Source organism: Alosa pseudoharengus, unplaced genomic scaffold (assembly GCF_046254945.1).
Source record: "Alosa pseudoharengus isolate Yale_2024_CS ecotype anadromous, Long Island Sound unplaced genomic scaffold, YU_APseudo_1.1 YU_APseudo_1.1_scf_17, whole genome shotgun sequence".
NCBI classification, from domain to species: Eukaryota; Metazoa; Chordata; class Actinopteri; order Clupeiformes; family Clupeidae; genus Alosa; species Alosa pseudoharengus.
The window spans coordinates 32963654-33035576 of NW_027468640.1; the positions used below are offsets into that span (position 1 = coordinate 32963654).

At 40.8% G+C, this 71923-nt stretch overlaps 4 protein-coding genes across 4 annotated transcripts in view; all 4 read right to left on the reverse strand.

Annotated features, from left to right (window-relative positions):
- The window catches only part of fam113 (family with sequence similarity 113), an 8105-nt gene extending 1412 nt beyond the window's left edge, over nt 1–6693 (reverse strand). Inside the window, exons 1-4 of the mRNA XM_076288399.1 lie at nt 6615–6693; nt 1697–1776; nt 229–461; nt 1–130 (exon numbers count right to left, since the gene is read on the reverse strand). The exon at nt 1–130 is cut by the window's left edge and continues 21 nt beyond it. Coding sequence (XP_076144514.1) covers nt 1–130; nt 229–461; nt 1697–1776; nt 6615–6693 — 522 coding nt within the window. The remainder of the gene's footprint in view (nt 131–228; nt 462–1696; nt 1777–6614) is intronic.
- Nucleotides 6694–13816: 7123 nt separating this feature from the next.
- Nucleotides 13817–29755, reverse strand: LOC143127096 (PC-esterase domain-containing protein 1A-like). The gene is made up of 13 exons (XM_076288401.1): nt 29677–29755; nt 29333–29412; nt 23956–24188; nt 23687–23837; nt 23148–23394; nt 22810–22887; nt 17544–17627; nt 17037–17114; nt 16846–16929; nt 16647–16724; nt 16384–16473; nt 15838–15915; nt 13817–13875 (listed from the first exon to the last, which is right to left on the reverse strand). Exons 1-13 carry the CDS (start codon nt 29753–29755, stop codon nt 13817–13819), a joined length of 1419 nt encoding a protein of 472 aa, XP_076144516.1.
- A 1699-nt stretch (nt 29756–31454) lies between these two features.
- LOC143127097 (PC-esterase domain-containing protein 1A-like) lies at nt 31455–51346 on the reverse strand. The gene is made up of 10 exons (XM_076288402.1): nt 51268–51346; nt 51058–51137; nt 50410–50642; nt 50165–50315; nt 47169–47415; nt 46837–46914; nt 42484–42582; nt 41116–41199; nt 34454–34531; nt 31455–31513 (listed from the first exon to the last, which is right to left on the reverse strand). The coding sequence occupies exons 1-10, from the start codon at nt 51344–51346 to the stop codon at nt 31455–31457; spliced, it is 1188 nt and encodes a 395-aa protein (XP_076144517.1).
- Nucleotides 51347–55464: 4118 nt separating this feature from the next.
- Nucleotides 55465–59960, reverse strand: dthd1 (death domain containing 1). The gene is made up of 8 exons (XM_076288403.1): nt 59586–59960; nt 59296–59475; nt 58117–58370; nt 57434–57583; nt 56997–57304; nt 56165–56406; nt 55976–56033; nt 55465–55766 (listed from the first exon to the last, which is right to left on the reverse strand). Exons 1-8 carry the CDS (start codon nt 59958–59960, stop codon nt 55465–55467), a joined length of 1869 nt encoding a protein of 622 aa, XP_076144518.1.
- Between the last annotated feature and the right edge of the window lie 11963 nt (nt 59961–71923).

The window sequence follows — 71923 nt, forward strand, 5'->3', positions numbered from 1 at the left end:
AATAATGGTTTTTCCCAGTGGCATGGTGAGGTTCCAGATGATCAAAGCCTCCTCTGGGAGAATGGTTCTCAGCTTTCGAAAAAAATGGGTTAAATTTTCCATGTAGTCTGGCTCCCACTGTCGCCCATATCTGAGAGTGAACAACAAACTACGTAACTCAGTGCATCATACATAAAACATGTCTGTTTCATGTGTGAAGATGATAGCACGCTGAAAGCCGATAAATACCTGGAGACGTCCCACACGCACGAGTTCATGATCACTAAGTCCGGTTTGGGACCCCTTTCAATGTCCTCCAAAATGCTCTGCACATACTCAGAATAAACTCTCGTAACAAAATAGAAGCGAACTTGGTGGTGGTCCGACTTGTACTGTCGGACCTCCTTGTACTTAGTGCCGTTGGACATATGTCCTTTAGTACCACCCTCAAGAAGCTCATCCTTCTCAAATTGCTCCTCACCCTGGGAATACACAGAAACAGATGTCAACAAGGGTTCGCTCGCTGTACTAGACCTGCATCATGAGTGAGATATAATGAAACATTGTAATTTGAATGAACTACTCAAAGCTGAATCCAGGCTATGACAGTGTGCCATGAAGTGGAGAAACCACAAGTTACCTTCATAAATATATTTGGTACCCATTTATGCAAGTCTTACTATTTGCAGTGGACTACTTCGTTTGATGCATCTCGCTTTGCTAGTTTAGGTACATCTAACCAATGTTAAAAATAGGCAAAGCTTTTCAGTATGGGGAAGGTGCAATCAAGGATTTTGTGTTTGTATGTGTTAATGTTGATATTTGCATTTTATTAGCAGACGCTTTTGTGAAAGAAAAAAAAAACAACCTTACGTTATATTTTAACCAAGGACCAAAGGAAGCACACTAGACAGAAGTAGCTCACCGCTCACTTCAGTATTTCGTTTTTGTTTGGGGGGCAGGCTTGCCTTAACCTGACTCTCGCCAGATGAATTTCGCTCCGCCTAGCTCCACTCATCCACCTGGGATCGCTCCATTGGAGAGGTGTTTCAGAAGGCTGGGCCTTATCAAAAATCCTTGCATATGATTGGATAAGCCACTTGTCCGTCATCTTTATTGACGCTACTTCAACCACTCACATCGAAGCCAACCCGTGACTCTGAGAACAGTCTCACAGTCGCTTCTCCGCTACATCACATCTATGAAACTCCTGCCCTGAGTCCTGATTGGCTGTACCATAAAATCTGGTGCAGAAATCACCCCCAACGGAAGCGATCCCAGATGGATGTGAGTGGAGCTAGGCGGAACGAAATTCATCAGGCGAGTGTCAAGTTAGGCTTCCCTCACTTTGTTCGGTTTTCGAAGCCTGGAGACCATTTTTTTACAGTGTAATCATGGAATGGGCAGCTAGCGGTCGTGAGGAAATTATTTCTAAATGTAACAAAAAAATGTATGGGCTTGAAAACACATAACATCCCTGACTGCACCTTTAAGTTCGCTTTGAAATTAATCAACTCTACTCTTCCCCAGAGAATGTCTAATAAGAGCCCTCTCCCTTTATCTTATCTTCCGGGTTCATCAGGGCCATCTTTCTAACAGCACAGACAGTTTAATGTGTATGGCCAGAGCCTTAGGAAAGCGCTTCCTTTTGTTAAAATATGCAACTGTGCAGTCCTGACCACAGATGATCTGCGATCCTTCGTGATTCAGGACCTACCTTAGTCTTCAGCTGAGATGCAGCTAAGTAGTTGTCTCTCTGCAAAAGCATGACCAAGTCTTTGTATACCCCACGCTGAACTAGAAAAGAGGGGGAAAGTGATGACTTTATGAATGAGGTCTATGGTGTATTTCAAGTGTGGCTTACAGTGGGCATTACTTCAAATTGGCCAGCTTCACTCGAGATTCGCACGTGACCTCACGCAACTTTATTTTGTATTTCTCCAGTGACGCTGCAATGACGCTGCAACAACCCAAACAACCGGCAGATGGCTCTTGTGAGCAGGGTGTCTCGTAAAAATAAATGGAGCCTGGAAAACCCTACACAGACTTCACTACAGACTTTAGCAGACTGGTTTATATAAAATAAAATAAAATAATTTAATAGCCAGAAATATGCCTGCCCTGCCCTAATAAAGAAATATTTGGTTAACTGCGAGTGAATCCCGTTTGCAGCCGTAGAAGAAATGTATACGCCCTGGGGCTCGTTTCTAGAAAGCGTTGTTTGCTAACTTGCGTCGCAACCTTGGGAGTTCGCTCCGTCGTTCTAAGATTTGGTGTTTCTAGAAAAGGGAGTTCAAACTCTCAAACAAGGACGCAATGTTTGGTCGTTTGAACTAGTGCCCCTGGGCAGTCGCACTTGTGTCGTTCCTTGGTAGTTCCAGTTGGTGTCTGGAGCGCCTAACCAAAAATCACAACCGCCTAACCAAAAATTACGAAGTGGATGTTTATCTCGTGACTCAAGGATTGATCCATCCTGTAGCTTAATTTTTCATTAGGAGATTGACTCCCCTACTGGGCTCATTCTTGCTATTCATGTTAATTTGAGTATTGACTTGCTTTTTGATAAGCTAGTATTATAATCTTCACAGACTCTTAAAATCAGCACAGGGATAAATGGTGTAGTGGCTAAAGCAGGTGACTTGTTATCCCAGCGTTGTAGGTTCGATTTTCTTATGATGTCCTCTTGCTTCTCGCTACCTGCAGGTAAACTAGTGTGACACGTAGATTCAATTGTTTTTGACTGATGTCTTGTACCTATTGGACTCTCGATGTATAGTAACTATAAATATGTATGTTCAAATCCTATTGTTGTGTCTCGTAGGCCTACACTTACTCAGAGGTGAAAAGAAGAGACAGGATGCGAACTCTGGTCGAGCGCGCAGTGCCACGAGCCAGTTGATTAAATTAGCGATACCCAGAAATTCGTCCAGGCTATATATTTTTTCCACATAGATATTAAACACAAATAATGACTCATATTGGTCGGCTTAAGTTAACTGTGTTATATGCTTGCAATAGGTTTAGGTTTTTGCTGCTGGCAATGCCAGCATTAATCAATCGGTTTAAATGAGAAAAATGTCAGCATAGGCCGTGACAGAAAATTTCTATGGGGTGGGGTATTACACGTTGCCACTGTTTCCACCAATGATATGTATCGCTGCATCATCAACAACGTTGTTGGAACTGACAGTTCATTACAGTAAATGCTTTGTTTGTGCAGTTATTTAATGTAAGAAAGAGCAATTATGCTACATGATAAACCTACTGTATATGCCTTGTTTGCTCAGAAGTGGGTGTAGTAAAGGAGTAATCTAAATCACTAATCAACAATATAGCCTACCCATGCAAAAAACATGTAGCCTAAACATTAATTCAATATGCCCATTTGTGGAAGCGTGGAACAGGCTACATTTCAAAGGCTTTCTTTATTTCTGTTTTTGTTAACTTGTGGAATAGTGGAATATTTTTTGTTAACTTCTCAGTTGAAGTGAATTATTATATAACCTTTACACATTTGTTGAACCATGGTCTTAATAAAAACTACAGGATAGTAAGAGCTGAAATGTTGCTTCATTTATCCAATTTCCACCACCATGGAAAACGTGGGCCGGTCTTGGACCTGAAACTCCTGGGCTGAAAAGTGGCCCCACTCCGGCCCTGGCTATAGGCCTACCTGTAAGAAAACTCTGACACAAACTGCCTGTCATTTCAATTGTTTTTAAAAATGTGGACGGGTACATTTTGACAGCTATTTGTTGTTATAGGGTTGAACAGAAGTGGCAATCGAATCCCTTTTGCGCTCCGCAAACAATAAGTCAAGATATCAAGAGTAACTGCAGGAATGGACATTACAGTTATTCAGTAACTGTAACGAATTACTGAAATTTGAATTGTACTTTGTAACGCGTCACCCCCAACACTGACAATAACGTAGACAGCAAATTAAGATATGTTTTCTTTTTGTGGAGCGGCACCGGTAGGCTATCAAAAGCAGATAGCCAATCCTTATGCCATACCAGAGCCCGTCTACGGAGAGCCTCCCCACTCTCTATTAATCCCATACAAACCGAATTTGGCTGCAGTTCACCAGAGTTCACCTAGATGGCGATCGCGGGCGAGTCCAAAATACATGGGGTCCTATGGAGCTACATGGCTACATTTATTGTTTTCACCTATTTAACAACTGAAACCCTCAGATTTTATTTTACTTTTCGCAAAATGGATATGGATTATCAATCAAAAGTAAAATAATCCGGGAGTCATGTCCTTTTGTTTTCTTACAGGTTGGGTCGTTGTTGCCCATAACACGCTAGCATTGATGCTATGATATGCTATGCTATGATCATGCTAATGAATGATATCATTGACACGTTTGAAAAGCTTTTTAGACTTAAAAATATATAATACTCAACCAAGTGTATTGTCTTTGTCTCCACTTTCGAATACAATATTCAAATTACTTGAAAAAAAAATTATATCCCGATAAAAGTGGATTTTGAGGGGTACAGCTCCATAGAGCTGCACAGTCCCGCCCACAGCCAAAACGCGGTTAGGTGCCGGATGTAAGGTTCCCATTAATTTGTCCCATTGACGTTTGGAAAAATCTGTATCTAAAGAGTTTTACAGCATGTCTTAGGCTAACCAGCTACGGCATAACTCATAAGCATACAACATATTATTTTGAGTGAAAAAACTAAGAGAATCCAAAAAAAGTCAAAGGTACAAGACTGTGTACATATTTTCATTTCCGAGCGAAGGAACTACTCATCCCATAAACCACCGCTCCTCACTGAATAATATAAGCAATGCACGAACCGCGCGAAATCATTTCAAAACCGGCGACAGCAGGCGAACCCTTTCCTCCAAACAGTGATTTTTATATAGTGAATGTGCAGTTAATAGCAGTTATTTCAGGAGTAATCGTGTAAATAATAGTGTTTTGATATAGAATTTTATATTTATCATCGTGTATTTTATATCGTGTGTGAAAGCGGTTAACGTTAACGGCAGTGCTTCGTAACGTTATCTGACTCATCCTATGCTGTCATCACTGCTCAGTCGGGCTGATGCATGGACTGGTGCATGGTCTGCTCTTGGACCACCATATTCAGTTTATTAATTTGCCGTGAATTATTACACAAAATGTTCATTAAATGCACGAAGTATTCCTAGGTTAATGATTGATATGAATCATACAGTATGAAGGCTACAGTAGCCTAGCTAATGTTAACTAGCACTGCTAGCAGCATTAAAGTTACCAACCTCCCTGCTTAACTCACCACAACTTTGTAGGTCTTGTCCCTCATGCTGCTGACCCTTACATAACCCACAAACTGACTCTCGGACACACAACAGTCAATAATGTGACCCGATTTAAAGTGGCTTTCACCCCTTTGGACACTCACTAAAACATAATATATTTCATACCTGTGTTGCAGCATGTAGGCTAATGTTAGCTGCATTATGTAATGACATACAATGTCGGAAATGCTAAAGGTTAGCCTGTCGGCTAGTGCTAGCCTACCTGAAAAGTTTGAGTGTTTTAACTAACATTTACAGTGGTCTATTTGATAGTGTATTGGCCCTGACTAAGTTCGTGTGATGTATAAACCCCAATCCTTGTTGATACAAGTACCAATATTCGTCAAGAAAGTTTTTAATCACATTAAGATTTTCGCCATAGGCAGTAAAAAACTCCGCCATGTTTGTCAATATTTTTCCGCTGAGAAAGTTTCAAACTATGACTATAACGGCCTTTCCACCAATCAGAGGCATCACTGTGGGATTGTGGGATTGTTCAGGATTGTGGGTAATGAAGTACTTATCCAAGAGATCGCGAATAAAAGGCATTTATCTCAAAACAAGGTTAGTGCCCCACGAACTCTTGGTGTCTATAGGAGCATATACAATCGCTTAGTACAACCGTAGCTGGTTTTAAGTCTACCACGTGCAGTTAAGTTTTTATGGCTTACACCGCAATTGTCAATGGAGAAATTGCATTGAATTTTTACATCCGGCATCGGCTGTGGGCGGGACTGTGCAGCTCTATAGACCTCCATTCATTCTGGACTCGCCCGCGAGCGCCCCTAGATGCAGTACCACACCGGAAGAGTTCCCCTTATTAGACATTCTCTGGCCATACCCAAGTAGCCTAAATCGAGGTCATTTTTAATTATGCATGATTTATTTTGTTACTGAATTCGTAGGCTGGGATTCCTCTCGGCAACAATTATGTTTAAAAGTAGCCTCCTGCTTTTTCAGAAGGGGCGGCAGGCAGGCTACTGACAGAAGGACATACAGTGGCTGAAAGTGTTACGTAAGTTTCACGCAGTGGTGGTAAGTTTCACGCAGCTTCACGTCAAGTAATGCGCGACTGAAGTGGCCATTTCAAATATAATGCCCACTGTAGCCACAAACCTGGGTAAATTAACCTAAATTAGATTACGTGGTAAATTTCCAAATATTAGACCCCAAAGATTCATTAGCAAAACAAAGCGAAAAGACTCTTCTTAATATTTTAGGAGATTTGATAACGTCACTATGAGTTAACTAAAGGTTGTCATGTCCCTATGTTAAAATACCACCAGAGAATAGACGGGCTCTGGTATCAGTATTTCTTTCAGTTTTGTACTCACTGGAGTCGCCCAGAACGACAACAAACTTGTTGTGCAGAAGCTGGCTGGCTTGCTTGTTTGTTACGTGTGGTGTCTTCATGCTCACCGTTCTGGGGGGAAAAAAAACTGTTCTAAGCCAAGATACATCATTGATAGCCTGCCTTTACAGCAGTACATTTAAAATAAAAGTAACATTATATTAGTGTCACTAACGGGAAATTTAGCTAATGTTAGCGCGGAGAATTTAGCACTGATAACAGTACACATCACGCAAGCACACCATGTGCTTACAGTTAACCATGCTAAGCTAGTCAAATATGTTTCTAAGAAATTTAGCCGGTTAAAATGGACGACTATGCTGTCTAGATATCTGAAAAGGCGTTAAGACTGCTTTCTACTTTATTTCATTGTGAACATTAACGTTAATTAGCTGGCTATCATCGGCCTACCTTGGTCCAGCTAACATTTGCCTCTCCAAAGAAGCTGATCGTTGTCTGCTAAGTAGCCTACTTCACACAACAGGATGGACACGTTAGAAGGCGTGGCAATTCTGTGCTTGAGTAAAAAAACAAATATTGTAATAATAATTACTTACACGCAACATCACTTACGACATCAGGATGACATATTCATTGATAAATAATTGTAAATTCTAAAGGATATAAAAATGACCTTGAGATTTCCTTCTTGGCGTATCAGATATTACATTAGGCTATATATTAATGTAATTATATGTTATACATTATAGAACAGCGAGTGAATGATTGTGTGAATGTGTAGTCTGCATTCCACTTCTCAAATAAATTATTATAACTGTTCATGATGCTGTCAGTTATTTTAGGCCATGTTCTTTGTTAATATCAGAATTGCTTATTCAGTGTGCTAAAATACCAGGACACAAACTTTGACCAGAGCTGTACTTAGGCCCTACCTGGATTGCTTAATCTGGGTACCCAGAAGCTCGCATCATGCTGAAGAAAGAATCGATTGCTTAGTGGTTGACACATAGGCAATGACCTTTATAATTTCTTTAATCTGCATCAAAAGTGTAGGTACAGCTAACAGCAGTACACTAATTATAAAAACACAGTGAAAATCTTGAATAAAACTATATACCCAAGACTACCACACTGACATATAAACACATTTCATCAAAATTACTTTGAAGGATAACCAAAAAACCTAGCCAACAGATAAATAATGTATGACATTACAGGAAAACTTCAGAAGATTGGACATTTGAGAAGGAATGCATGTTAACATGTCTCTACAGACAATAAAATAGTAGGCCTAGAGTGGAAGTATACTGAGAATGGGCTGCAAAATTGAGTTCATACTTTGTATAGGTTTACGTTCTTATCCTTGGCGTATCCTAGCAGTTGGCTGGTCATATTCAAAACCACATCATGACAGAGTCAAGTCGACCGCAGCAGCACGTAAGTGATGACAAAGTAGTATCAATATAATGTATTCCAAGTTAAGAGTGAGTATAGGTGGAATTGGGCACTCCTTCCAGCTTCCAGCTTCAACTCTACCACTAGGGCTCTGCTGAGGATTTAGCTGACAAAAGTGAAAGTATGTTCTTAATCACATACTCCTAGGCTTTTGAACTTTGAGTTAATAGATGTCCTGTAATAAGATGTAGATCCAATACTACTCTAATGGAGGAGGTGAACATGTGCAGACAGCACATTCACTTTCCATGAAGATAACAGGATTTTTTATAGGCCTGCTATTGTTGACAGACAGTGAACATGTGCTGTCCATCAACAATAGCAGGCCTATGAAAATCCAGTTATCTTCATGGAAAGGGTGACACTTGATGAAAGTCATCCATTATTAGTATATATGTTTATTCATTCTTAATAGGCATTGAAAACAAACTTCAATGTATGAAAAAAGCACATTTAATATATCTTATCAGTTTGCTCTAAACATAATGCTGTTACAATCTTATATGTTCTTCATCTGTTATTACGAAGGCCACAGCACTGCAAGGCAAAGACAACATGGAGTCACTTCATTCATTGTGGCACTGTGGAAAACAAATATTCCATAACAAATTGTTAAAATCCTCTTTTAATATTTCGAAACACCTTGGTAACTCCTTTTAGGTCTATGTTGAAAAATGAGTGTGGCCATGCTTTTGAAAATGCAAATACAATAATACATGAATTATTGACTGAATGTACTCAAAATAATAATCAGTAATCATACGTATGTATCTCTTGGAAGATCTCTTCCCCTAAACAGACAAATCTGTCTGAATTATTTTTTTTCTGTCTCTAAGCCAATTACCTTAGATGAGAAAGTGTTTGGCCCTGCGTTCTTTTGGGGAGGAAGGTTTATGGCATTGCTGGTAAGGACAAACAAGGCCAGGGGGAAGAGGAGTTCTTCCTCACATTGCCCATGGTATCCTGAGAGCTGCTGGTCAACTTCTCACGTGGGCCTTGAGTCAGCATAATGAGAGGAGACCTGAGTGACTGTGGTCATCTCCACTTTCCCAGCACCAGAGGGAATGTTCACCACAGGCTCTGAGTTGGACCTCTTAGACACAGGGGCTGGGAAGAGAAGATGATGATATGAACACACTGTGCAATGAAAGTAGGCTGTTTTCAAGTTCAGCAAACATTAAAATATGGAACAATAAACTTTGTGATGTGTGACTTCGCCGGTTTGCTTACCCTTCTGACGACCGTCACAGCATTTGAGTCCATCCTGAGCCTGGTTGACCATCACACCGGCTAAGGCCTCCAGAGCTTCCAGTTGATGGCACTGCAGGCTGGACACGGATCATAAAGAGGAGTCCTCCAGAGTACCATTGACAAATGACGTGTGTCCACCTCGTTGATCCACCCGCACACTTCATCCGCAGTTCCCCAGTGTGGCGAGGGGTTTCAGGCAAACGCAGGAGCTCCAGAGAGTTGCCTCTCCATGAAGTTGGGAGACATAAGAGATAAAGATGGTGTGCAGGTCTTGGTTGGTGGCCATTTTCTCAAGGATGGGTTTGGTCCGGCAGCCTGGGATAGATGAGCTTCTCCCCAAATGGGTGTCGAGGAGCATCTGATAAACACAGCAGCTAAGGGCCCTGGGTTAAATGTGAGTCGTCGGCCCCTGCTGGACTGCCACAAAGACTTTGCCAAAGCATGCCAGTGGTACAGAATCTGAATCCTCACTGTTCTCCAAGTGACTCTGGTCAGTAGGTGATACGGACACAATCGTGGAGAATATGCTGTCGGCTGTGATGGCCTCCTCCTCAGCCAAGCTTTTTGAGAGGAGAAGGAGGCTCCAGTCATTGATGGGGATGCAGCTGCGTCCATCCATGCTACTATCAGCAGGGCTCTCCAACCTCAGTGCGCCTCTCCTGGTCTTCAATCAGCGGACACATGGAACTCCTCTCCTAGTTACTCTTCAGTTGCTCCCTCTAGTGGCTAGAATAACATTTAAATATCTCACCATGACTTACAGCAGTGGTTCTCAAGGGTCGCCAAAAATATTGGAGGGGTCGCAAAATGATTTGCAGCCTGGATTAAAGACATTTTTGTAAAGGTTTTTAGTCAAAGGCTGCCTTTGACATAATGCCTTTGATGTTGAGATAGCCTACCTATGAGAGAAGACATTTTCTGCCTCTACTTCCAATGCCCATCTCACAACATTTCTAAACCAAATTCCACCGGTTAGAGAGAAGGGGGTCGTGAGAGTCTGCATTTCTTAATTTATTTTAACTAGCCCTTTTTGTTTTTGTGCCTTCCTGTTTTTATTTATTGCACTTTATTGTGAAGCACTTTGGTGCGGCTAAGCCGTCTGTAAATGCACTAATAAATAAAATTGACATTGAGACTTGGCCCATGTTTTTCGGGGGGTCGCCAGACAAAAAAAACCTATAGGACAGTGTTTCTCACGAAGGACTTCTTAACCAATAAAAAAAGAAACACACGGACCACCTAGCTAAAAAAAAATACACCTACTTCAACAGTATATTAGCCTACACAATAGGCCTACTCACTGAACCACCTTGCTTATCGTCTTTGCACTTTGCTTATTGTGTCAGAGGATTCATATAATTTGAATTGGCATAAGTTACATAGACAGTGTTGCAGAACTGTTTGGATTTCCATAAAAGTTGGTTAAATATTGCAAACAACTCATCTATATTATATTTTACCACGTCTGTTTGCGGACCACTTGGAATAGCTTGCGGACCACCAGTGGTCCCCGGACCACACTTTGAGAAATACTGCTATAGGACACTTACTGGATCTGCTCGCTATCTCAATTCTATGATCCAGCTTTACATCCCCAACCGCCCACTGCGGTTTTCTGATGAGTGTCTGTTGTGTCGACCAGCCATAAACGCTAGATCAAATTCAAGACTCTTTTCTTCAGTGGTAGAATTAGTTGCCTAGTGCTCTCACATCATGGACTTTGCTCCTTTGAGCCAGCTTCAGGGTGCTGGTCTCCTGCTGAAGGGTATTCCTGGGGACTTCCATGGCATTCCTTTTAAAGAGGACCACAGCCTAATATTTAGTGATGGCAGGCAGAATAACCTCTTTGGTGGCAGCCAACACCCATCTCCTGATGTCACAAGTTCAGATCAGCTCCATCATGGTGACCAAAGACGGGAGAAGTACATTAGATCTCACCTGTGAGTTTTAGACTATATTTATTGGTACTATTAATTTCTTACCTTCATCTTTTGCATATTTGCCTGAAAAGAGAAAAAACAATATTAACGTTGTGTGTCGGTAAAATGTTTCAACGCTACAACTGCTACATACTCCTCATTAACTCCAATGCAAGAGAGTTGATCCACGAGTCCGCATGACTCAACTGGGGGGGGGGGACCCAAGAGGGACCATGGGGAGGGCTGCAGTGAAGCATCACCAGCCGCGGTGTGTCCCTCTGTGTGAACAGAGACACTGGACTGAGTGCTTACATCAAGAAAGATTCCTGTACATCTGCTTGTTTCAAGTAGGTCTATGTAATGGCAAATGTGCCTCCCATTCATGTCTTAAGATGGATGAAAATCTACTTCGACTTTTTAAATTTCTCACGCCAAATAAACAGAATGTTGACTCAATTTCTTTAACATAATTAGCAGGACTCTTTCAACTGAGGTTAGTTGCAAAGTATTGTGTTAGTCAAATCTATGAAGTAATCCAATAGTTATATCCAATTAGTTTATTTTATCATACCATTTTCTTTTTTATGTGGATTTTAACAGTAAGCTGTTTTACTGCTTGAATGCAATGCAATTTGCAGCAGTGGCAAGTGACCTAGGGCTGACAAGAGGACACTTTTACTTTTGTAAATACACACACAGAGGTCCCAATTTACCCCCCCCATTATTGAAAGGCAACTACAGTCATGCATAGATAAAATGAGTAGATGGTCAGTTGAAAATGGTTTTAGGTTTTCCAAAACAAAAACTGCACACATTTTTGCCTACTACGATCTTTGCATCATGACCCTTCACTTTACTTGGATGGTGAAGTCATCAAAGTAGTAAAAGAGGTTAAATTCCTTGGACTTACTTTTGATAACAAACTTATCTTTCATTCCACACATGAAGTGTTAAAGAAATAAATGCTTCAGAGCTTTGGACATTATAAAAGTACTGGCAAAAACAAAGTGGTTTGCTGAACACACTGTGCTGCACCTACAGAGTGCTTGTGAGATCCCGATTGGACTTTGGGAGTATTGTTTATGGATCAGCAAGGAATAGAGATGTTGAATACTATTCATCACCAAGGTCTAAGGCTGGTTCTGGGGGCTTTCAAGACTTCCCCAGTACAGAGTCTTTATGTGGAGGCAAGTGAACCCTCACTTCAAAATCAGCGCTTGAAACTGTCTCTCCAATATGCAGTCAAGCTTAAAGCACGCAAAGATAACCCAGCCTACTCAACAGTTTTTCAGCCACAGCAACTGCCGTTGTATGAAGCTAGACCAAAGTATATCAGTCCTTTTGGAATCCGAATAAGACCCTACCTTGAGGACCTGAACATCAACATGGACAACGCAGACTCATTTTTGCGACAACCTGAAATTGTTAAGGATTTAAGTCACAGGAAGAAATTAAGAACCCACCCAAATGAGTACCAGCAGCAGTATATGGACGTGCGATGTCACTTTCCCTCCCACATTCCCATTTATACTGATGATTCCAGAGTGGATAACTGTGTGTCATCAGCAATGGTAGTTGGACAGAATCAGTGTGGACTACGAATACCAGGAATATGTTCTATTTTTACGGCTGAGGCTTGTGCCTTATATTTGGCACTTGAATATACAGTATAGATCAGACTAAACAACAAAAGTCCTTTTTTAAAATATTTTTTACAGACTCTAGATCATGTCTCCAGGCATTGGAATCCTTAAAAACTGACCATCCTATTATTGTCAACATCCTTGATAAACTAGAAAGTCTAAAGAACAAGAACTTGAGTGTAGTTTTTTGCTGGGTCCCAGAGGAAACGAGAAAGCGGACAGTGCTGCTAAGCAAGCCCTTAACGAAGAAGTCACAGAATGTCAAATCCCTGCCTCAGACCTTAAACCTATATCAAGTAGTCTATACCAGATGCCGTATAGGACATTCAAGATTCACTCATAGCTTTCTATTGAGTGGTGAAGATCCTCCATTATGCCAATTTTGCAAAACACCCCTGTCAGTGAGACATATTTTGATCTGTTGCCCTGCCTTGAAAACCAAAAGACAACAATTTTATCATCAAAATTCTATAGCTGATGTTTTTAGTAAGGTCCCACCTTTGAAGGTTTTAGAATATCTTATTAGCATAGACTTTAAGAAACATATTGAAGTTTCTATAACACACAATGCTCTGGCCATTAAATAGCCTTAGTTGCGGAAATGGCCTTAAATTAAAACAAAAAAAAACAAACAAACAAACAAACCTTAAACCAACCATCAGGTTAGCTTTGACTTCAGCAGGCCTGTGTTAAACTGCCCAACCACATCTATTTCATTCTTGGGAGAGTGAGGTGTCCAACCTAAGTGTCTCACTTTTCATCAACATCTGGCACATTGTACTATAAGCGACAAAATAAAAACAAATCAGACCAGAAAAAATTCCCAGGATTTCTAACATTTATTTATCTAAATTGATTTTAATTTCATTGTTTTTATATAGCAATACAACAGTAAATGGCAAAATTGTAAAAGCTGCTCCATTTTAAAATGTAATCGGAGGGAAGGCAGAAGGGTCTCAGTACGGCCTGTACTGAGCACGGCCGGAGTACTTGTTCCGCATCACATAGTTGTCATCTGGACACACAACACAAACAGTTATTAGAGAAGATTCATATGAAGCAGGTACGTCACTTACACTATACAAATCTTCAAATGTTTTTTGCATGATGCATAATTAATATCTAGATCACATATTTTTCAGACATCCCTCCCATTCTGATGATGCAAACTATTTCACAGTGTTAACAATGTAAACAAGTGAAGAGGTGGATTTGGGACATTTGGGGTACACACTCATGATCACAGTAAATCATATCACTGCAGAGTCTAATATTTACATGGCTCATTTCATTTCTTTCAACTATTAACAAACAGTGATGTGTGATTTCACTGTGCATCAATTCAGGGGAAAAACATGAACATTTCATAGCATGAAGTTGGTCTTTCATGTGAATCAGGTTGACATTGAAAATAAACCAGACTTGAACAAATATGTAATTCATATTCATTTAACAAAATCTAAGCACTACATGCATATTTTTAAAAAATCAACAAGACCTTACTTGGAGAGTGGTGTTGATAGTTGCCAAGAGAGAAGCCTGGGTCTGGAGTGGAAAAAAATGACATGACGCACTTCATGATAAATTGGAACATATCAATGTTTTTTTACATCTTTACTAATTTATAGAGGTCTTAATTTGGTTGGGAGCCACATAAAGATTACAGTGTAAACTAAAGTATTATCAAAATGAAACATTGGAATCAAACTGTATGCTACACCTTTGGTCCTAGTCGTACAATAAGACTGTCCAGCCAGCTGAGGTGCAGTGTAGCCTCTGGAGAAATCTTGAGAAACAATGCAGTCATAAGGAACCAATGTTCTTACAAAGAATAGGCAAAACAACACATAAGGACATAGGCACATTTAGAGTTGATTGACAGAGCACTAGGGCAATTTTCAGTCAGAACATATTGGTCAAGAGAAAATCAACATTACATCAATATTTGCCAGGGGTATGAATCATTTTGTTCTTAACTGACTGTATGTATGTATGTATGTATGTATATGTATATGTGTGTGTGTGTGTGTGTGTGTGTGTGTGTGTGTTGTGATACATGATACAGTATATAAAAAACATAATGATATTGATTTGGTCATCATCTTTGGCCATTTCATGTAATGTAAATATCCTATTCATTGGAAATCAAAGTACAAAGTAAATACTTCAACATTTACCTCTATAGCAGCGAGAAGGCTTTGTTGGGGTGGCAGGCGGCAGGTAGAAGTCATCCCTCCTTTCCTGAAGGCTGCTTCTAGTGACTGTGAGAAGATTTATGTTTAGGGTGGGAGAGTGAAGGCATGTGATGTGAACCAGGAGATGAGGTCAGATAACATCAGAGCGTCCATCTCTCGTCCCTCTCTTGTTAGCTGCATTCTGGGAAGTCCTTGGTTGCTGGTACACATCATTGCTAGCTAATTATAATTTTGCTTGAGAAAACTCTGATTCCGACCCATTAGTCAGAGACATATCACTGGATATGAGGAAATGCTGTATAAAAATACAGATAGTCCTTGGGTTATAAATTAAATGAGAGTGTGGGAGAAATACGATGACCACCAGGGGCATGTAAACACAAAAGGCCCTCTCTTGATGCAGTGTCTTGGTTTGTCAGTTCTGTTTTATTGTAGAAACATGGCAGACTGTGGAGGGGCACCCATTCATTCAGCATTTAGGCATTAGGCACACTTAAATACAACTACTGTAAATGAGTTATAGAATATTTCAGGATCATGTGACTCCAGAATTTTGTGATTTCATGTTTAAAACGATAGTTTAACTCTCACCTCCATAGCAATGGGGAATCTTCAAGGGGCTGTCAGGCAGTGAGTAGCAGCCAGCCCTCCCTTCCTGGAGTCTCCATCTAGTGACTGTGTGAAGGTTTATAGTTAGGGTAGGAGAGAGTGAAGTAGTGTGATGTGAAGGAGATGAGGTCAGGTAGAATCAGAGCGTCCATGTTTCGTCTTTTTGCTGTTACCTGAATCCTGAGTATTCCTTGGTTGCTGGTACATCACACTGATAGCCAGATCTTGTTCACCAAAACTCTGATTCACACCTACAAGACAGACACACGTCACTGGATGAGAAGGAATGGCGTGCATGAATAAATTGATTTGAAATGGATACATTTAATTGACCATGAAAAAAACAGTCAGAAAGGAAGAGACTAGCAGTGCTACAACAAAGTTAAACTAATCTCTCCAAGGTTACCTGAATTTTGGGCATTCCTTGGTTGCTGGTACACATCACTGGTGGCTGGATCTTGCCAATTCGAACTCACAAGAGAGACATGCCTCACTGGAAGAAAGGGAATGACATATGTATAAATTGATTTTGATATCTATTTATGACACAGATTGTGGCGTATAAAGGACACTGCAATACAAACTACTGTAAAACAAATTACAAATGAAGCAACTAGCCAAACAAAAACATACCGTATGTCTGCAAACACACACTCTAATAAATGTATTCTATGTACATTGTATTATATTGTACCTATTTTTGACAAAAACACGTTTACCTGCAACTCCATAGCAGCGTGGAGCCTTCGGGTGGGGGGTAGACATCATGTAGCAGTCCGCCCTCCTTTTCTGGGGTCTCAAACTAGTGACTGTGAGAAGGTTTATGTTTAGGGAGGGTGGGAGAGAAGAAAGTAGTGAGATATGAAGGAGATGACGTCAATAAACATCAGAGCATTCATGCCTCGACACTCCTGTCATGTGATATGAAGGAGGTAAGGTCAGGTAGAATCAGAGCATCCATGTGTGGTCACTCCAAGGTTACCTGAATTCTGGGCATTCCTTGGATGCTGGTACACCTCATCGATGGCCGAATCTTGTTTGCTAAAGCTCCGATTCAGACCTATTAGACAGAGACACATCACAGCATATAATACAGACAGTATAAACAGACAGCCTATTTAATGACCCTTTTCCTTTTCGTGAAATAAATGTACTTAAAAAAAAAATACTTCAACTTTTACCTCCATAGCAGCGAGAAGGCTTCGTTGGGGTGGCAGGCGGCAGGTAGAAGTCATCCCTCCTTTCCTGAAGTTTCCAGCTGGTCTCTGTGAGAAGGTTTAGGTTTTGGGTGGGAGAGAGTGAAGTAGTGAGATGTGAAGGAGATCAGGGCCAGTAGCATCAGAGCGTCTATGTCTCGCCACTCTGTGCTTACCTGCATTCTGAGTATTCCTTGCTTGTTGGTACAGTTCATTGGTGGGCGGATGCTGCTCATTAAAACTCTGATTCAGACCTGCGAGACAAAGACATGTCACTGGATGAGATGGAACGTCATACATGAATAAATTCATTAGAATGAATTGAATAACATGATTTCAGCAGTTTAGCATAAGGGAAGCTATGATACAAATAAATGACAGCGAATGTCTGCAAAAACAAATAAAAAAATGTATTCTATGCATATTTAATGATTTCTTTTTCTCAAGAAATCATTGTGCTTAAAATGATACTTCCACATTCACCTCGACAATAGTGTGAAGGCTTTGTTGGGGTGACAGGTGGCAGATAGAGGTCATCCCTCCTTTCCTGGAAGCTCCACCTGGTGACTGAGATAATAATGTTTATATTTAGGATGGGAGAGTGTGAAGAAGTGTGTTGTGAAGGATATGCATGCAGGTAACACCAGAGCATCCATGGCTCATCTGTGTCCTTCTACTGTTACCTGAATTCTGAGCATTCCCACATTGCTGGTACATCTCATTGGTAGTTGGATCTTGCTTGCCAAAGCTCTGATTATAAGACAGACCTATAAGACAGACACATGTCACTGAAAGAGAGGAAATGCCAAACATGATTGCAGGTAGTCCTCAGGTTGGAAACGAGATCCATGTCTAAGAGTGGGTGAGAAATATGGTGGCCACCAAATGGCATTCAAACATAAAAGGCCCTCTTTTGATACAGTATTTTGGTTTGTCCATTCTGTGTTCCCGTAGAAACATGACAGACTCTGTGGAGGCGGATCTGTTCCCTTTGTAGATATAGAGCACTCATTCTAATGAAAATGCGACAAATAGTATTTAGACGCTGTGACACACTAATGAAAACATACTGTAATTATGAATACTACACTCTTAAAACGAATGTGTTGAAAACACCACAACTTGCGTTGTTTTTACACTTTTGTTTTAAGAGTGTATAGTTATTTTTTGCTTATAGATCATACTTATGGTAATCTAATCCTCCACAATGTGCCTTTAAAATAGCTCGCTAGGTTCTCCATTCCTAATGCCAATGGTCAAATGTTGGACGCGGGGGAATGCCGTCCCCCCACTTCTTGGGGCATTGTTTTGAGCATTTTAATATGCATGTATTAATATAACAAGTGTTGTTACCATTGATAACGCATCACGCAAACGTCTCCAATTAGGCCTCTTTGCCATAAAATTTGTTACAAGAATGACAGTCATGCTGTAGCACTCCACCATGCGTAAAATATGTTAAAAAATGATGCAGCTCGTCGTTCCGCGTTACCCGAAAGTAGCTAGAAAGTGGCTAGAAAACCATAGATCATACAGCTGCCTGTATCCGAATCTAGCAAGCATCTTCATGGCCAACTGTTGCAATTCCTTCGTTTGTGTTTTGCAGAAAGCAGGTAGGCTAAATGACACGATAAGCATGTGTGAGTAATACGAGTGATTTTTATCGAGGGAGCTCCAATATCATAAAACAACTTTAGGAAAAACGTACGATTGGTGCAGCTACTTTCATCCAAACAAAAACTTTTGTTTCTGTTTTTTTTTTGTTTTGTTTTATTGACTGTGCACCTCTGCATTTTAATCATTCGCAATGACATATGACGCCCCCTGAAACTGAAGCCATGCCGCGGCATGTTATGCGTCAAGGAGATTAGACTACGCTAGATTACATAGGCTACTCTACATTATGGTTCGTCCTACTACACCATCCTACTACAAAATTAAAAGGTACAGACGATATTCATAGACTTTGGTGGAAAAGTGTAGTTTGGGTGAAGACATTACATTTTGAAACTAATCCAAGTCATTTAAAAAAAATTTGAATTTGTTTTCATGTTCACGAAAGCTGGTAACAATTCATTTTTGTTCATCATTTTGCAATGATGTAATTAAAGCGATGGTTCGGAGTAATTTCACTCTAGGGTCCTTTGCACCATGACCCCGAGCCAAACACCCTCCCAGAACCCGCTTTCCCTTGGTCGAACCCTGGTCGAGTAGCGCTGTCAGAAAATAATGACTTTCTGCAGGCGTAATGGAACCAACTTAGTATCTCGTAAATTACCCCACTAATAATGCCCTGAATGGTACGAAACTTCTACAGTAGTACAACTATGTTCTTTACTCATAAAACAAGGTTTGTAAGTACACCAGGAGTTTATTTAAATAACACTTGCCTGATGGATGCTACTATCTGCTACTATCTACCGCTGGGTCGACGTTACTTCGGTGATTTGGGAAAAGCCCGTAAAAGTCCTGGCAGGAAGCATGCATAAGGATGTAGATCCAGGAATGCACTAATATTTTGTTCGTAGTACCAGTTTGCAACAATTATTAGTTAACACTAAGTTGTAAACACTTCAGAAAAAAAATATTAAAAACTGGATATACCAAAAAACTTTGATGTAATCGCTTCCTGCCAGGACTTTCACAGGCTTTTCCCAAATCACGGAAGTAACGTCGACACAGCGGTAGATAGAAACCCTATGTCTACATCACACCACACACACACAATTCAATGTACAGTTAACGATACGACTCGTTTTACAGAAATCAATATCCTTGGAATTACACTTCAACACTCACCTCCATAGCAGGATGGATTCTTCATGAGGGTGTTATGCGGAAGGTAGTGGTCACCCCTCTTTTCCTGTAATCTCCATCTAGTGACTGGGAAAAGGTTTCTAATTAGAGTGGGAGAGTGTGACGTACAGTAGTGAGATAAGATCAGGTAGCATCAGAGCATCTACTTCTCATTCTTAGGTCGTTCCCTGAATTGTGAGGATTTCTTGGTTGCTGGTACATCTCCATGGTGGCTGGATATTGCTCGCTAAAGTGCTGATTCAGACCTATGAGACAGACACGTCACTAGATGAGAGGGAATGGCGTACATGAATACATTTAAACCTGGGTTTTTAGTTTTAATTAATCAATACAACAGTCAACAGTTGTAAAAGGAGCAAAATGCTATGTTGTGTTTTATCTGAGGGGGTGCTAAAATCTATTTTTTATTGTAAATGTTTATTTTGTTGTTCCCAAAACATCTGTAACTACATGCATTCTGTGAATGGGATTTGGTACAATATTGGTACTTTACACACTAAATGTCCACATAGATTTTTATGGTCCTACTAGCTACCCCACATACCATTCCAGTTGCATGACAATGACACAAAAATACAATCACGCCTTGTTTTATCCTTATTATTGTCATGGCCTTTTGTTTTGGAGACTTCACATTTTGGGAAAACATTAACAAAGGGTTATATTTCTAGAGAAAATACTGATTGATGGCAGGTGTGTCACATTAAAGGAGTTTTGAGACCCTCAATATCACTTTTTGCATGTTTTTTCTGAAACTAGGGACTTTTATAAAACCAATGAGACTAGTACAAACTTGTAATGATTGAATCGTACTGAGAACATGTTTGTCTTCCATTCTACAAAGTTTGGTCAGGCTAGGAATAATATTTTTTAAGATGTGAATGCCCAAACACGGCCTCCAAGATAAGGGCCCCTATTTTGCACCCTGGCGCATGGCGTAAAACTCGTTTTCCACCCTGCGCAAAGTTTATTTTCTATTTTTTAAACACTGCTCCCAGTAGTGTGGTAATTACCAACCTAGGGAGTGGCCTAGCGCATTGTCTAAAAATCGATATCGTACACTACCTAAAACGCATTACGCCACTGACCAAAAGAAACCTGGTCAGAAGTCTATGGTGAGTTGTTTATATGTTACACAACGCACCATCCTTCTATCATCCATGAAAGCGCACCAGCGCACTTCCATGCAAAACATTACAAATTACACGATTACCATGGGAAACATAGTTAAAATAAAGATATTACGAAATACATCTCACGATGAGTAGTTATTCACCATCATTTGCAAATTGGTAATGACGGTTAAACGTGATTAGGAGAGGCGAGAGACACATATGGAGCACAGCTTAAGACACACTGTCACAAGATATAAGCAACTCCTCTGCAGGATAAACGTTGTTTTATTCCGTCATTTGAACAATATTAGGGTAAGTGTTGCTTTTTCCAGCCTAGGTTTTCAATGGTAACCCATTGTCAGTCAATAGTGAAAGTAACTTACTGTGTATAACTGTTTTGTCTTTGACTGAGTTCAAATAATAGACGAGTGCAAATGCGTGAAAGGCTATACTATGCTAGGTTTTAGTAAAGTATGGTTTAGTGGAATGACTGTTCCATACAGTCTCACAAGCAGACTCCTTCAAATGCGCCGCTGACTGTCAAAATACTGATGCATTCTTTGACGTCACAGTTTGCACTGTTAAAGGGAATGACAGAGGTCATTATCATTGGTTTAAATGATGTCATGCCCCAAACACACCCATGACTAATTAAGAAACCTAGGAACGCCTTGTTGCGCCATCCACCCGATGTTTGATAACAAAAACACTCCCAATGTGGACTGGACATCCTACTAAATTTGAATAAGCTTTTGACTAGTGACCATGTGCTTTAGACTGTCATAATAGGCAAAAAGACTATGAAAACAATAGAATTGAACAAAAATATTTTACAGGTTTTAATTATGGAAGTCGGTGCTGCAACCATTTTCCTGGATTTTTTCTGATTTGACACGGAATGACTCTATAAGGTACACTTAGAAATACAAATTATACTGCAAATACATTACAAAACACAAAACCAACAAAAGCCTATGTCTACATCACACACAGTTATAGATCTTGATATATAGAGAAATTGATATGTTTAAAAAGTCACCTCCATAGCAGTGCGGAACCTTCAAGGGGCTGTCAGGCAGTGGGTAGCAGTCAGCCCTCCTCTCCTGGAGTCTCCACCTAGTGACTGTCAGAATGTTTATGTTTTTACGGTTGGGACAGAGTGAATAATGTGACTTGAAAAAGAGGATGTAAGGTAGAGTGAAAAGTTAAATACTGCATGTTTTACTTGAGACCAAATTTTTCTTGGTCAGTGTTGTCATCATTTTCAGTGGCAATGTCAAAATGAGAACAAGCAATGTGCGATCGATGTGTGACCACACCTCATTTTACAACACGTCTGTGGGTGTGCAAGCTCATTTGCTATTTAGACAACGTAGGCACCTGGCAGGATAATGTTAACTGCGATGACATAAACTAGGAAAGCCTTGTTGTGTTGCACCTCAATACGCTGAACATAAGATAGGGCCCTAAGTCTCTTCCCTTCACAGTTACTGTACATTACAAACAAAGTCTGCAAAAACATATACTGTCATTTAAATAGTCAGAGAGATTGTTTTCGAAAAATCCATATGCTTAAAATTATTCCATAACATACCTTCAATTCCTCAGGTCTCCAACTAGTGACTGGGCCAATCCCAAAGTGAGCCGTGAAGACTAAAGACTCACAGACTTAATTGATCTCAGGTGCTAAGTGAGTGAGTGTGTGAGGCCACTCGAGCAGCAAAGCTCGAGTGTCTGTGTAGAGACCCTAGTGATACAAAGTTTCATGTTGTGTCGAGCCTTCTTAGTGTTTTAAAAATAGCGTCAAATCATGCATCAAAATAGCAGTCCCATTCAAAGAGCCCATTTGACCCAAAAATGACTACGGTCCAGCTTAAAAGTGGCACTTCCGACATAATTATGCTTCTAAACTTAAGTTTGACTCGGGTATATTCACAAAAAGACCCTAGGTTGCATTTTGGTGAGAGTTATGCTTTAAGGTATACAATGCAACCATGTCTCATCTCTCTGAGGTTACCTGGTCTTTGGGCTTTCCTTTGCTGTTGGTACATCGCCTTGGTGGCTAGATCTTCGCTGCTAAAGCTCTGATTCAGACCTATAAGAGAGAAAACCCTTATTGTGAAATGCCGCAGATGAGTTGATCTGAACAAAACAAACACATTCCCTTCAATTTATCATCAAATAAAAAACACTATAATACAAGTGCACTCTGGACAGCTCCAGCTTCATAAAATGGTCTGGTATTCATTACACACACACACAATATAAGTATATAGTACAGTATAAGTCTGGTCCCACACAACTGTCATGAGAGCTTTAAAGACTTTGCTCTGTCTCTTTGCTTTCTGGTGTGACCTTTTGGGGGCTGTGATGGTGGCAGCTCGACACCCCAGGCGTTGGCGACGTGCGCCAGCAGCAGGCAGGTGATGCGGCGATGGGCCACGGCGTTCCAGTGCACCCCGTCCTTCATGCGGTGCTGCAGGCTGAAGCGGAACTGGAAGTGTAGGTCCAGCACGTCCAGGCCGTACACGCTGGCCAGCGTGGTGCTGCAGTAGTTGGCCTCGATGATATCGAAACGCAGCGACGGGCCAAACTCCGCAATCTAGGGGTAAGGAGACATGCCTCTACACAGCTGAGTATCTATCAATGTTTTAGTTTCTGCAGTTTCTACATTTTATATATATATATATATATATATATATATATATATATATATATATATATTCTCTTAAAATCAACATTTCATTAACGTAATACTCTCAGTTCAGCACAGGTCAACGACTTTCTTTTTGAGTCTTTTGCAGGTCCTTTCACACAACCATAATCTATGCTCAAAAAATTGGTCAAAATGTTTTATCTGATCTAGACATGTTCAGTATGTATATTTGATCTACCTCTGGCACCAAAAAGCCACCAATAATGTTTTCTCCCAAAGGCATGGTGAGGTTCCAGATAATTAAAACCTCTTCTGGGAGGATGGCTCTGATCTTTCTGAAAAATGTGATCAAATTTTCCATGTAGTCTGGCTCCCACTGTCGCCCATATCTGAGAGTGAACAACAAACTACGTAAGTCAGTGAATCATACATAAAACATGTATGCATGCATGTATCTGTTTCATGTGTGAAGACTTTAATGATGGCACACTGAAAGCCGATAAATACCTGGAGATGTCCCAAACGCAAGAGTTCATGATCACCAAATCCGGTTTGGGACCTTTTTCCAAGTCCTCCAAAATGCTCTGTACATATTCAGAATATATGCGTGTAATAAAATAAAAGCGAACTTGGTGGTGGTCTGAACTGTATTGTCGGATCTCCTTGTACTGAGTCCCATTGGACATTGGACCTTTAACGCCACCCTCAAGAAGCTCATCGTTCTCAAATTGCTCCTCACCCTGGGAATACACAGAAACAGAGGTCAACAATGGTTCGCTCGCTGTACTAAACCTGGATCATGAGTGAGAAATAATGAAACATTTAGAGAAGTAATTTGAATGAACTACTCAAAGCTGAATCCAGGCTGTGACAGCATGCCATGATGTGGAGAGGCCCCTGGTTACTCATTTCACATGAGTAAGAAATTATGAAACATTTACAGAAGTAATTTGAATAAACTAGGCAAAGCTGAATCCAGGCTATGACAGTGTGCCATGAAGTGGAGAAACCACAAATTACCTTCATAAATATATTTAGTACCCTACCCATTTATGTAAGTCCTACTATTTGCATTTTGATGCATCTCGCTTTGCTAGATTAGGTACATCTAACAAATAGTAAAATAGGGAAAGCTTTTGAGTATGGGCACTCTCACATTAATAGTGCAGTCAGGGATTTCACATTTGTATATGGTTATGTTGATATTTGCATTTTATTAGCAGACATTTTTGAACAAAAAAAAATCCTACATATTTTAACCAAGGACCAAACAAAGCATGTCACACAGAGGTAGCTCACCCCTACCGTCAGTATTCCCAGAGAAATTCCATGCAGTTTTGGTTTTATTTGGGGGACAGGCTGCCCCCACTTTGTTCTGTTTTCGAAGCCTGGGCTGCATATGGAGACCATTTTTTTTGTTGTTGTTTATTAGTATTTATTTATTATTTCCCTTATGTCTGTCGAATAGTGTCTTGAGAGATGTCAGTTGTGATTGATATATATATATAACTATACATTATAAAACTTTTAAAATGTAATCTGATATCTGCACCATAAATAAAGTGGGGGAAAAAAAGAGACCATTTTTTACAGTGATCGGCTACTCATGGAATGGGCAGCATTTCGTGAGATAATGATTGGTAAATGTGACAAAAAAATTGTATGGTCTTGAAAGTGGGTAAAATCCCTGACTGCACATTTAAGTTCGCCTTGAAATAAATCCACCGTTTCCCTTTTAGTCTGAGCGAATTAGCCTAGAAAAGGGTCAAAGGTGGAAGTAAATACAGCAAAAGCATATTTGGTATCATTTGAATCGTAATTTTTTGTAGATTAAGAATTTGTGGTGCCTAGCTCCACTAATCCATCTGGGATCGATCCATTGGAGTGGTGTTTCAGAAGGCTGGGCCTTATCAAAAATCCTTGCATATGATTGGATAAGCCACTTGTCCGTCCTCTATTAACATGCTACTTCAACCACTCACATTGAAGCCAACCCGTGACGCTGAGAACAGTCTCACAGTCGCTTCTACGCTACGTCACATCTATCAAACTCCCGCCCTGCGTCCTGATTGGCTCTACCATAAAATCTGGTGCCGAAATCACTCTCTTTGCTTCCAAATCCAACTGTCCAATTAACAATTACCACTTGATTATTTTGTAATTTAGCACTCTGGAACAAGGCGTCCGAAGGAGACAATGTAGATAGAAGATTTTACGAAGACTGTTGATCTTTATTCACCGTATTGCAATGATAGTACAGCCCAACCAAAGTCCAGACCAACCATCAAAGCAATAGGGAGGAGATGTCATCAGCTGGGGCCCCCGACAAGATCTCCCCTACGGATGGCTATACTGTACACTATATTTTATACTCCTCAGCCCTTGAGAAGTGCCACCCTCTCACGTCATCTCCATCAACACCCTTCATAGTGCAGCAGATTAGTAAAAAAAATCGTTCACTTTGGTATAGAAGCATGAAATTTGGCACAGATACTCTTTAAGGGCCACTATTTTGGAAAAAGGCGCTGGCCACTCAAAAATTCAATATGGCGGCCATTTTTCAAGATGGCCGCCATTGCTATTCAATGCTTATTATATCAATTATTCAAACAGTTATTTAAGCATATCATTTGATACAAATACTCTCTAAAGGAAATGTTAATGGGGAAAAATGCTTGTCCCTCAAAAATTCAAGATGGCCGCCATTTTTAAAGATGGCCACCATTCCTGTCGAATATTAATCATTTCAATTGTTCAAATGGTGATGCAAGCATGAAATTAGGCAGACATACTCTTCAAGGAACACTCTTTTGGGAAAAGGTATGTGTCACTCAAAAATTCAGGATGGAAACCATTGTTCAAGATGGCTGCCATTCCTGTCCTATGTTCATTGCCACTGTTTCCAAAAAGTGATACAGAAAATATGCCACAAATATTCTGTTAAGGCCACTTTTTGAAAAAAACTGGATGGCCAATAATAAATTCAAGATGGAGACCTTTTCCGAGATGGCCGTCATTTCGGTAGTATGTATGCACACATGCATGTTAGCAAAAATATTCTAACGGCCACACTTTTAGAAAAAGGCAATTGCAAAAATTCAAGGCATTTTTCAAAGTGAGTGTTGCTTTAATAGTGTACTCTGTTGGGACTGAGATAAAAGGAAGGATTGAAAAAATAACATAAATTCACATTTTTACCAGCTCAAAGGCCTTGTGGTTAGAGTGTCCAGCCTGAGCTTGAGAGGTTGTGCCCTGTCGAGTCATAATAAAGACTGTTAAAAATGGTAGCCAATGCCTCCCTGCTTGGCAGTCAGCAAGTGTTGTATTGGGGGCAATATATCCAGGAAGATGTTCATATACATCATGGTCCAGAATCAGGAAATCGGCTCTCGCCCACTGCAAACTTACTTTTTTATTCACATTTGCAATTGCACAGTTCTGTGCAAGTGAAACCCAATCTAAAACATTTGCATCCTCCACGGCACTCTGATTTGCAGCCACACTTGGCTAGCTGTTCACAACTTTGTGCAACTGGTGCATTTGCTGTCCAGAAGACCCCCCATTGTTCACCAAGCTTTTTTCATCTCCAGTCAGCATGACTCTGCTTCTGACTGACACTGGGTTGCTTGACCCCATATGCAGCCTGCCTGATATGCAGCACGTTTAGTGTGTTGAAGCAGAGCTGCCCTTGTTGGAGGAATGGCTTCATATGGCCTCTGCTTTCGGGCAAACATGTCAAGTCTAGCCTCATCTACACTGACAGCTGTGCTTGATCGATCATACAGCAGGACCACAAACTTCTCAAGGATCTCCAGGTCACTATTGTGAAAGAGTGGAATGTTGGTGGCAATCATTTTATAGCCATCATGTTGAGAAACATGATGGGTAGGTGGTGATAGGAGGGGTTCCTTTGTGGCCAACATTTCATTCAATCAGTTGATCTCTTGGCTGACATGGGATTTTCATTTGCCATTTTGGGGGATTGTTGTCTGATTAAGGCAGAGGGGTTATCCTTTTACCACCTCAATAATAGACATAGTACACATTCAAGTATGGGATACAACTAGGTTTGGGTCACTTACACCTAGCCAGATCATTCATCCAGTGCCATTTAAGTCCCGTGTGATCTGTACACCTTCCAGGTAAGCATACATGAACAAGTCATGTATTGCCCCGTCATCTTGAATTTTTGATTTTCCAAAAAAAAAAAAAACATTCTTGAGAGTATTTTCACAAAATGTTATGCCTACATCACTGTTTGAACGATTGACATAATGACATTTGAGAGAAATAGCGGCCATCTTGAAAAAATGGCCGCCATGTTGAATTTTTGGGTGGCCAGCGCCTTTTTCCCAAAAAGTGACCCTTAGAGAGTATCTGTGCCAAATTTCATGCTTCTATACCAATTTGAATGATTCTCTTGAAATATGCCATTAATCTGCTGCACTATCACCAATCAGTACCAAGCAGGGTCGCTTACATTGGTGGAAACCATCTTCCCATCATGCATAAAACTATATGCAAACCTATGTAATGCATAGGTAACATATGTAAAATAGTGTAGCCCTAAGTTTTTCTGTTACCTTCCAGTTTGGTGAAATAAAGCCTTATCTTATTCTCTTCCTAGCTAGACAGGCCCTAACTCGTAAGGCACAGTGGCCTCCTCATCCCTGTCCTGTCCAGTCCTCACCAGCTTGATAACACCCCCTCTCCCTTAACCATGTAAGGAGGAGATCCTCTCATCCTGGTACCCCCAGTACTTTATGAAACCCATGATTACATCCCTTCACATCCTGAAAACCCACCATAATACCTAATAGAATCCTAGGTAATATCAGTCCGCTGCTGCCGTTGCTTATATGCCTACTACTAAAGTATAACTATTGCAATGCAATGCAAGGGTAGTTTTTATTTCTAACAGTATTCTATCAACATAGACATTTACATCAATTGTCTGGCGTTATAATTTAAGTTGAAGGAAATAGCTGTAGATGACAATGTTTTTTAGATGTTTGACAGAAATGGTTTGGATTTAATCTAAAACTCTGAACTGAAACAGTTATTTTAAAACAGGTATTCACACAGATGTTTGCATTTTTAAAACAGCAAATTATTTAGATTTCCCCTGGTTTCAGAGAGGCTACTACTACAATACTAAAATAAGATGTGGAGGTTGAAACAACTGTTTTTATACAGAAAATAAAGTTTATTTTGCTTTAATAAATGTCTTAATCTTTTTTAATGTCAATTCAGATAGTTGATTCTATGCCTCAGCCAGTTATAGCCTCATGACCTTTAACCTCTACCTGTGACCCCATGATCTTTAATGCCTTATTAGTTAATTTAGGCTTAATTAACTGTGTTGGGTTTAATGAGGATCCTTCAATCTACTTGAGAGGTATAAAACAAACATTGCCAGTCAACTATGACCTCACGTGACCTTGACCTTTGACCCCAAGACATTAAACACCTACTAATTTCATCAAGAACCTATGGTGAGTAAGTACACCAAGTTTGGTAAAGATCCTTTTACCAGTATGGGAGATATCAGCTAATATCTAAATGTGATAATATACGATTTTGGCCCAATAATCATTATACCATGGTCCATTCAAAGCTGTATATCTTTTTTCTGGTACAAATCTGCACTGTAGGCACCTGAAATTCTTAATCTACATGAAATTACGGTTCGATTGATACCAAATATACTTTTGCTGTATTTACTTCCACCTTCAACCCTAATTCGCTCAGACTATTTATCTTATCTTCCGGATGAAGGTTCATCAGGACGATCTTTATAACAGCACATACCGTTTCTTTGGCCAGAGCCTTGCCCCGTCCTGACCACAGATGATATGCGATCCGTGATTCGTTCAAAACCTACCTTGGTCTTTAGTTGAGATGCAGCCAGATAGTTTTCCTTCTGCAACAGCATAACAATATCTTTGTATACCCCACGCTGAACTAGAAAAGAGGGGCAAAGTGATGACTTTATGAATGAGGTCGCTATGCTTAGCGACAAACCTGGGTAAATTAACTTAGATTACGTGGTAAATTTCCAAATATAAGAGCCCAAAGATTCATTAGCAAACCAAAGCGAAAAGGCTTTTCTTTTAGGAGGTTTGTGTTAACGGTAACATTAACTAAGGTTTGTCATGTCCCTAGTTAAAATACCACTCTGGTATCAGTAACGTTAGCAACTAGCAGCTCTTTTAGTTTTGTACTCACTGGAGTCGCCCAGAACAACAACAAATTTGTTGTGGAGAAGCTGGCTGGCTTGTTGGTGTGTAACATGTGCCGTCTTCATGCTCACCACTCTGGAAAAAAAAACCTTAATCTCAAACCAGTTCATACAAAACTTGTCTAAAACAAAATACATCATTGATGCATTCACAGCGTAGGCCTACATGTAAAATAATAAAACTAAAACTAACATTATCATCATTGTGTCCCTAACGGAACATTCAATGTTAGCGCTCAGAACTTGACACTTGAAACCATAGACTAGCTAGCTAGCTGCTACTTGAAACATTTCTCACGCAAGCACACCATGACCATGTGCTACAGTTATCTAGCTGAGTTTTAGTCAAAGGGATTCAGCCGGTTAAAATGGACAGCTACCTTCTATGCAAATATACAAATCTGTGGTTAGTGGGAAGTCTCTGAAAACATGCTCCTCAATAAAATAAACTGGGCATAATGTAGACCTGCAGTCTTCAATCTAAAAGCATTTGTCTCTCCAAACAAGCCATAACCAGAAAACGTCTGCCAAAACTTTACACAGAGCCCGTTTACGGATACTTATTACATTCTCTGGTATCCACAACAGGATGTACACGTAGGTTAGAAGGCGTGGCTTCTGTGATTTTATTTAATAAAAATAGTCTACTACTTACACGCGACATCACGATGACATTCATTGATAAATAATTATCATTAAATTATATTAAAAAAATAGATGGGTTGGCACCTAGGCATATCACCCATCTGACATCCTGTGCTAATACTGGTAGGCTACATTACATTAGGCCTATGTAATTATGTTATACATGAATTCTATAAAAGAACAGCAAATGAATAAATAGTGATTGTGTTATGTGTAGTCTGCATTCAACTTATCAAATACATACAATAGTGCTGTCAGTTTGGGCATTTTCTTTGTTAATATCAGAAATGCTTATTGTGTTCAGGAAATACTTTGACCAGAGCTGTAGGCTACGTACGTAGGGGTGGGTAAGCTCTACCTGGACAATGGATTGATTGCTTAGTGTAGGCGATGACCTTTATCATTTCTTTAATCAGCATCAAAAGTGTACAGCTCCAGCTGTCAGCTGAAGTCATACTTTCATACATGTTTTGCAAGTCAGATGAGTGCAAAAACATTCAATAACACTTAAAGCAGAGACAGCATGGAGTCACTTCATTCATTGTAGCTCTGTGGGAAATAAATATTCCATTATGAATTGTTAAAATCCTTCTTTAATATTTCAAGCTTTACATCCCCAACCACCCACTGTGGTTTTCTGATGAGTGTCTGTTGTGTCGACCAGCCATAAACGCTAGATCAAACTCAAGACTCTTTTCCCTCAGTGGTGGAATTACTTTCCTAGTACTCTCACATCATGGACTTTGCTCCTTTGAGCCAGCTTCAGGGTGCTGGCCAGTCTCCTGCTGAAGGGTAGCAAATTCCTAGGGACTTCCATGGCATTCCTTTTAAAGAGGACCACAGCCTAATATTTAGTGATGGCAGCAGAATAACCTCTTTGGTGGCAGCAAAAACCCAGCCAGTGTTAAACTGCCCAACAAGTGTCTCACTTTTCATTGGCATCTGGCACATTGGACTATCAAGAGTGACAAAAAAAACTTCTGGGGATTTTTTTTTAATTTTTTTTTTTATCTAAATTGATTTCAATTTTATTGTTTTTATATAGCAATACAACAGTAAATGGCAAAATTGTAAAAGCTGCTCCATTTTAAAATGTATTCGGAGGGAAGGCAGAAGGGTCTCAGTACGGCCTGTACTGAGCACGGCAAGAGTACTTGTTCCGCATCACATAGTTGTCATCTGGACACACAACACAAACAGTTATTAGAGAAGATTCATATGAAGCAGGTACATCACTTACACTATATAAATCTTCAAATGTTTTTTGCATGATGCATAATTAATATCTAGATCACATATTTTTCAGACATCCCTCCCATTCTGATGATGCAAACTATTTCACAGTGTTAACAATGTAAACAAGTGAAGAGGTGGATTTGTGACTTTTGGGGTACACACTCATCACAGTAAATCATATCACTGCAGAGTCTAATATTTACATGGCTCATTTCATTTCTTCCAACTATTAACAAACAGTGATGTGTGATTTCACTGTGCAAGACCTTACTTAGAGAGTGGCGTTGATGGTTGCCAATAGAGAAGCCTGGGTCTGGAGGGGGGAAAAAACGACATGACGCACTTGATGATAAATTGGATCATATCAATGTTTTTTACATCTTTACTAATTTATAGAGGTCTTAATTTGGTTGGGAGCCACATAAAGATTACAGTGTTAACTAAAGTATTATCAAAATGAAACATAGGAATCAAACTGTATGCTACACCTTTGGTCGTAGTCGTACAATAAGACTGTCCAGCCAGCTGAGGTGCAGTGTAGCCTCTGGGGAAATCTTGAGAAACAATGCAGTCATAAGGAACCAATGTTCTTACAAAGAATAGGTAAAACAACACATAATCTAGGCACATTTAGAGTTGATTGACAGAGCACAAGGGCAAAGCATCTAATCACAAGGGGCCGTATTCACAAAGAATTTTAAGGCTAAAAGTAGCTCCTAACTGGCGAATTCAGGAGCAACTCCTAATTTTTCTCACTAAAAGTAATTCACAAAGCATTTTAGACGTAAAAGTAGCACCTAAGTCTGGGACAGCTTAAAAGAAGTTGAGAGGACTCCTAACTCGCGATGTTTTGAAGTCCTATGCAGCTACAGGAGCTTCCAATCGCGAGGGAACAATTTTGCATTGTAGGCATAACTAAGGATGCAATAACGCCACCAACAACCAAAACTACTCATTCTCAACATGTAAATATGTCTCATTGTGAATCAAATTAAAATGTTCTCCTCTTTGCAAACGTATAGGCATAGGCAGATTAATTTAATAATGTTGCAAAGATAGGCTACTGCATCAATCCGTATGTTTCATTATGCTACTAGGCTATTTGTTTTGCCTTACTCTTTATTCATTTAGGCTAGGCCTTTTTATTCAGTTATTCATCATCTTCCGTCCTTTACACTACTTGTGTAGCACACGCATTCTCAGACCTGTCACTCATCATCGTAAGGGAGGTGTTTGGAATGATTCCAGCGTTACAATCATCAGCCAATCAAGGTGGCCACTTCAGTCAAGCTCGTGCATGAGTAATGACGTCATCTATAGCAACGAAGACTCACTCTTAGTTTAGGAGTTGTTATTTTTCCTTACTAAGAGTAGGTCTGAAAGGCTTTGTGAATAACTTTTAAGAGAAAACTCCTAGCTAAAATCTTTTAGTGCGATTTAGGAGTACTCCTAGTGGTAAGATAAAAGGCTTTGTGAATACGGCCCCAGATATTTACCTCTTTGAAAATATGGCTCCCTGAAATGTGGCTTCTTGTATGGATACTGGTAATTCTCACACCTTTCAAATCCAGTTGGTTCTAGTAGAAACAAACAAAAATTGCATGTGAGTGACGTGAAAATCATACCACTTTTTGTTTACAGCAGGGGTCTCAAACTCAAATGAGCTGGGGGCCACTTCTGCCAACGTCATCTAATTGAAGGGCCGGCTATATCTGAAAATGCAATGGTTTTTTTTTTCAAATACCACACAAAACTGCAAACAGAAAGTGCAAGTATTTTTATCTCTTTTTAGACACCTGTGCTAGCAACCTTAGCTTATAAATAAAATAATGATAAAATAAATATTAATACAAATTATGAAACAAACAAAAAGCATAAAAACAGGTATTTCCTCTCATAACTTATTTAAACCTGCATGGCAAACTTTAGGCACCAGGGTTAAGAAAACACCACCATTGGATTTTGACATCAAAATTTCAAAAGGTTTGAAAGTAGTCAGAGATAAAGTCCTACTGTAAATATAAAAATCTAACAAAAGTTTATGAAGGGGGTACATGTAACCATCTAATTTGCCAGTGGATAGCAAGCACCTCAAATAATGCACCTTTCAGTAAATACTGGATGTTGAACATATTTGAGCAGGTTTACTTTCTTTTTTGTCATATTACCCATATAACAAATTAACAGGAAAACAGTAGGCCTAAGATGTAAACCAACAATAGTAAACTATTACTAGCCTATAACTACAAACCGTTATTATAGGCCTACAATAATGTACCCTGGTCTAATCAGTTCCTATCATGGGTGACTTTGTAATTCTTCAGAGCCCTAGTTTTACTACCCCTGCTACAGATAGTCCTTGGGTTATAAATTAAATGAGAGTGTGGGAGAAATACGATGACCACCAGGGGCATGTAAACACAAAAGGCCCTCTCTTGATGCAGTGTCTTGGTTTGTCAGTTCTGTTTTATTGTAGAAACATGGCAGACTGTGGAGGGGCACCCATTCATTCAGCATTTAGGCATTAGGCACACTTAAATACAACTACTGTAAATGAGTTACAAAATCCCAAACCAAACACACAGACCAAAAACAATAAATACAACACACACACACACACACACTCTATGCATAGTTCAGAATCCAACTTGTTTTTGTGATTTCATGTTTAAAATGATGGTTTAACTCTCACCTCCATAGCAATGCGGAATCATCAAGGGGCTTTCAGGGAGTGAGGAGCAGCCAGCCCTCCCTTTCTGGAGTCTCCATCTAGTGACTGTGTGAAGGTTTATAGTTAGGGTGGGAGAGAGTGAAGTAGTGTGATGTGAAAGGGATGAGGTCAGGTAGAATCAGAGCGTCCATGTTTCGTCCTTTTGCTGTTACCTGAATCCTTAGTATTCCTTGGTTGCTGGTACATCACACTGGTGGCCAGATCTTGTCCGCCAAAACTCTGATTCACACCTACAAGACAGAAACATGTCACTGGATGAGAAGGAATGGCGTGCATGAATAAATTGATTTGAAATGGATACATTTAATTGACCATGTAAAGCCACAGTCAGAAAGGAAGAGACTAGCAGTGCTACGACAAAGTTAAACTAATCTCAACATCTGAGGTGACCAGCAGCTGTCTATACGTGGCTTATACATAAAGGACACTGCAATACAAATGACTGTAAAACAAATCACAAATCAAGCAAGCAACTAGCCAAACAAAAACATAAGTCTGCAAACACACACTCAAATACTCACAAATGTATTCTATGTACACTTAAAGATTGTAGAGATGCACCGATATGGAATTTTAGGGCCGATAACGATAACCGATATTTATTGGTTTGTTGTGGCCGATACCGATACGATAACCGATAATATTACTCTTGAAAAGACCTCCGGAGCCGCATGCGGCTCTTTGATCCCTCTGATGCGGCTCAGCTTTTGAAAATAATTAATGAGTATTTCATTAAAATGTATTTTATTTTAGTTCATTTTCAAAATGTAATATTGTAGGTCTATCTGAGTAATTTAGCCTATATAACTTTCCACCTCACTTGACTCCGTAACCGTAGCCTGCACAATATTGTTACATTCGCGGTTTGTTGCCAAGTCAATATCAAACAAAAATATAGCTGCAAGCAGCAATGAGGGGGCCAAGCAGAATAGGCCGGAGTAGCCACGGCGACAAGATAGAACTCAGCAGACACACGCAATCAACACTTTCAACAAGTGTCACATCAACATAACTGATTTTGTATGGCTGAAACAGGGCTGAGTATTGCCACAGCCTCCGCCAGCCAGCCCCCCACTTAATCACCCCTGCCCGTCCCACCCCGTCCCGCCCCGCCTCGCCCTACCGCGCACCAGGCACAGCGCTACGGGTGGGCCTGGATGGGCCTAGGCCCACCCACTTTTCAACAGGCCCACCCAGAACTTTTCTTAAAAAAAAAAAAAAACTTTTAATATAGTCGTTGTTTAGGTACCTTAAACGTGCACAAACGGTCTCGTTGTATCGCTGCAACCAGGAGATGAAGGATAGCTGAGATCCATAACACCTAGCACATCTCTATGGCTTAATAATGGCTTCTGAAATGTTTTGTTTTTTTTGCAATGCAGCTTGTTGATATTGTGATCGTTGATCCGATTTGCATTAAAGGGCCTAATGGGTGTGATTGATCTTTATGAGCTCTCTTGGAGCATGTTTTACATGACGTTGTCAATGAACAAGTTCTGTGCCCGAGGTGTAGGCCTAGTAGCCAGCTGATTTTGCCAGGGCTTCAGCCCCGAATGTATTTTGTACAGTTGACTAACAAATATGAAACCATTATTCCGATCGCGCATTGAAACTTTGAGATGAGATGGACGTGACACGGGTGAACTCACTCTTCTTCATGCAGCAGATTTAACATGAACGTTACCTTCCATAACACATAATTTGGAACGTAGGGTACGTGCGCACGCGAGGTTGGGCATGTCATTGTTTGCATTTAATATTTGGTATAGGCCTACGTTACAAGGAAATCATGAAGTCATCAATAACAAGGTGGTGGTGGAGTTATCCTGTTCTCGTCATTTAGACTAGCCTACAAGTTCAGGTTTGTTATCAGCCTCGAGCTGGCCAAACAGTGGTGGCCTGCTTTGCCTAGTTGTAAAATCGAATTAGGGAGTCTTCAATGTTCCCTTCTCCCTAAGCTAAGCATAACAAACCATATAATGCATATTGCTATTTAAAAGCCACTCTGCTAGGTGGCTATATAGTTCGTTTCTAGCAAACAGAAAATGTCAAGATAGCTAAATGTCATTACATCCTCTAATTGTCAAAATGTTATTGTCCATAATATTTAATAAATGTGGTGCAAATGAGGCTTGAGTCAGTGGATTCATTTATGAAAAGTGAGCAGCAAGTCAGGCAAAATGGGAATTATGAAAACCGTTTAGACTCTATGGGCTAAGCCCCGAATGTTTTCAACTGCCCTGCATATTGATTGAAACTGTCGGGCAGTGTGATTGATCTGTATTGTTGAAAACCTAAAACAAATGAAATATTCGACTTCATGTTATACAAGCAGAACTAAACTATGTTTGGGGGAAATATTAGATTCCCACTTTTACAGCCTATAGGCCTTAGGTCTATTCGAGAGATGCGCTAAAGCACAGCAGCCAGCAGGTATGGTGCGTAATGGAGATTCCAAAGCGCTCTTATTTGGTCAGAACCAAGGACAGTGATCGAGGATAGGTACGTCCGTCCTTTTTACAATGCAACAAACTATTTAAAAGGCATCAAGCTATTCAAATCTCTATTATGTAAGCACAAATAATATAACAGTATATTAGTCAGTCATTTTTATTAGGTTAAACAGTGATTTGATAAAGTTTTTTTTTAAGGCCCACCCACAATTGGTCTGGCCCATCCAAAACTGGAATCCTGGCGCCGTGCCTGCCGCGCACTCATTAGAATGAACTGGATGGAACATGTTGTCATCAGTTTCACATCCAAAAATAAAAGATCGTTAAAACACATCGCAACTACAGATCAAAATGCAATATTGCTAATTGCAGCACCCCCTACAGGTCAAAGGTCAACATATTTTTTGAGCGTCTTCTTAATGGGGTTCTGAACCTATGTAGTAAGTTTGGTTATGATACATGGCAGGGTTGCTGAGCTATGAGCTCACTTCCTGTTTGGCGGCTTCACCGCAAATTTCGATTGGCTGTTACAGCCGAATGCTACTGTCAATCGTTCTAAAAAGCGATGCACTGATGAGGCATGGTCTGAAGATGGTCTCTGCCAATTTTGGTGAGGATCCGCTGAAATTTGTGACCTGCGAAAACTGGTACGTGTTTTTGATTAAATCCAATATGGCGGCCGAATCAATTACAATGACATCACAAGTTGGCTTGGGTCACCTTAAGGACCTCCAACAGTATTACCAGACACCAATAGTGCGTTTTAATTTTAAGCACAACTGCAGCAACAGCCCAAAAGGCATGTTTCGCAAATTTCGATTGGATATTTCGGATGAACGGTTATAGTTCCGAAGACAAAACACCACAACTTTTGTGAGACTTGGTCTGAAGATCAAGTTTGGTGACGATCGGACAAAATTTGTGACCTGTGAAGTTTTTGTTTCACTTTCACAAAAATCCAATATGGCGGAAAATCCGTCATGGCAGAAAATGACGTCATAGGGTGCGTTGAACTCGGCTTGGTCCAAGGAATCCAACGATACCTCATTTTTAAAAATTGGGTCAACGGGTCAGAAGTTACGTGCGTGAACGCAAGTCCAACTTTGGCCTGTTGGTGGCGCTAGAGCGCTTGAGGTGCCAACATGAAACTTGGTGAAATGAATCATGGGACTGTCCCAAATCGGTGTGCCAAATTTCACAACTTTTCACCAGACGGTTCTACTTCAATGGCAGAGGAATAATAATAAGAAAACTAACAAACACAATGGTTGACTTCAATAATGACTTCAATGGCAGAGGAATAATAATAAGAAAACTAACAAACACAATGGTTGCCTCGCAGCTTCGCTGCTTGGCCCCCAATCACCGATTTCCCTCCATTTCAGTCAACGAGAACACTTTGTTATTGTTGATGTGTGCACTTGCTGTAGGCTAGATAAGGAAAATGTCAAAAAGGAAACGTCAGCAACCACAGCTTGCGAGCGCGAACACAAGCGGGCTGAAATGGGAAAGTTTCCATCCAAAGACTGATTCTGAAAACGCGAAATGAACTGCCCGTTATATATCGCACACTGCAACGAGTTAGTAGGCTATTGCTGTGTTAACCCTGTTTGGTTCCACTTGCATGTGAGAAATCTCTCACATATGAAAAATATAAAGACAAACCTGCGCTCACGTTTAAGGGTAATTTCGGGCAAAACTGTCACATCCATAACGCCAACACAATGCCATGGTATTTAGTTGCCGTTATGGATATGACAGTTTTGAGTGCACAGTTGCCCTTAAATGGTGACAGCCTCAATTCTTGCATGAAACTTCACCTCACTGAATATGAGCCAGCCAGACTCCAAGGCCATCACCAAATCTAATATCTGGTATGCCTAATGTTCAATTTCGCCAATGACATGTCAACGAAAATTAAGTGTTGTGTTGTTAACTATGATTTTACATTGCATACCAAAGGACACTGGAAAAATAGGGGGTGGTGTTTAGCCTACAGTACATGGGAAGCCTAAGGTCTATACTACTGTCATTCCAGTTTACATTTCAAGTTACTTGCACATTAGGCCTACTTTTAAAACGAGTAGAAAATGTATTTAAAAATCCTCTGTTGAATGAAAGTAACTGTATGTTAAATATCCAAACTTTTTTTTTGTAACCGTCTTTATGTGGCTCTTCTGAGATAAAAAAAAAATGGTAAAAGTGGCTCTCCAGGCAAAAAAGGTTGCCGACCCCTGGCCTAGCCCTACAGTATGTGTGGCTCCTTTCAGTGAACTGACGTCAGTGAATAGCGAGTGAGTGGCTAGAGAGTATGAATCGTTTTAATTTAGGACTAAACGCTCATAAACGGCTCAGCTGGGAATAAGCTACAGTATAGTGACCAAATCAGAGTTTGTGAGGGAAACTTAGGTTTAGTTTCAACTGCGGGTAACTGAATAAAGCTGCAACTCCTTAGACTGTATCTTATGTCCGTCTACTCTGTTGCGCACAACCTGCTGCAGCAGAAATGAAAGGCTTTAGCCCCGAAGGTTTTAATAACTTATTATGATTACCTGTCTGGAACTGAAGCAGGAATGGTTAGCATATTTCTAGGTAGTAATACAAAACCCAAGCTAACGTAATGCAAATATAATACTAAAACCCAACTTAGAACTAGGCCTACTTATGTACTCGTCCCACTAACGAGTTTGCTTGTTTGTTTCCCCGACCAGCGCGGTAAAGTGCAAACACACCAGCACAAGACGGCTCTAGATAGGGCTGAGCTCCGCTCTGGTAAGGTTAAATGGCGGATCATTCACGAGACGATTTTGAGATGCAGATTCCCAAATGAACGCATATCCACAGATTTTGTTAGAGTTTGTAGAGTGGTGAAATACATTCACACCGCTGACATTATATTGAGGAAAAAGTATAGCCAACCAAGCTCAAGTAGCTCAGTGTAGCCAGACGGACCTTATACGTAGGCCTAAATTAGGACTTTATCGGCCAGAATTCTGTTATCGGACCGATAATAATATTTTAATTTTTTCACTTATCGGCCAATAATATATCGGCCGCCGATATATCGTGGATCCCTAAAAGATTGTACCTATTTTTGACAAAAACACGTTTACCTGCACCTCCATAGCAGCGTGGAGCCTTCGGGTGGGGGGTAGACATCATGTAGCAGTCCGCCCTCCTTTTCTGGGGTCTCAAACTAGTGACTGTGAGAAGGTTTATGTTTAGGGAGGGTGGGAGAGAAGAAAGTAGTGAGATATGAAGGAGATGAGCATTATTGCCTCAACACTCCAAGGTTACCTGAATTTTGGGCATTCCTTGGTTGCTGGTACACATCACTGGTGGCTGGATCTTGCCAATTTGAACTCACAAGAGAGACATGCCTCACTGGAAGAAAGGGAATGACATATGTATAAATTGATTTGAATTAAATTAATACTAAAAAGACATGTCACTGGATGAGATGGAACATCATACATGAATAAATTCATTAGAATTAATTGAATAACATGATTTCAGCAGTTTAGCATAAGGGAAGCTATAATACAAATACAGTAAATGACAGCGAATGTCTGCAAACACAACTGAAAGAAATGTTTTCTATGCATATTTAATGATCTTTCTTCTTGTCAAGAAATCATTGTGCTTAAAATGATACTTCCACATTCACCTCGACAACAGTGTGAAGGCTTTGTTGGGGTGACAGGTGGCAGATAGAGGTCATCCCTTAGCCTAGAAATCTAGACGCACCCTAGCGGCGGCAAATTAATTTGCTCAGCCTGTACGTCTAGTATCAAACCATAGGGATTTCTATTGGCTGACGCCGTGGACGTCATCCAATCACAGCGCTCTATTTTGTTAGAGAGTCTTAAGGCGGGCTTAACAGGATAACGACAGTCCTGCAACGGTGAACAACAAGTAAGGTGGCTATGGCGAACGAAGAGCGGTTGTTTGAATCGGTGTTGGCGTCAACTTTGGAGGAGTTGGACTTGTGCTTTTCTTTGAAAGTTGAGCAACACAATGCACTTAAGTCATTCCTTTCGAAAAAGCATGTATTTGCCGTTTTGCCGACCGGATAAGGATATGGTCGTAGCGCTGGCCTATTGCATGCCTAGGCAGTTTGAAAGACAATTCTCTGCCCGCCCCTTGGATTAAGCGAGGTGAATGGTTCGATTCCAGACTATACATTTCAATGATCTAGGATGGCCCGCCAGGCTAGTCATCCCTCCTTTCCTGGAAGCTCCACCTGGTCACTGAGATAGTTTATATTTAGAATGGGAGAGAGTGAATAAGTGTGCTGTGAAGGATATGAATGCAGGTAACATCAGAGCATCCATGGGTCATCTGTGTCCTTCTACTGTTACCTGAATTCTGAGCATTCCCACATTGCTGGTACATCTCATTGGTGGTTGGATCGTGCTTGCCAAAGCTCTGATTATAAGACGGACCTATAAGACAGACACGTCACTGAAAAAGAGGAAATGCCAAAAATAATTGCAGGTAGTCCTCAGGTTGGAAACGAGATCCATGTCTAAGAGTGGGTGAGAAATATGGTGGCCACCAAGCGGCATACAAACATAAAAGGCCCTCTTTTAATTCAGTATTTTGGTTTGTCCATTCTGTGTTCCCGTAGAAACATGACAGACTCTGTGGAGGCGGATCTGTTCCCTTTGTAGATATAAAGCACTAATTCTAATGAAAATGTGACAAATAGTATTTACACGCTATTTAGTTAATTTTTACCCGCTTATAGTTAATTTTTGTTTATAGATCATCCTTAATCTAATCCTACACAATGTGCCTTTAAAATAGCAGGCTAGGTTCTCCGTTCCTAATGCCAATGGACAAATGCAGCCTAGCAACGATTCATGAGTATTACAAGGTATTGTGTGATTCATTATGGACCATCTTATTTAACACATTTGTTTATCAGAAATCAAAATGAATGCAACAAATACATGTAAACTAAAGTATTATCAAAATGAAACATAGGAATCAAACTGTATGCTACACCTTTGGTCGTAGTCGTACAATAAGACTGTCCAGCCAGCTGAGGTGCAGTGTAGCCTCTGGGGAAATCTTGAGAAACAATGCAGTCATAAGGAACCAATGTTCTTACAAAGAATAGGAAAAAAACACACATAATCTAGGCACATTTAGAGTTGATTGACAGAGCACTAGGCAAAGCATCTAATCACCAGATATTTACCTCTTGTGACAAAATGTGGCTCCCTGAAATGTGGCTCCTGGTATGTACACTGGTAATTGAGGCGATTCTCACACCTGTCAAATCCAGTTGGTTCTAGTAGAAACAAACAAAAATTGTATGTGAGTAATGTGAAAATTAATACCACTTTTTGTTTACAGTGACAATTTCCATGAAACCTAATCATAACCGACAAACTCTTATTTAAAATAAATAAATTTCAGTACAATACACAAAACAGACAGACAAACAAAACCCTATGTCTACATCACACCACACACACAAATATATTCAATGTACAGTTAACGATACGACTCGTTTTACAGAAATCAATATCCTTAGAATTACACTTCAACACTCACCTCCATAGCAGGATGGATTCATCATGAGGGTGTTATGCGGAAGGTAGTGGTCACCCCTCTTTTCCTGTAATCTCCATCTAGTGACTGGGAAAAGGTTTCTAATTAGAGTGGGAGAGTGTGACGTACAGTAGTGAGATAAGATCAGGTAGCATCAGAGCATCTACTTCTCATTCTTGGATCATTCCCTGAATTGTGAGCATTTCTTGGTTGCTGGTACATCTCCATGGTGGCTGGATATTGCTCGCTAAAGTGCTGATTCAGACCTATGAGACAGAGACACGTCACTAGATGAGAGGTAATGGCGTACATGAATACATTCAAACATGTATATTTAAACCTGGGTTTTTAGTTTTAATTAATCAATGTACTTATAATTATACGTCCACCTTCACCTCCATAGCAGTGTACAGCCTTCATGGGGGTTTCAAGCAGTGGGTAGCAGTCAGCCCTCCTCTCCTGGAGTCTCCACCTAGTGACTGTGTGAAGGTATTTGTTTAGGATGGAAGAGAGTGAAGTCATGTGACGTGGTCAAGTAGCATCATAGCATCCCTGTCTTCACCTGTAGTTACATATACCTGAAATCTGGGTATTCCTTGGTTGCTGGCATTTCTGATTGTCGGCTGTATTCTGCTTGCTAAAGCTCTGATTCAACCCTGTAAGAGACACACCTCACTGAATGAAAAGGAACCTCGTTCATGAATAAATTCATAACAATAAAATAAATACATTAATTTGAACATCTATAGGACACTATAATATAAATAAATTGTTGTTATTACACGGCTCTTCAGAGTGCTGCAGAAAGTTCCATTCACATGAATGGAACTTCCGTGGAACGTTCGGTGGTCTGTTAAATCTATATAATCACCAGCAAAGTATATAAAAATCACCGCTGTCAGTGGCAATGGGTTTTGTGCTTCTAATTAACGTCTTTCATAACACTCTGCAAGAAGTCGGTTCGCCTCTGCTGCACGTTGGGGTTCTGTTCTCCCTATCGGGACTTATTTTCTGATAATTACCGGTGGACAATACATTATCCCTTACTGAATAAATTACAAAGAAAACAGCTGAACAGACAAGGAAAAACCTACATATAAATACACACAGAGAAACAGATATCTAGATGTAACATTAACCACCATTGTAGTGTGAAGGCTTTGTAGGGGTGGCAGGTGATAAGTAGTAGTCAGACCTTTGCTGGAGTCTCCACCTAGTGACTATGAGAAAGTTTTTGTTTAGGATGGGAGAGACTGAAACAGATGAGGTCAGGTAGCATCAGAGCATTCATATCTTGTTACCTGAATTCTGGCCATTCCTTGGTTGCTGGTACATCTCCTTGGTGGTCGGATCTTGCTTGCTAAAGTTCCGATTTAGACCTTTAAGAAAAATACAACTCACTGAATGAGGGAGAATCCCATAAATTACCTCAGATAGAGCCCCAGTTTTAACATGATCTATTCCGTTCATCTGTTTCTAAATCAAATTTATACTTAAGAGTCATTGCTTGAGAAAACCAGACAAAGGTCGGAAGATGGGGTTGGCCAAATCGGCTCATACTTTGTATGTGTGATAGGTATGTGGAACTATGAACAGCCATATGATTAAAACCCTCCAGCTATTTTTCGTTTCTGAGTTCTGGGGCCCCCCTTGGAGACCCTTGAAAATCAAGCAATTTATGGCTGAAAATGACTGGTTTTGCCTGATTTTCTCGTGCAATGACTCTTAAGTTGGACAGGTACACATCCTACAGTTAATCTTAAATGTGACTTAGTGATTGCCTTATCAACTGAGTGACTTTGTGCCTGAGTTTAAGAGTTATAAATCCCCGCGCAAACTAACTGTCAGACAGGTTAGGTTATGCCTGGGTGGACCCAGGCATGGATTTTGGATTTCTTTGACAGACGTATCACATTCCCTTTATCCAAAGAGTAAAAGAACAGTATAAATCCAGTATTTGGACTTTACAGGCTGTGAACAAGAGAAACAAAGCCTGTACAACCACTAGATTTATACTGCTATTTTACAATTACGGAGTTAAACTCATATAGTGGTGTCACATAAGGACCCTGTTTATGTTGCAAAGCATTTGTAATGACATTTGACTAAAATCTGCCATCATAGCATTGTTTTGTAGCCGCCTGGCTGCGCTAGGTACTAGCAGGATAACTCAAGCTATTTTTTTTCCCTACCAACAGTACTCGGTGACCTATGTATTGTATAGTTATAGTGGATGGAATCCACTATCTTGAAATCTCCTGGCTTCTTCTTCTTATAACCTTTTCTTTTTACCTTTTCAAGAATGTACGTTAAGCGGTTAGAGTCACATTCAGACATGTTGAAATAACTGTTCTGAAAGTCTAGAGTGGGGCAAGAGAGTTATTATTTCTGATTTTTTAAAAAGTTTATACTTTTTGAGAAATAGGGGATTAAAAATGTTAAAAAGCTCATTTTTCCCCCAGACTTGAATGACTGTGATGTCATAATGGCCTAAAGCCAGCTGCGCTCGTTAAGCTCCCAGAGTAGTTCCCGGGCTAATCAGAACACTCGCACAGGTGTCACCTGTGAATCCAACTGTCTCAGCTTCTAATGCATACAATCTGGTGCTCCCTAAAACTACACATCCTGTTTAAGTGTTAAGTCACAGCCATATCTCATGCTTTGAGCATTATATCTCCAGAACGGCTTGACGCATATGCTTCAAATTTGGTACAACTGTTTGTATGGACTCAAAGATAAAGTGAGTTGATGTTGGAGGTCAAAGGTCAAGTCCATGAATACTCTGAGCGCGATATCTCAAGAATGCCTTGATATACATGCCTGAAATTTGGTATGAGTGTTTGTATGGACTCAAAGATGAAATGAATTGATGTTGGCGGTCAAAGGTCAAATGTCAAGTTCAAAAACATCTTGAGTGTTATATCTCAAGAACGCCTTGACACACAAGGTTTTTTGGTACAAGGGGTTGTATGAACCCAAAGATTAAGTGATTCAATGTTTTTTTCAGGAATCTCCCACCAACATTAAGCCAGCAGCTTTCCATCCACTACTGTAATTCCTCTGGCATTACATTTCTAGTATTGTTTTTGAGAAATTGCTATGTTTAAAGTTATAGTTCAACCGTCACCTCCATAGCAGTGCAGAACCTTCAAGGGGTTGTCAGGCAGTGGGTAGCAGTCAGCCCTCCTCTCCTGGAGTCTCCACCTAGTGACTGTCAGAATGTTTATGTTTACGGTTGTAAAAGAGTAAATAATGTGACTTGAAAAAGAGGATGTACCTTATTACTGTAGATAGAATCTGAGATTCCAGGGGCCCTATTTTGACGATCTAAAAGGCATGTGCTTTTTGTGCATTTAGGGTGGGTCCAGTCCACTTTTGCTAGTTTGATGGTGGATCAAGTGATCAGATGCCAGGCGCATGGTTAAAAAAGGGTTTCTTAATCATGGATGTGTTTTGGGCGTAACATCCATTAAGCCAATAAAAGTACCATCTCCCTTTAAGAATAAGGGGCGCTTGGACCATGGCATGTTGGTATTATAATGATGAATGAACACATCTCTGCAGAAGGAATCTGCTTGCATGCACGACCGTCTATGCATCAGCAGGATTCCACCAAAGTTTGTTTTGCATAAACAGGTGTGTGTGTGTGACAAGCAGGGTGCACACACGCCTGTACTTGCATAGTGATTTGAAGCTGTAGGCAAACGACAAAACAAGGTCCTACAATAGTAATATACTTTCACAGAAATGATTGACAAGGGGTTACCAAAAACAACAACAACAAAAATGGCTGAAAAAAGCAACACTTACCAACATTATTTGAATGACTAACTTAAAATAATAAAAGACATTATCCAAGCATACTAGTGCAGTCTTTTTTATTGCGCTGGTAGGGACTCATTGTTAAGGTTTAGCCACTAGGCAGATCACAAGTCTTACTGACAGTGTGCTCTCAATATAAAAGTAAAATACTGCATGTTTCACTTCAGACCAAGTTTTTTTTGGTCAGTGTTGCTATCATTTTCAGTGGCAATGTGAAAATGAGAACAAGCAATGTGCGATCGATGCACCTGACCACACCTCATTTTACAACAGAAGTGTCAAAGTCTGTGGGTGCGCAAGCTCATTTGCTATTTAGACAACATAGGCACCATGCAGGATAATGTTAACTGCGATGACATAAACTAGTAAAGCGCTGTTGTGTTGCGCCGCAATATACTGAACATAAGATAGGCCCCCAAGGCTCTTCCCTTCACAGTTATTGTACATTACAAACAAAGTCTGCAAAAACATATACTGTATGTTATATAGTCAGAGAACTTTGCTTTCGAGAAATCTATATGCTTAAAATTATTCCATAACATTCACCTCCATAGAAGTGTGGAGTCTTCCAGGAAGTAGCGGGCTGTGGGTAGTTGACCCTCCATTCCTTAGGTCTCCAACTAGTGACTGAGAAGGTTTATATTTAGGATGTGTATGAAGGTATACAATGCAACCATGTCTCATCTCTCTGAGGTTACCTGGTATTTGGGCTTTCCTTGGCTGTTGGTACATCGCCTTGGTGGCTAGATCTTCGCTGCTAAATCTCTGATTCACACCTATAAGAGAGAAACCCCTTATTGTGAGATGAAATGCCGCAGATGAGTTGATCTGAACAAAACAAACACATTCCCTTCAATTTATCATCGAATAAAAAACACTGTAATACAAGTGCACTCTGGACAGCTCCAGCTTTATAAAATGGTCTGGTAGTCTGTCTCCCAACATGAACAGAACAATAAATGTCTGGTCCCACACAACTGTCATGAGAGCTTTAAAGACTTTGCTCTGTCTCTTTGCTTTCTGGTGTGACCTTTTGGGGGCTGTGATGGTGGCAGCTCGACACCCCAGGCGTTGGCGACGTGCGCCAGCAGCAGGCAGGTGATGCGGCGATGGGCCAAGGCGTTCCAGTGCACCCCGTCCTTCATGCGGTGCTGCAGGCTGAAGCGGAACTGGAAGTGTAGGTCCAGCACGTCCAGGCCGTACACGCTGGCCAGCGTGGCGCTGCAGTAGTTGGCCTCGATGATATCGAAACACAGCGACGGGCCAAACTCCACAATCTAGGGATAAGGAGACATGCCTCTAAACAGCTGAGTATCTATCAATGTTTTAGCTTAGCAACGTTTTGAGTGACACAAAGAATGAAGGATGAAATACAGTATGTTACAATATGAAATAGAAATTAATTTAAAAACGTTAATGTTAAAAGGAACCATATGTAAGAAATGCATTTCAGTTAATCATAAAATGGCCCTGATATGTCACTAGACATTAACAAATCATGTTCATTTCAAATACTTATATCACTGACAACAGTAGTCCGGCCAGGATATTGCCATTTAAAAAGTGAAGTTGCAGCCCTCAACTGATGTTGTGTTTTGTCATGTAATGTTGTGTTTTGGCCTGATGCGCCACCCTCTACCTATCTACTAATTACAAAGTCAGTAGTGTTTTGGCATCCGGGTTGGCAACCTCGAGTCAGGGGGGAGGGGGAGGGGATACACCCTCACAATTAGCGCCTGAACTTCTCTCAACTAATAAATGCAATGAGTTTTCATCTTTTTTTAAAGGTAAAATTGACAAAATCAGACTCAACATATCTGCTCAATTACAAATTCAACAACCTGAACTTCCAGCAACAAACAGAGGGAAACTAAACTTGATGTCAGAGTTCAGCTTGATAGACTACGAAACACTTGAAAAAACGGTACAGAATCTCAGCTCTTCCACATGTGTCTTAGACACTCTGCCTACCAATTTCTTCAAAACTGTTTTTCACCTCATAGCGGCGGATGTCCTTCAAATTGTAAATGTATCACTGCTGTCTGGCACTTTTCCTAAGTCACTGAAAACAGCTGTTGTAAAGCCACTTGTCAAGAAGAATAACCTGGATGCCTCCATGCTAAACAATTACAGGCCCATATCCAATCTGCCTTTTATTGGCAAAATTATTGAAAAAGTAGTCTTTAATCAATTAACCACCTTCCTAACATCAAATGGGTATTTTGATTACTTTCAGTCTGGTTTTCGGGCAAATCACAGCACTGAAACAGCTCTCATTAAAGTTTCCAATGACATACGCCTCAACACAGATTCAGGTAAAACATCAGTCCTAGTGCTACTGGACCTTAGTGCAGCATTTGACACTGTTGATCACAATATTTTACTACACAGACTAGAACACTGGGTTGGATTTACAGGCATAGTTATCAGCTGGATAAAATCATATCTACAAGAAAGGAGCTTCTTTGTTGCCATCGGAAACTGTACCTCAACACCAACGTCCTTGACCTGTGGTGTTCCCCAGGGGTCAATCTTGGGGCCACTATTATTCAACCTCTATATGCTCCCACTTGGACAAATCATTCAAAATAATTTGATTTCATATCATAGCTATGCAGATGACACACAAATTTACTTAGCTCTATCACCAAACGACTATGGTCCTCTTGAATCTATGTGTCAGTGTATAGAACAAATCAACACCTGGATGTCTCAAAATTTTCTTCAGCTGAACAAAGAAAAAACTGAAGTAATTATATTTGGTAAAAATGAGGAAAGACTTAGGGTTGCCACTCTCCTTGGCACAAAAGGGTTGAAGGCAAAGGATACTGTTAAAAATCTTGGTGTATTAATTGACAGTGATCTAAATTTCAACAGCCACATGAAAGCGATAACTAAATCAGCTTTTTACCACCTCAAAAATATTGCCAAACTCAGAGGGCTGATGTCAAAATATGACTTAGAAAAACTCATTCATGCATTTATCTCCAGCAGAGTTGATTACTGCAATGGACTGTTCACAGGCCTTCCTAAAAAGACTATTAAACAGCTTCAGGTGATACAAAATGCAGCAGCTAGGATTCTAACAAAAACTAAAAGAACTGACCACATTACTCCAATTCTTAAGTCCTTGCACTGGCTTCCAGTAAGTCACAGAATTGACTTTAAAGCACTATTGCTTGTTTATAAATCAGTAAATGGAGCAGGACCTAAATACTTGTCAGACATGCTTCAGCAGTACACACCTTCTCGTCCCCTCAGGTCCCAGGTGAAAAACCTGCTAGTAAAACCTACAGTTAGAACTAAACATGGTGAAGCAGCTTTTAGCTGCTATGCGGCTCAGCTGTGGAACCAACTTTCGGATGACATCAAAAAGGCCCCAACTGTAGCCAGTTTTAAATCTAGACTTAAGACCAAACTGTTCTCAGATGCTTTCTGCTAACTGTGCCGAGTAACAAATTCTGAATCTGCCTTGATAATTATTCTACTTTGTCTTTTATTACTTTTTTTTACTACTTTTGCCTTTGTTTTGCTTACTAATTATTCTTTATTTTTAAATGATTTTACCTTGTTTTATGTTTCCTTTTTATTATGATCTTTACCTTTTAACTATTCTTTGACTATATTCCCCCTCTATGCTTTTATTTGTTATTATTGTTTGGTTTTGTTTATGTAAAGCACATTGAATGACCTCTGTGTATGAAATGCGCTATATAAATAAACTTGACTTGACTTGACTTGACTACAGTAATTTGAAAGTGATTGCAGTACCAGTTTTAGCCACAATCTTACATATGGTTCCTTTAAGTTCAGGACAATGGATTTTTTCAAGTTATTTTACAGGTACTGAAGAAACCTCAATATAACCTGAGTCTTGTTTATGTAGACATATAACTTCATAATATTACACAACTGGATAACTGAAGCTTATAGACGTAGTAAAAATGGCAATATGAATTTTGTCAAAATGATTCATGCGTGTTTGTGTGAATAAGACAATAAGAATGCATATTTGAAACAGTCTACCTCTGGTACCAGAAAGCCACCAATAATGGTTTTGCCCAGAGGCATGGTCAAGTTCCAGATGATCAAAGCCTCATCTGGGAGGATGGTTCTCAGCTTTCCGAAAAACGTGTTTAGATTTTCCAAGTAGTCTGGCTCCCACTGTCGCCCATATCTTAGTGTACATTAACAAAGAACATGTGTGAAACTGTCAGGTCAAACACTTTGAAAAGACACTTTATGATGGCAGACCCCATGGTGATGAATACCTGGAGACGTCCCACACGCAAGAGTTGACGATGACCAAGTCTGGTTTGAGACCGTTTTTGAAGTCTTCCAAAATTCTCTGCACATACTCAGAATATACGCGAGTGATAAAATAAAAGCGAACAAGGTGATGGTCCGAAGTGTATTCTCTGACCTCCTTGTACTGCGTTCCATTGGACATCGGTCCTTTTCTGCCACCTTCAAGAAGCTCATCCTTTTCAAATTGCTCCTCTCCCTGGGAATACAAAGAAACAGTACATCCAGAAAATATTCAGACTCATTTACTTTTTTCCAATTTTGTGTCGCCTTTAAGCAAAATTGTTTTAAATGCTAAGGTTTAACTTCATGCATTTTTATTTGATGCTTGTTTCACTAACCTAGTCCTGTCTAGCAAGGAAAAATAGGGTAACACGCATTTAAAAACACACCATGCTGCTCTGCTCTCTCCCGTCCTTCCACCCCATTATCTGCATGATGAATTTGACTGACCCAACTCCTCTTCGCCCCATTTTTCAAACCTTCCGTTACCATCTCTGTAATGTTGCCTTGGCTGTGTAGCAGCCTAGGAATGTATTTCCATTTTAAAATACAGAATCCCCATCTGCATTATCAGAATTAATACCAGGCCAACTGAAACATTACTACCTTACCTTGTTCTTTAGTTGAGACAGGGACAGGTAGTTATCTTTCTGTAACAGCAGCACAAGATCTTTATATACCCCACGCTGAACTGGAGGAGAAAAATAGTGGTTTATTAGCATGGTGTGTTACTGGCGTGTCATGTTGACCAATTGTCCAATTTACAGAGATTTTAGACCTTAAGCTTTCTGTAGCCTACTTTGTGGTGGTTTGGTACTCACATGAACTACCTAGGACAACAACAAATTTGTTGTGGAGCAGGCCGCTGGCTTGCTGATGGGTCACATGTGGAGTCTTCATGTCCATCGCTCTATTTTTTTTAGAAATATATAATAGACATTGTGTCTTTCTTGACGAATCTTATAAAATAAGACTAAAATGCTATATTCCCTTCATGTAGGTCTATGTTTGTGTTCTACAAGTCACCACTATAGCAAAATAGCTATCTTACCTGATCATACCTCCGCTCATGCAAGCACGCCAAGCTTTAAAAACGAATTGAAACTGAATTTAAAATGCTGAGTCTGCAGTCGAGGCTGCCGAAAGTGTAGACTTGGTGGTGGTGAGGGCTAATCCGATAGCTGTTGGCTGAGTTTAATATTCCAGCATTCTATCTCATTTAGATTGGCCTACCCACCTTGGTTTGGAAAGCCTTGACCTAACCACAATCGTGCCTGCACCTACAAGTAGGCCTATCCGTAGGCTACACGCGTTGGCGTGGCATTGCATGCTGAACAAGCGATTGCCAGAGAATGTCTAATATCCGTAGACGGGCTCTGCTGTTGCTATGTTTTTTTGTTTTTTTTTAGTGCGATTGTGAACAGTGCAATATTCATGAATTCATTCATTTTAATATTCAAATAATCTATAGACTTATAATCAAGTCAGAGAGGGCATTAGAACGTGTGGACCTTTGCTTTTATGAGACAATTAGTTGGTTGAGCCTTTTAAAGAAATTAAGACCAAGGTTTTCACGGTGGAAAATTGTGTTTACGTTTTTACTACAGTGTCGCCTACTGAGCAAGGTCAAGGTTCTGGAGGGCAATTTGAAATGATGTGATCACAGTCACTGTAGAAAGGGTGCTGTTCATGTTGTTCAAGGCCAACAGAGGGAGCCTATTGTTGCCATCGCTTGACAACAAAGTTTCTGAGCATTAGTATTTTACACTGGCACACAGAAAATTGTGCAGGAGTTATCAGAGGAAGTATGTGTAGCAATCACCATCAAACTTCTCTTTTTGGCAACCACATTTAATTGCCAAATGCCATAAACTGTCAGTCATGCCCCGGGGCCCTTCCTTATCCTTATCGATATTTTTTACAGTCTATGGGTCGGATCTGTCATTTGGGTAAGCTAAGAAATACATATTTGATTATTTTGGAATGTATTGGCAGTGTAGGTAGAATGTGGCATTTATAAGTTTGAATTTAACAGTTTATGTTTCCCCAGCAGTGATGCTGTTTAATTACTTTATCATGGCCAGAAAATTTCTCAGATGCGTTGGTGCTGCTGGCTATGTGTAGCATATGTTTCTGAAAATCAGAGAAACATACTGTTCCAACCATTTGCTTAATCAGCTCATTCCAACTAGCACAACCCCTCAGCCAGGTAGGCCTTTACCAGTGAAGCACATGTCCTAAGCAAGGGCGCGTTTCCCAAAACCATAACAATTATTTGTAGCTAAATTCTTCTCAGTAATGTCTATACAATGTGCAGACAAAAAAAGGTGTTTAAGATCCTGATACAGCACATCCTGATCTCCAGCTGTCTCCTGATAGGAAAGAAATGAGTGGAGGAAGCAACCTGCAAAATCTCACTGATAACCAAAAGATTTACAAAGGCTCACTCTGTCCTGGGAAAGCAGTGCTTCACTGCTGGTAGATTCTACTATGAGGTGCAGGTCAGTGGGAAGACCAGGTGGTCATTAGGGGTAACCAAAGAGTCCATTAAGAGGGGAGGCCGCATTTCAAGGAAATCTGGGAATGGACTTTGGGCTGGATTATGCGGCAGATTTGGTTTCGTTTTATGATGCAGACAGATGGAATAAGGTCCACACTTTGAGAGGTTTCCCCTTCAAGGAGAACATCTATCCATAATTCTTTCTCGGTGCTCCAGCGTCGTCTACACTGCTCATCGGCAGTCCAGGCTTAACACAACTGTAAACGCAAATCTGACATGAAAACAATTTTTTTTTACATTTTTTTTTTAACTTGAGGAACCGCCTTCATCTACTGTATGCTGAGAGCTCTAAAACATGTCACATACCCTATATTAATAATAAAAGATTATCTTACGGCAATGTTATTTGTCATTTTTCATGGCTTTATTTTATTCTATATATTATTTACAGATCAATTCAGATATTGGCCTTACTTTAACCAGTGCACAAATTACAAAATCACTTGATGAGTCTCCTGCATGAGCTAAACCATGGTGCGAGAGCACTGAACTGGCCCACCCATGTTTGTGCATACAGTAGGATCTTGCTCATGGTATTCATTAACAATTAGATTTGACCTCTAAATTACGGTCGTATCACTGAGCCAGGTTCTTATTTAATTATAATAATGTCAAATTTTCTTTTACCTTTTTTAACAGATTGTGTCTGGTTGAATTATTGTGTAAAGGTCAAATGTTTGCTTTGGCCACAATGTTTTGAAAGAATCACATCAGAGTGCTGGGCAGGAGCTGAGGTTAACAGTTTTAAGAAATAAAGCATGACAAAAAATACAATACAAATAGAAAAGACAGGTCAAAACATATCACAAGATCCATTCATCTTGGGCATACTGAGTATTAGAGCTATCTGAAACATTAGACAAAGTCATTCCACCAGTGTTTATGTCACATGTGGCTGTTGCAACTGCAGTAAAACTTCAGTTTTTGGTAGTCATGCTGCCTTCCTCCTCAAAATTCAGGAAGACAGATAACAGCGGCACACCTTCCTGTTCTACCTTGCTGCGATCTCTGTGTGCAGAGGGAAGTGTGAAGAGGTGTTGGGAGAGGAGGAGAATGTCTGGGTACATTATGAAAATCCAGATGTTTGTGAGAAATACAGCATAAACCAAGACAAAAGGACACTGATGGTTTATGAGCATATGCCCAAGTCACTGTCAACAGTTATAGCCTCCTGACTACCAGCAGTTCAATTTTGTCCTCTCTAGAGGACCTTTATAAACCGGAATATCTCCCACACCATACATTCTACTGAGCTAATTCCTTTTGTTCTCTAAAGAGGACATTTAGGGCTTTTGAATGGTATCACATGTATGGGGGTGGGGTTTTGGGAACTTCCTCTTTCTCTTCAAAGAAAATGGTGGCCATCACCAAAAGGACATTTTATGGAAAGAAGAAAAGTAAGTGCTTAATCAAGTTAGTTGAGCATTTAACATTTAAAATGTTGTTGTTGTTTTTTCTATGAATCTCTTAAAAACACTTAAAATAATTTTCTGAAGTAATGTAACAATGTTTTACCATCATAGGAGAGTGTTAAACAATTGTCCTCCGCAGTGGACATTTGTAGTTACTACCTCCATTTTGTTCTCTATTTTACTTATCCTTACATTATTTGATTCAGTTTTATGTGTACGGTGTTATGAAGTCCACTGAAATGGACACTTTATATTTCTTAAATAAAAACATTTTTTTCAAAAAAAAAGTTTTCAGTTTGCTCATTGTCTTCCAAACTATTGGGGAAGTTAAGAAAAAAAAGAATTTGGAGATATTTTTTTTCTTGGTAGTCAGGAGGATAGGAGAGAGTTCAAGCATAAAATGTTTTACAGGGAACCAAATTGGTGTAAAACTGACTAAGAGGGCATGTTCCTACCTGATAGCAATGTTACATGCAATACCGGGTCTTCTGGGTGGGCATCGGAAATGTCTGATTCTCCTTATAGTAGCTCAGTATGGCATCAACAAGCTTGAAACCGTTATTTTAAATATTGTGTGGCTTTATGTTAGTGAAGTAGAGGGTACGAAGAACCAGTTTGCATTATTTTGGACAAGTCAAATCTCAGCATAAACATAATGAACTTCATATTTTTAATTCAGGTAAAAAACTTGGCCCATCTGTTATTTCTGTGTCCTTTGTCCTTGTAGCATTGACTTTTTCAGAATATTCCCCAAAAATATTATGGTTTATGTGACACCTGTCCCCTATGATGGTAAACACACCCCTTCCGTTGTTGCCTTTCCTCATTGGGGAGGCCATTTGAATGACCAATGTGCATGAATTGTGTTGAACTTGCTTTGCTTTTACTCTGCTGTTCTGCATTGACAGTGTTCAACTGTAATTGTAAATGCATAGGTTTCCTGTAAACGGACTAGTCCTAAAAGCTTTTTCTCGATGGAGATCTCCAGTGAAATTCTCTTGTACACTACTCACTCTACTGTTACCTTATCCTGCCCCCACTCTCCCCTACCCCTCCCCTCCTCCGCCCTCCCTGAGCAGCAGCTCCTTGGCCAAGTCGGGCCGCCCGGCGCGCACCAGGCAGCGGGCCAGCAGAGGGGCCTTGGGCGTGTGTGAGGGGAGGCTCCTGCGCCACAGGCCCAGCACGTGGAAGGCCTGCTGGGGCAGGCTGTCGGCGGGCGCCCTGAGACGGGCCAGCTGCACCGCACTTCGCTTCACCCGCAGCGCCAGCAGCAGCAGCGCCGCCTCCTCCTCACACAGCTCCTCACACAGCCACGCCAGCAGCTCGTCTGAGAGAGAGTCTGAGACACCTACACACACACACACACACACACACACACAATGAGAGAGAGAGAATAGAGATTAGTATGCAGAGACATTCAGACGGTCAGACGGATCTATATCTTGCCTTAAGTTAAGACAGACAGTTTTTGTTTCTACTAGCTAGCTATTCACAGGCTGTCTTGGTGAGATCTCTACAAAAATGTTGTTTTTGTGGAATACTATTTACAAATCTCACCATAATGTGTGTGTGGCATCACTTTTGCACTTGCTAGCCGACTGGTTATTCTCAGTTTCTGATCAAACAAAGAGTGAGAGAAAGAAAATATTTTCAAACATCAACGATCAAGGTTGTCTTACAGGAAGAAGATGCTTAATTTATCCATAATCAATTTGTTTAAAATATTAAGTTGCTCATGGTGTATACCTTGGGTAGAGTGAGAGAGAGTTTACACACAGGCTCCACTAGAGGGTGCTGTGGTGAAAGAACAGCTGTGTTATCCATCCAGACCAGCTGGGTTCTTGGGATCCGGTGAAAGACAGCTAAGCCTTTGTAGTGTGGAGAGCTGTAATTCCCAAATGAGTCCACTACGGTCAGTTTGAGATATTCGAAGCTCTTCCGTTGGTGGTGAAAGGTGATGGTCTTTGGAGACGTTGATCCTCGATCAGCTATAACCCAACAAACACATACAAATACACATGTACTCTCAAGTTCATATAGACCCCCCCCCCCCCCCCCACACACACATACATCATATGTTTCTCTTTATCACACAGGGTGCATAGGGTGAATCGTATCAGTCTATGTGTATGAGAAGGCAGTGCGTACGTGTGTGTGTGTGTGTGTGTGTGTGTTTGTGTGTGAGTGAGTGTGGTGTGTGTGTGAGGGTATACGTTCATGCCCTGATGAGTCTGTTGTTAAGCAACTTCACTGGAATGCTAATGCAAGTGTCAGCATGCTTGTGCACTGCATCTAGATAAGTTCCTGGATCTGCTCTGAATTAAAAAATGATTTTTTTTTTTTTGTTTTGCAATGCCATGCAATACAATTTTGTGCTATTTAATATTCAGGTATGAGCAATACTTTGCAAAATTTGCAAAGTGTGAATGCATGAGATGTGAATTAAAGCTGTCTCAGCAACTTTTTGGAAGAAAAGGAATGGGTAAGCCAGTAGTTCTTTAGACTAAGGAACCGTGTAAAGAGGGATGTGGCATAGGTTACTGTAATTTCACTGTGGTACATAATTAAATTAGCTTACCTGACCTGGCGCCTGTGCATGTACCTGTGATGTTCCCACTGAAGCTCAGCAGTAGCTGGTCTCCCTCGCTCATGGCGATCTCCCCGGAGGGATCGGGCGGGCCGCAATAGGCCTGGCCCTGGAGTTTGGCCAGCTCCCAGCCCAGGTCTCTGCTGGGCAGGGCTGCCACCACCACATTGTGGGGGTCCTGCCTCTGACGCCGGAGAACAATGGTTACCATGACGCGGCGCACACAATCCTCAATCTCCTCCACCATGGCCGACAGATTGGAGGATCTAGTAGGGAACTGCAGACGCAACACTATTAGCCTGCAACAGAGAGAAACAAGGACAAAATCTTTGACACATTTTTACTGAGTTTAAAGATGAATTAAGGATGGGTATGCATGTGATATATACTATTATTAGCCACTTGGAGGCCCTTGATGCGAGAATCACCTCTCAAAGTGCTCCATCAGTTCAAAGGAAACCAGGCCGTTCTGCAGGTTCCTGATGGAGACATCATCTAGAACGTTCCACTGTTCCTCCTTCCAGCCCAACAGAATCAACTGTTCCTTGGCAAACTCTCTGGATGTTTTTACCGAAGCACTCATAGCCCTAAGTGTGCAAACACATTCTACATCACACTTACAACTGCATTAGTCAAACATACATGCACAACACATAACATTAAGAAAAATATAACATAGAAATATGATGGTAGATCATAGATATGACAGATGTTACGAGCAAATGGAATGACAGAAAAAGCCATTATTTATTTTCGGGTAATACTAATTTTGTTACTGTAAATTGTGAACAACGTTGCCACTCTGCTTTGATTGATTAGTATTAAATATGTGGTGGTTGCCAGTAGGGAAGAGTACACTTCCTGCCAGTGGGCAGAGTACACTCCCTGACACTTGGGATCCCATGAGAGATGTGCTGGGAACCCTGTGGGTTCTAAACTCCTTTAGCTAGCTCGTCTGCCCTGCGTGTCTGAAGTTGTGAGATTTTGGCCAGTGCAGGACTACAAGACGTTGACAAAGTTAAACTAATCTTAACTTTCAAGATGACAAGCGTTGGGCGACGAGTGAATCTCCGGCTGTCTGTGCCTGGATAAAAAAGGCCTCTATTCTCACCGGATTCTCTGCTGGAGCGGAGAGTCCTGGATGTAAACAGCACTGGTCGGCCGGGGTGGACCAGACTCTCCGTCCTCCCCTGGCCTTCGCCTTTCAGGGTTGGGGGGGCAGGGCAGCGTGAGGACCAGGGGCCTGCGGGGGGGCTGGCTGCTAGGGTGGCTGAGGTAGAGGAGAGGGCTGGTGGACAGGACGGCCTGGTACACGTCCTTATTGGACTTCAAAGCAGACAGCAGGCTGGGCTCCACCGGCTGGACCTGACACAGGGAAGGATACAGACACCAGCTGAAAGGTGACTTTGTATTTTCACCTCTTCACATTTCACATTTCGCTTTGCCCGAAATAACAGCGCGAACTACTCAACGTGTTACAAGGGGGCAGAACCCAATTTGGGAGTTCCTCTTTCTCATGTGTTGCCATGTGACAGTGAGACAAAGATTTGAGACAAATCCACACACTTTCTCATGCTTAACAAAGAGTTGGTTATTGAGTACGCAAGTTTGCACACATCTGTAAGATACTGTGTATGTGAGTGTGTGCGTGTCTGTGTGGACTGCTGGCGCTCCTGTTTCTTAGCTTGCTTGTTTTTAATTACTATGGCCATCATGTCATCTATAGTCCTGTTTCTTAGCTTGCTTGTTTTTAATTACTATGGCCATCATGTCATCTATAGTCCTGTTTCTTAGCTTGCTTGTTTTTAATTACTATGGCCATCATGTCATCTATAGTCCTGTTTCATTTCTTTTTAAATTGTTACTTTTAAATTGTCATACCTGCCCAGGGACTATGGTGGAAATTAGCAATTGTTGCTATAAGCTGGCCAAACACATATTTTCTTGTATCACAAGATTAATGTTTATTTGTGCATTGTCCCTGTTTTAAATACAGTAAATTCCAATTCCAATCTTTGGTACAACTGTGGTTCAGCATTTATTCAGGCACCAATTCAGTTTTGCTTTTAAATAGCCAGAACATTTGCTATTCTAAATTTCATTCCATGTTTTTGTATATGATCCATAAAAATATTGGAACTCAAAATAGTAAATGTTATAGGGTGATTTTGTTGCCTTCGTGAGTGCTAAGTCATTTGGATTCTATAGCTTATGGTATAGCGTTTCGTCTCACAATCCAAATTACAAACTGGATTCAGTGGCCTATGTTTCTGCATGATAGGTACTGTACCACAGCTTGAGCGATCACGGGAGAAGTGAAGGATCCTGGGAGGTAGTCCAGGCAGATTCTGGGGTCTATGCTCAGCTTTAGGGAGAGACCTTTCTTGGGGATGGTGTAGCTCTCCTTCCTCAAGCAGGACACCACTGCAAACACACCCAGAGTGTACACGTGCACCTCTGCATACGAACCCTGAGAACACACACACACTTACATAACATACATAACAAAAACTGTGCGATCATGTGGTCATAAATAAAATTGGCAAAGATCTTAATCAACGACAAAAAAACAAAAAACACCTTCTGTCCTTCGTAGTTGCCCTCCACGGACACAGGGTTCACATAGCTGACCCTTGATGCCTGGTCAACAAATTTCACTATGATGTCACGATAGTTGCTGCGGTAGCAGGATCTGAATGGAATCGCCACGGTGATGGGAAAGGAGCACTTGGTGTTGTTCGGCAGCTTCAGCCTGAGGACGCTACTGACTAGCTCCTCCAGATCTGACACCATCAGTGAACTCAGGCCGTTCACAAGGTCACAAGTCATGACCTTCGCCACCCCCAGAGGGGCCGTGATGTAGCAGAGGGTGGGCATGTCTGATGCGTGCGACTCAGGCTTTCCTGTCAGTCTTACAATGAGAGGCTGTATTACTGAAGAGGCGGCTGTTGCCATTTTATACAAAAAAAAAATTATGAGCACATGCATTCACTGCAGCCATATGTTCCTGAGTGATGGTTAGTTATAAGAAAGACAAAATAAAGCAGCCTAGTGATATCACATATAGATCATCCAATTTACACTCACCCTTTCGTCACCCAGCCATGCCTCACTCCTTGTTTTTCCTCCTCCAACTGAGCATCCCTCTGCCGTGCCTCCCCCTCCCTCAGACCCTCTTCATCTTCTTGTCCTTCACCCAGTGGCGTCCTCCCAGATGACCCACACATCTGCCTGCGTTGACCCCCAGCAGCACTGTCTCTGTTTGTGGGGGATACGCACCCCACGTGGTCCTCACCGGTTCCAGGAGGCCGTCGGCCTGTTGACCCTGAGTCCTGCTGGACGTCAGTGCTGTGTGATGAGTGACACCCAGCCCCCAAAGGCGACATGCCATCTTCAGAGTGTGCTGCGCTGTGGAGGCTCTCTCCATCTTGTAGGTCAGCCGTAACATTTTGAGCACTTTGACTGGTTTCCGTGTTGTCTGGATCTGATTGGCAAAGGTCCATTGATATGGTTGTGCTATCCCGAAATGTGTCCACCTTATGTTGCTCCGTATGTGCGTGTGTCCCTTGATCCTGTGTAGCACAATGTGTATCCACAGATGCTCGTCTCCTCTCCTCTTGTTTATCCATATCAGTGCATGTGTACTTCTCCTCAGAGAGGGTACTGACGGCTCGGCTAAGTTTCTGTGCCATTTCACTTAGTCTGGACTCTATACATTGAATATCCCCCAAAACACTATTGATGGTTTCAGTTATCAAGTGACGAGGAGGTTTGTCATCAACTGGAACATCTACAACAACCATTGGAACAGTCTAGTTTGTAATTCATGCATTTTTCTCTCTGTAAGACTTTCTACACTTGCAAAGTAAGCATCTGGAACAAAAACACATGGGGCCTTAAATAGTGGACAAGTGCAAAGCCTAAAGTCGACCTAAAGCTAATTTAATAACTTGGCAAAAATCAATTGCCTAAGTTAATACCATGATTAAGTGCCTAAATACAAACAGTGACGGGCCAGTCCAGTGATCTCATGCACCACGTAATAGTTTTCATGTGCATGCATGAGACACTTTGCTCTTTGCCTGACTTTGCACTTTGTACATATTTAAAAGAGGGTTCACAGCATTCTAAAACTAATAGACTACTGTATATTTTATGTCTTTCAACTTCTACCCAACGCCTTCTTACCTGTCAGTGGAGTATACTGCCTCCCATTACCTGCCTGTTGCCACTGTGAGCAAAGCTGTGCTGTGGCGCTCGCTGCATGTCTCCAGGCTCGGATTCTCTCAGTGTGCACGTCTCCCAGCCCCCTCAGGAGCTCCAGCAGTGTCAGCAGGGACTCAGCAGTGATTACCTGCCCCAGGAGGAGCTCCTTGCCCTGGGGAAGCTGTCCCTTCTGTCCCCCTCTTGTGGTTTCCCCATCCAAGTGATGCTGAATACTCTGGGAGATGTCCTCAAGCAGCTGAAGCAGGTGGTCCTCTGTGTGACTTGCTGTCTGAGGATCCTTGCAATGTTCTGGGGTAGGTTCCACTTGAAGTTCTCTAGTATGGAGTTTTGTCTCCATTCTGAGCTAAGTCTGGCTCTTTCTCTTAATGCTGGTTCTCCTTACCTGGTCGTCCAAGGTTTCATTCACGATACAATTGGAGCCAAAGCTAACTAGTTACTTTTGCGGAGTATACTGACTCTTCATTATATTTTGTAAACATGCTATCTTGGCCTTTCATTCTCTCTCTCTCCCTCCCTCACACTCTCTCATACTATCACTGCCTCTCCTCCTCTCCCTCTTACATTAGCCTTGTGAATGCTATAAAAGGGTGTCCATGGCAACAGGTAGGTGTGTCCGGACACAAAGGGGGCTCTTTTTTTACGGTGAAGAGGACCCTAAAAAAGAGTTATGTCTGTGGACCTGAATGAGACCATGCTCAGTGGCCCAGTAAACAGGTCTCTCCTCTTCAACAATGTATCCAAACGTCACACTCCAGTTTAAATAGCAGTGCACACAAATATATAAACACACACACACACACACACTCTCTCGTTCTCTCTCTCTCTCTCTTTCTCACACATGCATTACCGGTACACACAATTATGGGCCCTTAACACTTACTGATGACGTATACGTATACAGGTATGGTCTGCATTCTAAACCAATACATTCTTTTGTCAAATTCACCTAATTATTCCTATAGTTTACTGTTCAGTATTTTGCTTAAACAATTCTGATGTTCACAGTCTAAGCTCTGTAATGGGAAACAAATAAGAAACTCTGATTGGGCCATAGACAATCAATAAACAATAAAAAATCAACACAATTCAATTCAGAATTTTGTGAAATTGAAACTCCAAAACTGAATCATAGATATCAGCGTATCTGTGTATCTTGACATGTGTATCTTTGGACAAAGGCGTCTGCCAAATCCCATAACCATAACTTTAAGAATAACCATACAGATTATCAACATCATGTGCTAAACACTTTTAATTTTGGCGAGACCACAGATAGCACAACTCTCTCTCTCTCTCTCTCTCCCTCTCTCTCTCTCTCTCTCTCTCACACATATGCATGCACGCACACACACACACGCACAAACTCAGCACTCAATAATTTTCACTTCAGTTTTCACACGCTGAGGTGTGGGGCTTTATCAGTATGCTGTTACAGAAGAGGGTCACTCAGAGACCAGTGCTGGTTGTCAGCAATCCAAACAGCTTTAGGCTCATTAAAGTTCTGCTCTTATCAGTCACACTCGTCTGTTGAAAGGGGTTAGATGATTTGAGTGATTGTCAAACTCCAGTTCTGAGCCTTTCATGGCTTATTTACATGTGATCCCTCACTTTAGCTTTGACATGACTATGCCTGCCTCTCTCTTTTACACACAAACACACACACACACACACACACACACAGACACACACACACACAAACACGCACGCACGCATACAGATGCCCCATCGCACATACATTTAAAGTCTGTCTCTCTTTCTCTCTCTCTGACCTCCTCTTGGTCCCCTATCCTCTCTGTCCACCTATCTCCTCCCTCTCATCACACAGCTGGCATCAGGCCTAGTTGGCTAGCACCAGGCATCCTAACGATCCCCCCTCAATAACCGAGTGCCCTGGGCACAATTACCAACCCCTACCCACTCCCCTCTCCTCCACCTCTGGATAAGCACTGCCTTTTAATTACTATTAGAATGAGGACACAGCCACATCAAGGTTGAGTGACCTTGAGCGTCAGACATTTCGAAAAAAGCACATGGGCCTCGAGGAGATTTTAAAAATCAATGTTAAAGGCTAGCAGGGGGGACAGAGAAACGGGCACAGAGGTATTTTTGAGGGAAAACATGCAACATACATATGATCGCTGTGGAAGTGTTTTGGACAGCCTCCATGTATTGTTGTGGTCATCAAAAAGAATTATGTGCTGGGAGTGTTGACATGGTGGAGGCTGATAAGAAAACATGTCCCTGCATGTATTATAGGCTGACATGTCTTTAGACATAGAGGCATGCAGTGAGATAGAGACAAACATATTAACACAAATGACCCCCTGCCCCTTCCCAACTCACATATAGTAGGTTACTCACAGACTCACACAAAGTCCAAGCTCAGTTTATAAACTACTGCTCTGTCCGAGCTCGGAGGAGCCTGTCCGAACTTGCCCAGTACTGCTCTCTGGTGGTCAAACGTAGCATTTTTCTTGTTCAGTTCAAGGTGCTTTCAACACTGAAATAAAAAGATCCTTGATTACTAACCTCTCTGGTCAGTGCCGACATTGCTGTCCAATGACCAAAGTGTCCAAAACTCTCACAAAAATATACTCTACGGTAAGCTGTTCCATTAAGTCCATTTTTTAAATGACCGTAATCTGGAAAAATGTGTTGGATGTCATTGCTGAAAAATGCAGCAAGTTTGAAATTAGGCCTACTGTACATTCCTTGGATCTAACTGCCATTACACAGATCAGACAGTTACTTTTTCTAAATAAAAAATGTACATGTTTTTACAACAAGGTTTATTTATTACCGAATGAAAACATGTCACCAATTTAGCCTTGCATTTTAAGGTCCCACTCCCAGCACACAGCAGCATGTGCTTCGGTTATTGTCTATAGGCTACAGAAGAGACACACAACAGGAAGTGCAAGTGATTATAATATTGTCTCTATTTAATATCAATTAATAGGCTATATCTGCTTGTTAAATATGGCTGCACACATAACTGAGAGATTTCAACACTATACTATGTTTTTCTCTTCTCAAAATGATCAAATGTCATCTTCTTTAGTTTTCTCCAATCAGGCTACACCTGGGTTTAACTTGTTGGCAGGTTATGGCAAGTTGAGATAACAAAAATGAAATGTAGAAGTGGTCAATTATCCTGTGGAGTGTGCACACAACCTATCACACTTACACATCATGGCCATGAGTTTACTATGTGAGTTCTGTGTTGACAAAAAGGAAGAAGTGCCACTGAAAGAAAATGCACACGTGTGTAGCCTAGTGTGTTATGCCCGTCTTGCACAGGAACACCAAGGTGCATTCTTTTCTGCAGAAATGCATAGCCTGGGGCCCCGTGTCAAGTTGAAACCTGCACGGACAGGATTGCTGAGCAGCGCATTCTGAATACAAAACACACCCTTTCGCCTTTCGCCCATCGTTGTAAGTTTCCGTCAAAGCGGCAAGCAAATACGAGAATAAAGTAAGGCTAAACAACATCTTTTTCAAAGCTAATTAACATTTTCCGCTCTAACTGTACACAGCGCCATGTAAATAGTGCTATCCTAATTCCATTTACATTCATTGACTAACCTTTGTTCACAAATAGGACTTAGCCTACATGAAGATATGAAATGAAAACGAAGGACAGTTTACCAGATTTATGTGTGGCAGGGATGGGCGTGGAAGGTTCATTATGACAAGCCGTTCCATTCTGCCTAGGCTAATTTTTAACAACATGTCTTTTTCTGTGCACTCAAATAAACGGGTGTAGAAAGATTTACTAGGAAGTAATCCCATCATACCCTAAATCCACCATTTAAAGTAACACAATTAGTAGCCTATCTTGCATGTAACAATTACAGGAGTGAAGAAGTAAATGAAAGTGAATTAATTAGTTGTTGTAATAATTAACAGACTCATAGCCTATAGGTTCATGAAATTGTTTTTTAAACACCTTTATCAAGGAATGTAACACATTTCCAGTTTATGTCTGATATCAAACGAGCATAGCCTGAACTTGTTAGATTTTCATTGCATCCATTTCAATTACCCAGAGTCTAAAAAGTCGAAAGGACTTGCCTTAGTATAATTTCACGCCTGAACAGGAAAAGCGAAACAGACGCGTGTAGCGCTAAACCGCGAGTAGGCGGCTACGTCCAGTGGAAGTGCTGGCGGTGAAAAACAGTTTAGCCTACTAAAGTAATGTTAGCCAAAGAACACTGATCAGAAATGAAATGACAACTGGGCATCCGTCTAAAGATTTTGAGGTAAGATTCCGGCGGCGAATTACTCATTCTAATTTACTTGGCTCAGGTGAAGAAGACTTTATCGCAACAGTGTGGTGCTCAAAGTTGAGGGAGTGATGACTGTCAGTCAAGGAAGCCCATCAGTTTGTGGGTTAGACAAAAATTGGACTTTTAGCTGGATTTGACAAATTCTTCCGAGTGTAGACTAAGTACAGTTTTCATTCAAAGTAGCCTGATAATGAACGAGAGTCAAATTATTATTATTTTTTTCAAAAAGAAGTACAAATGTATAGGCTACTCTAAGTTATCAACACGATTCGGGGATGACAGACGGATAGGACATGGTTCGCAAACTGTCCACGTGCGGTGCAAACAAGCCTAATTTGTAACTTGAAAGAACAAACTTGAACTTGTACAGTTAACCTAAACGTTTAGAAAAAGTGCAGTGATCTTGACTAACCACATGTTTGTCATGTTCTCTATATGAGGCTGTCTCTGTTGGGCAGAGAATGTTTACACCAGACCTTTATGCAATAAAGATCTTGGCACAGAAGGTTGATTACAATATAGGCTGTTGTGAAATCAGTAGTGACCTTGTAAACAGAGTGAGTAGTATTTTTTCCAGACCTGTGTATCTAAACATATATGAAAAGTCCTCAACTGATTTCATATACACTAATTACATGGGCTAGGCCTATTGCATAGTAGGTAATACTGAACCGTCACTCTTACTACTGTAATACCAGCTTCCTCATGGTCACTTAAGTGGGATCATCTTACAAAATTATTGCTTGTGGTGAGTTAGCGAGGGCCCTTGCAAAATGACTTTAGTCAGACGTAAAACAGTGGCGGCTGCGAGAGGTTGGACTTTGCTCAGGCATGGCTACTGTTAAGTAATGCCAAGCACGTATGAGTCACTTAAGGAAGGGCTCAGTCATACCTGAGATAGACAGACAGACAGACACACACACTTTGCCTACACATGGTATTCTTGTTTGTATTTGAGAGAGAAACAATACACACTGACACAGTGGTGACTCTCTTGGTACGTGTCTATATATGCATGTTGCTGGTGTGTGTGTGTGTGTGTGTGTGTGTGTGTGTTTGGGCCCACTATTGACTTCCTGCAAAACCACCACTATGATCATGCATGAGAACCTTTGATAAGAAGTGTGGTCCTCACTCTGCATTCTCCCTGGTCACAGTCATCTCATATAGAGACACGTTTTGCTCCCTAATGCATCTTGTGTGCACATACCACTCCTTCACATAGCACTACTTCTGCTGAAGTCACCCTTTTTCAATTCAGTTCTGTTGTATGACATTAAACCCATTGAAATCATTTGAATGTACTTTACAAAGCCTGAACTGGACCTTCTTAGAGCAAATAAAAGGTTAAAGATGGCATAAGAACAGCCTGTGGTCTATTTCATTGGGGACCAAAACGCTGGCGTTGTAGTTTTGACTTTTGAGTATTGACCGGAACATGCATTGAGAGTGAAATAGCATATAACGATAGTCTTGGGGGCAAACACACTACGTCAAAGTAAATTGCTACTTTAAGCCACTAACAAGGCTCAAAATATCATTGCACTTTTGAAATGCTAGTAATGTAATGCACTGACTGCATACATTGTCCACAAGGTTCAAATGACTAGTTTGTCAGTAGGTACCCTCTCCACACACACACTAGTCTATCAGACCAGAAGAGTTATTTCTTCCCCTGAGGATTTTTTTAAAATGTTTTCACTTCTGCATATCTTATCCACAAGGAGCCATTTTACATAAATAGGAACATTAAGTGTGAACTTGTGGCCTGGTTCTCGAAAGCGTGGTGTGAATCCTCTTTCCACTGACGGCTTCTTTAGGTGTCCCCTAGAGACAGCATCATTTGTTTCTGCATGAGGAGATTGTTAATAAGAAAAGAAGTGTTTACTGCAAGTCTAAACAGAGATGGAAGACAATAATATTTATATATTTAAGACGATGTTAAGTCTAAACAACATATTTAGGTCTTTGTCAGATATTTTGTCATGTGGAAATGAGCTCTTGGAAGATGATTTATTAGTTTTCTAGACATTTTTTCTTCTGGTGTTGGAAATTCATGCAGGACTGTCCACTCACATGGTTGGCATTGCCAAAGCTAGGATGGCAATACAACAATAGAACGAGCAGTAATTACAAAATAATATGATCAATAGCACACAATGTTTACACAAGTCCATGTTCAGTTTGAGTGATGATAGGGACTATCCATTAGTAATGGTGAAGAAGACCATTCACACAGGAGAGTATGGTTCCCCCCAGACCAAAATAAATGAGATTAGACTACAGAAGCTTTTACAACTCAACCAAATGGTTCTATATAACTAGAAGGCTTATGCGTGCTTGACAACATTTTTGTAAATGTTTGTATTGTAAGTAAAGTCATCTTGCTGTGGAGTGCCCCCACTCGTATTGCTAATCAAATAGAACCTCATCCCTTCCACTGAAGTGGCATTCTGTTCAAGTCCGGTCAGCATCCTTAGCAACCTCTGACCTAAAAGTTGATCTTCTTTCTCAGAGGAACTATACTATACTTGAGGGTTTGTTACTTCCCCAGATTTTCTAGGCAAAGATATTTTTTACTCATTTGTCACTTTAAATACTCTTTAGCACAACCATTTTACTGTTCGATAACTTATTTAACGTTTAATATTTAACTGATGAAGTACGATGTAAAAATACAATGAATATGTAGAATGGAACATGTCCGATATTAATAGACCATGAGGAAAGCATTAGATGCAGTTAGCAGGACGGGGGGCATTTTTCTCTTTGAAGTCTTCATGGAAGTGACAGACATTTTGGCTGTTTTGCCACAATTGCAGCAAAGGTTGGCAGGACAGCTGTGCAGACAGGACCTGAGTGAAAGCAATCCCATGTGGACGGGCTGCCAAGATGCCCGGCTGCCTCACCGCCCTGCCATCCAGCTAATAACTGTTAAGAAGCTCGGCCAGGCAGAGCTAATGCCAAGCTCTATAGAGTTGCCTGAATATCGATTCTCTCTCTCTCTCTCTCTCTCTCTCTCTCTCTCTCTCTCTCTCTCTCTCTCTCTCTCTCTCTCTATTTCTGTCCCTCTACAGTTCCCTATCCTATTCCCTTCTCTTGTCATTGCTTGCAAGTGGGGCTTGTGTGTGTGTGTGTGTGTGTGTGTGTGTGTGTGTGTGTGTGTGTGTTTGTGTGTGTGTGTGTGTGTGTGTGTGTGTGTGAGCGTGGGTGCGCGCGCACGCGAGTCTGCGTCTGCCTGTTTGTCCGGGTTGGTGTGATGTGTGTGTGTGTGTGTGTGTGTGTGTGTGTGTGTGTATATTCGACTGTTATGTGGTATTGGACTGTGTTAGGTCCTCGTATTTGGATGGAGAGATTGTATTTTTAGGTCCCTCCACCCCCAGGCTCATTTGCACAGTCTGTCCAACAGTGTAGTCGCCCTGAACCCTGGATTAGAAGTGACAGAGTGAGATTGGTGCAACAGAAATCAGCCTTGTTCACAAGATAAAGATCTGCTGCTGTGTGTGTGTGTGTGTGTGTGTGTGTGTGTGTGTGTGTGTGTGTGTTTGTTTGTTTTTGTGTATGGTTTGTATGTGCAGTCAATCTTATTTGCTGACTGCTGTTTTGCTGGCCACAGGGACTAACAAAACCAATGATGGGGAAAATGGCCACAGTGAGATGGGTGAAAGAAATAGTGCAGTGGCCAACAGAGCTGCTAGTGTTACTATCCCAGCCGAGCAGGCCTGCATTTTTCCTCCCAATGACTCCCAACAAAATGAAATAAAAATCTAAAGTAAAATAGTCAACGGCCCCAGTACCCCCATCCGATCTCAGGCATTATTATTATTATCAGAAAAGAAAGACTCTGCCTCTCTTCTCTATCCTTCTCTCTTTCTGTCTCTGTCTATCTTCTCTCTTCTTCTATCTTTCTGTCTCTGTCTATCTCTACCACTGTAACACCACTCTTTTTATTTGGTACTCCTCTTTTGTCTTGCTTATTGTGTATTGATTCCCTCACCCTCTAGTGATAGGATGTCTTCAAAGGTACAGCTGTGATGTACTTCAGATGTCTATACAGCACAGAAGCTCACTGTATCTCGGTCCTCCCGAATGATTGTCTGCATCCGGCTCTGAATGCAGACGCTGGATGCTGGAATTTGGTTTTACTTTGGATAACTTAGCGTAGCACAGGCAAGGGTCTGCAGTCACACGAGTGCTCGTATTAATGTTTTTTTTTTCTTTTAGCAATTTACGGGTAGATATGGTCAGGACTGAGTAACCACGTGTGAAAGATAACATCTGATGGGTGTCCGGTTGTGTTGCGGTGACACTCTGGAAGGTACAGTAGACCATGGCTATGTGCATGGTGTAGTGAAACACAGCGCTGTTTTTGCACAGATGACTACTGCCATTTTCAGTTCCTTTCTATTAGTGCAATTTGGTGTGTGCAAAAGAAATCAGTAAAATAGGGTCCTGTGACGTGTGACGGTGATCATGTCTGGTGTGCATAAGCTTGACAGTACCCAGCTGCAGAGTGATCATGTGGGCGTCAGGGCCCATACCAGGTTCACACTGCTGTTTTTATATTAGGGTTCACACAACACACATACAGTGTGCTGCATACCAACCTACTACACTTCTTTTTTTCCAGTCTTTCAGTCGTACTATGAAAAGTCATATTTCACAATCCCTAAAGAAATGAAATCATTAATGTACTCTGGTTGTTGCTAGATTGGTTAACTGTAGCACTGCAGACTAGATCCGAGAGATTATTTATAGCTGTGACGTTCAGGGCTTGGTTTCTGCTGTGGTTTTTTCCTCTTCATTTTACACTATGCGAATAGCTGAGTGTCATGTGATTTGCATTGGCCCTGGCATTGGCTGTCTGTAGTGACCTGAAAGAAGGACAAATGAAAACAGACAAACGACAATCCTCTGACTTTAGAGGGAAATCAGCTAGTCGGGTTGATTTCTTTGCACTTCTACTATGTATTTTGGGCTTACCTCAGTATGAGACGAACCGTATGAAAATATCTTGGGAAGCCTAGTTTATAGTTGATCTATTTGCAGAAGTGGTGCACAACATAGCCTACGCCGTTTGAGTGACATTTCTGCATGGAAATGAAAAATAGATAGGGAACTGAATGATTTTGAAACCTATAAGGTTTGGCTTGATGTGTTTCCTATCTGGTCCATGCTGCAACCCACATTTTATCTTTATTCTCCATTCTCCAATTTTCATGTTTGTGGTAAGGCTTACAGCCACTAGGCCAGTGGTCCACAAACCTTTACTTCAGAGGGCCAGCTCACTATGCCTGGCCCTAAGAGAGGGCCAGAGACTTAGAGTGTGTCAGTAGCTGTAAAATAGCTCAGTGCCGTGAACAACAGCCTTTTACCTTAGTTGAATATTAACCCATTACATTTAATCATAGGCTATTGCAATCTAATACCATTGTTAGCTGTGTTTATTTTATATTGCCATCATGCCATATCGATATAAAATGTAGTTCAACATGGAAATAACTCAAATTAAATAATACTAATAAAAATACTTTAGCATTCCCATAAGTATATTTTATTCAAAATTTGTGAACTCTAAACTCTGTGTCTTTGCATACACAGCTCAAGTTGTGACTTGAATAGAAGTTAGCCCTATTAACAATTAATTGATAAACTTTTAGAATACTTTGAACACTGATGCAGTCAGCATAGACCTATCTTACATTGTTTGCAGCTAGGCCTACATTTCAGTATGTTTTCAATGGCAAACTCAAAACAGCGCCTAAACAACCACCGGTGGACAAAAAAAGGATTACATGTGTACTTTTAAGACTCCTCATAGAGAATGTTTTGGGAGGCCACCCAGAATGAGGTGGCGGGCCGTAGTTTGGGGACACTGCACTACGTCTTACTCTTCTTTCTAACATAAATTCTGTTCCTTAACACAAAAGCACATCTCCCTATGAAGACCCAGCAAGTTTTGTTTTGTAAAGAAAAGCCAGTCCTCTCTCCTCAAACCCAATTAACAGTCCTTAACGCTCCCGCTGTGACATTCTACATACTAGACATTCCTGACACCGAGTAGCTCTGTTTTGTTGTGTTCATGGGTTTTGATTTAGTGCTGCACTGCTGTCCCTCCCCACACCACACTATCATATTTCCATGTATTCTGAGCCATCCACCAAATCCCATGTGTGTGGATGCAAAACGATTCTGTTGTTTTTCAGTCCCTTCAATTTTGGTTTGTCTCCACAGTCAAACTCCACCAGTGTGTCCTGCTGTCTGCTGGGGAAGAGCTGCGCTCACTACAGTGTCTCTCTGCTTGCCTGAGAGAGAGAGGAAGATAGTGAGAGAGTGAGAGAGTGAGAGAGAGAGAGAGTGAGAGAGAGTGAGAGTGAGAGTGAGAGTGAGAGTGAGAGTGAG

Excerpts from the sequence above, each read along its gene's own strand:
- LOC143127097 (XM_076288402.1), bottom strand. The coding sequence starts at position 51,346 with ATGAAGACTCCACATGTGACCCATCAGCAAGCCAGCGGCCTGCTCCAC. Across the intron at positions 51,138-51,267 it reads TGTTGTCCTAGGTAGTTCAT|TTCAGCGTGGGGTATATAAA; the intron begins GTGAGTACCAAA and ends TTTCTCCTCCAG. Across the intron at positions 50,316-50,409 it reads TGCGTGTGGGACGTCTCCAG|ATATGGGCGACAGTGGGAGC; the intron begins GTATTCATCACC and ends ATGTACACTAAG.
- dthd1 (XM_076288403.1), bottom strand. The coding sequence starts at position 59,960 with ATGGCAACAGCCGCCTCTTCAGTAATACAGCCTCTCATTGTAAGACTG. Across the intron at positions 57,584-58,116 it reads CCGCTCCAGCAGAGAATCCG|TGCTTCGGTAAAAACATCCA; the intron begins GTGAGAATAGAG and ends TAGGGCTATGAG. Across the intron at positions 56,407-56,996 it reads ATGCACAGGCGCCAGGTCAG|CTGATCGAGGATCAACGTCT; the intron begins GTAAGCTAATTT and ends GTTGGGTTATAG.
- LOC143127096 (XM_076288401.1), bottom strand. The coding sequence starts at position 29,755 with ATGAAGACGGCACATGTTACACACCAACAAGCCAGCCAGCTTCTCCAC. Across the intron at positions 23,838-23,955 it reads TGCGTTTGGGACATCTCCAG|ATATGGGCGACAGTGGGAGC; the intron begins GTATTTATCGGC and ends GTTCACTCTCAG. Across the intron at positions 15,916-16,383 it reads ACGCTGCTATGGAGTTGCAG|GTGTGAATCAGAGTTTTGGT; the intron begins GTAAACGTGTTT and ends TCTGTCTTGTAG.